A 72,089-nucleotide genomic window follows, 5' to 3' on the forward strand; every position below is an offset into this window, starting at 1 on the left:
GCATCATTTCCAACATGACCATAAGTTCCTTTGCAGCTATCCAAATCTGAGCAGCAGTTTCTAGTATCAAATAACCATTAGCCAGATCTGGTTGCATGGAGTTAAGTTAAAAAGACATGACTTGAGAGTCATTAGAGATCCATCGATCCTGAAGACGACCAGCAGTAGATCGGTTCTCGGTAGTGCTAGTGATATGTCCAGTGAGACCAAGGTCAGCAATAGTGAGATATATAGACCTGGACCACATCAGGTAATTAATTCCATCAAGTTTGATGGAGGAAGCAAAGGAAAGATACTCTTGTCGTGGTTGTCCATCAAGGCCAGAAGTAACAGTAGAAATGTCGTCAGACATTAGGGCACAATACTACAATAAAAGAAAACCAAATAAAAAATAACAAGATCTTCACAATCAACCATGGGAACCAGCCTACACAGGGATCGAGTCCTCTTGCTGGTAAGATGAGACACTCTTCCAAAAAGTGACTGCAGATGAGAGAGGAGACTAAGATCGATCTTGTTAGAATTTTGGGAGAAAACCCAAATCGCAAGAAGCTGTCCAGGTGAAAGAGAACCAGCAGAAGGTTTCCTTTAAATTCTTGTACATCTTCGTACTACCCGGGTGGATAGTAAACTTAGAGTTGTGTCCTCTTTCAAAACTGTTGTCCTCAGCTCATCATCCCTTGGGACACAAAAATCTTCCTTGAAACCATATATTTTCATCTTCCTTTTTAGAGAAATCTGGATGAGATTCTAGGTTAGACTTAACCTTCTCCAAGAAAGGATCTCCACACTGTTTTGCCTTAATCTGGCTCATAAGTGTTGGTTATGCTCTGAAGCTTGCAATCAGGGATTTTTCTTCCCTGATATGCACATTCAAACCCAGTTCACTAAACCCCTCCAATAATTTCCAATTTTCCATTCCTTAATCATCAAGCCTGTCAATCTTGCAGTTAGTTGTCTATTGAGGGCATCGGTTACCACATTCGCCTTGCCAGGGTGATAATTAATAGAAAAGACATAGTCTTCAAGAAATTCTACCCACCGTTTCGGTCTCATGTTTAATTCTTTTTGCGAGAAGATATATTTCAAGCTCTTGTGGTCGGTGAAGACCTCAAATTTCTCACCATACAAGTAATATCGTCGAATCTTCAAAGTGAACACCCCCGCTGGTAATTCCAAATCATGAGTTGGGTAATTATCTTCATGTGTCTTCAATTGCCTTGACGCGTAAGCAATAACCCTTCCTCCTTGCATCAAGACACAACCCAAACCTCTCTTCGATGCATCACAATAGATCACTAACTCTTCGTTTTCGGAAGGTAGGGTGAGTACAAGAGCCGTCGTCAATTTCTTCTTTAATTCCACAAAGCTCTCCTCACACTCGATGTCCACACGAACTTCTCGTTCTTCCTTGTCAACTTAGTCAACGGAGCTAAAATCTTAGAAAAACCTTCTACAAATCTTCATAGTCCCTTTTGTTGCTTCTCACTAGAAACCCCGTGTGACGGTATGGGAGGTGAAAGCCCTTTGTCTTTGATTCTAATTTTCTTTGCAAGTCCTAGACAACCTTATGACGGGTAAAGAACCGGAGGAGGCCGGCATTAGTATTCATGCCGCCTTAGTATTGTAGCCTAGTGGGCTATACTTGTACCACTAGTTATTTTGATGATCACTGCCCATCTCTACAAATATGAAAGGAAGATTTTTATGCAATTGCCCTTGTTTTAAAATGGGGTTTTCCTATTTTGCCGAGGTATACTTATGATGGCTATTGCCCTTTGATAGACAAGCTATATGATATTTAGTATAGTTGTTATTTTGAAATTTGATTTGGATTTTGGATTGTATTACATGAGCATTCGAACTGTAGTTAATTTATTACACAATTTTACACTTGTCTATACTATATTCTGTTACTCAGTTAAACCATGAACCACTGTTATCATGTCTTTACAAGCATTACATTTTTTTTAAGGTAGCCTAAGAGTTTCCAAAACTCAAGCAAAATGTGACGTTTTGCAGATGATGACGTAGATCTAGCCAGGGATTTCGGGAACGGGTGTAGTCTTGACACATGTGATTGTGAAGAACCTTCCCAAGGGCATTATCATTTTATTAAGTTTATCCCCTGTTAGTACTTTTAGTTTTCTTTAGTCGGAGAGTTCGTGTTGAACTATATTTCTATTTCATTTTAGATGGTTTGGACCATTAGTTATGTTATCCTCCTTTGAAGACAAGGATATTTATTTTGGTTTTAATTCAATGACTATTAAGATGAGACTTTATTTTAGATGACTAACGTGTTACAATGATGTTTAGCCTGTTTGACAAGAGTTAACAACTCAAAATCCAACTGTTCGGGTTTTGGGGCGTTACAAGTTGGGATTTAGGTTAGGGAAGCAAGAGAGAAAGGAAGGAGATGTTGGAGAAGGAAGAAGAAGAAGAAGAAGAGTGTATTTCGGTGGAATAAGTTGTGTGAGAGAGAGAGCTCTCCACACCTATATTACTTCATTAATAGACTTTTTGAGAATATTACATACACCTCCCTAGGAAGGTAAAAGATAAGAAAGGTAAAAAATAGAAAATACACAATAGGGCAACTAGATATAAGACTAGTTCCCAAACTACCCTTATTACATGACTACCAACTCTGGGTTGGTCAAATGAAGATCCCTGTAGTGGTCATACTCTTCCAAAAGACTAAGAAAAGCATTATAGTATTCAGAAATAGTCTTGTCACCCTTCCTCATTGAGTTAATCTTTTGGTAAAGCTGAAAGACCTTGGCAGAGTCACCCACTCTAGCAAAGGTTTGGGAGACACTGTCCCAGATTACCTTGGCAGTTTCTTTCCTTATAAACCTTCTCCTAATCTCGGGCTTCATGGATAAGATTAACCATGTCATGAGTGTAAAATTTTCAGTCTCCCATTTCTCATAGGTAGGTGAACCAGGTTCTGGGGCTTGGATAGCACTTGTAATGTACCCAAGTTTCCCTTTGCTCTTAAGGGAAAGCCTCACAGAGTGTGACCAGTCCAAGTAATTTGTGCCATCAAGCTTCACAAAGGAAATCTATAGATGTAAGCTCTTATAAACCAACTAAGGGGCTGTTAGACTGGGCTGTGAATCAGCCGAACCAAGCCCAGATGTTGATGAATCAACCATATTGTAAGGGAAACAGCACTTGACCATAAACAAGTACACCAAAGACCAGTGGGCAGTACACACTCAACCCAAAAACAGATTTCAGCAGAGAAGAAACAAACACAACTTTGATAACACTTCACTCTAATACTCTCCAATGAGCAACATTCACTTCAAACAAGTTCAAAGACTTCACAAGAGCTGTCCACAAGCATTTCTCAACCAAAGAAGCAGCATATGGTAGTCCAAATGCAAGAAAGACAGAAACAGAGCATTCTCGGCTTTACCTGGGCAGCAAATGGAACCCCATGAAAAAGAGTTACGCTCATAGAGCTCCTTCAATCAGCAAGGAGGGACATAGGGGTTATTATAAGGACCCTTGGGCCATTCTAGTAGTCTAGGCCAATACCCAAACACATGCCGAGAGAGGGAGGTAGAGAACCTACAACTTGAAGCTGGCAGAAATCCTAGCAGCAGCTGGGTGAGCTCCAAATCTTCAAAATAGCTTCAGCATAACTCAAGTAGTACTTCCAATCTTCTAAATAGGTTATATGAGACCTATTTCATACTCTTTTAACAAATCTTTACATAGGAATCTCCTCCTTGAAACCCTTGAACCCTTGATGCCCTAGGATTTCAAAGATTAGGAAAAAATAGGAACTAGGAACCGAACACAACTCTCAAACCTGGTTATGCTTTGATACCAAGTTGGGATTTAGGTTAGGGAAGCAAGAGAGAAAGGTAGGAGATGTTGGAGAAGGAAGAAGAAGAGTGTATTTCGGTGGAATAAGTTGTGTGTGAGAGAGAGCTCTCCACACCTATATTACTTCATTAATAGACTTTGAGAATATTAAATACACCTCCCTAAGGAGGTAAAAGGTAAGAAAGGTAAAAAATAGAAAATACACAACAAGGCAACTAGATATAAGACTAGTTCCCAAACTACCCTTATTACATGAGTTCTAACAGCTCTAAAATTACACACATCATCTTCTATATAGCCCTCCTTGTTAAAGGTTGACCCCAGATATCTAAAGCAATCACTTTTTGGTAGCTCTCGCTCCTCAAGTAGTCAGGGTTTTGAAAAACAACCAAAATTTGTCAAAAACCCTAGATCGATATTGTCAGGGTTTTGAAAAAATAACCCAAAATTTGGTTGATATCAATGGAGGGAAGTGGCTGAAAGATAAAAAGTAGCTTGTCCAAGTAATCCCTGCTAGTCTTGATCTTCTAAGAAAAAAGGAGAATTGATCCTCACTGATAGAGAAGGAAGCAGTCCCAAAGTTGAAGCTTCAAAAATCGTAGGTAGGAAGTGGCACAGTTGCTATCGATCTTGAATTAGGTCATCAATGAATGAGGTATTGAGGGGCAGCAACTAGATCCATGGATCACCTCATTAGTGCTGCCCTGAAACAATGGAAGAAACCAGAAAGAGAAAGAGAAAGATGGGAGAAGAAAGTGGGAGAAAAAAGAAGAGGGAATTGCACTCACTCAAACCTGCTCTGATGCCAAGTTAACAGGAAAAAATTTAGAGCTCAATGCTTGGATGTGTTAATGAACATCCAAGCCACTTTATTTACAATAGAAGAGGAGAGAGAGAAAAATTACAGAATTGCCCCCACATAGCCGACTCTAATTAATTAGAGTTGGTTATAGTGAAAAATAACAAGGATGATTAAAATAACCCCACGATACTAAATACAATATTTTAACACTTCTGAATGTGTTGCTGTTCAAAAAAAAAAACCCAGTAACACATTCAGAGGGAAAGGATCCATGTAGCACCATTTAGCTGAATTTCTTCTGACTTGCTGGGTTGTGCCTCTTTCCTCTTACTTTCCTCTTTCATCTTTCATTTTCATTTTTCATCTTTCATTTGTCATTTTCCATTTTTCATTTCTCATCTCATTCCCCATCCCTCTTTTTCCATCTCATTCTTTGTAAGCCTCAGTTTTCCTTAATTTGTCTTGTTTGGATCAATGTAGCCAACCCCATTAAGTTGGGATAAAGGCTGAGTTTGTTATTGTTGTGAACGAACAGTAACACAGTAAAGATATAGGGGGGAAAGCTTTTTTTGAAGGAAGAGATCGATGGGAAAGAGATGGTCGGGGAAGGATGTGGATCCTTCGTCTCTAATACCAAATTGGTGGAGGGCCAGTTAGGAGAAGAGAATTGTTGCAGGGAAAGGGGAAAGAGATCACACAATCACACACTCTCATTGTTAGGTTATATGCAAGTATATAAAGGGAAAATAGCATCACTCCTAGTTAGACTATGAAACTAGAATAACAACTTGCAATATGAAACTCTAACTCTAACTCCTATGTACTCAACTCAAAATAAAAGACTGAAGTAATAAACTACTAAATAAATAAACTAATTCCACCCCCATTGGATCGGTTCTGTTTTGATTTGGTCTTCCAAAGCCTATCATGCCGGTCCAATCAGCCAAGTGATACTGCATCATGGGGACATTTAAAGAGTTAGCATGGGGAAACCCAAATGTGCCTTCAAAATATCCACTCCAATAGCAGAACTACACTAAGTCGGTTCAACTTATGGACCAACACAAAAACTAGAATGTAGTGCTGTATTGTAACTACACTAAATTGAAAAGTACTAAGCTATGTTATAACGACCTTTACCTCAATAAGCCAAACTATAGCTACATGAAACAAGTGAAGCAAACATGAATCTCAACAGAATAACTAATAGTTAAATGGCCACAACCAATGCATACCATACAAGAATTTCACTTTCTTTTCTGTTTTTTTTTTTTTCTTTCATTTACTTTCACTTTCACTTTCATGCCTTACCTTGCCATAAACAAATTGGTCTCAACTACTAGCCAAAAGATCAAAGGGTCCATAAACACATAGAGGAATCTAACCATCAAATGAAATAATGCTCATATTTTTCAATTCAATCCCCCTCACCAGATACAAACCAACCACCGTCCTTGAAAAGGGATTTTTTTTTATTATTTCGCATGCTAGGGCACCTAATTCTCTCTTTCTCTTGCTTTGAAAATCGAAGAGACTTATGCACATAACCAAATCATTGTCACAATCAAAATTCACAATTAATGTCCAACACCCCCCCCCCCACACTTAATTCATGCAGTGTCCTCAATGCATGCAGAAAAGAAAGAATAAGGACAAGGGAGAGGATATATCTCAGGACAGCAATGGTCAAAGTAAAGAGGCTCATGGAGATCTATGACCTCTTCTTCAACTGGAGTAGACATCTCTATGTATGGCTTCAAACATTATTTACCTTGAAAGTAGCTCATGTACTTGGATTGAGGACTTCAACAGCCCCATGAGGATAAACTTTTTGAAGTATATAGGGGTCATCCCATCTAGAGCGCAACTTACCTGAAAAAAGGTGCAAACGAGAATTGTACAACAAAACTTTCTGGCCTACCTCAAAAGTTTTTCTCAAAATGTGCCTATCATGGAAAACCTTAGTTTTTGCCTTGTAAATCCGGGCATTCTCATATGCCTCAACTCAGATAGTTGGAGTTTCCTATGGGCACCTGCAGTGGGTAGGTCGAAGTTAAGCTTCTTGATAGCCCAAAAGGCCTTGTGCTCAATCTCTACTAGTAAATGACATGCCTTTTCATACACCAGACAGTACAGAGATTGACCAAAATTGATCTTGAAGGCTGTCCTATGGGCCCACAACGTATCTACCAACTAGTTAGACCAATCCTTATGGTTCGGGTTGATGGTTTTTTCAAGAATTTGTTTTATTTATCGATTTGAAATCCCAACCTGGCCACTGGTTTGGGGATGGTAGGGTGTGGCCAACTTATGGATGACACCATACTTTCTCATGAGGGCCTCAAAGGGCCGGTTACAAAAATGCTTGCCCCGATCACTAATGATAGCACGGGGAGTATCAAAACGGGAGAATATGTTCTCCTTAAAAAATTTCACAACCACTTTGTGGTCGTTGGTCTTACAAGCAACAACCTCAATCCATTTGGACACATAGTCCACAACAAGTAATATGTACAGATTACCAAAAGAGTTAGGGAAAGGCCTCATGAAATCAATGCCCCAAACATCAAGCACCTCAACCACCAGAATTGGGGTTCCTTACATCATAGGATTAGCCCTCCTTTGGGGTTCCTTAGAAGGTTTGGAACTCTCCATCAGATGGATATGATGTTGAACAATAGAGGGGTTAATACCTTTGATGTCAGACATGGTCCAACCTATGGCTTCCTTATGGTCCTTTAGAAGGTTAATCAACTCTTTTTTCTGAATAGAAGTCAAATCAGAAGCAATAATAACAGGGAGAGTATGATCTTGTCCTAGGAAGACATACTTGAGGTTGGAGGGCAATGCCTTCAACTCTAATGTGGAGGGCTCAATAATAGAGGGTTTGAGAATGGAGGTGTATAGGAGTCCAAGAGGCTCCAAAGGTGGTTGGATGCTCCAGACCTCAGATAAGGGGGTATCATCAACACCCTCCAATTCCTGCATACATTCTTGGAATCCTGAATCAAAATCAATCTCAAATAAAGTGTCAACATCATCAGAAAATCCCTGAAGCATATGCACCTCTTCTTCCATATCAGGCTGCTTGCCCAACCTAAACACATTGAAGTCAACAGATGTATTGCCAAAAGATAATTTCATGAGACCATTCCTACAATTGATTAAAGCATTACTGGTAGCTAGGAATGGCCTACCCAAGATGATAGGGATTTAGTCCTTGAAGTTGGTAGTAGGTTGGGTATCTAAAATAATAAAATCCACAGGAAAAATAAATTCCCCAACCTTCAATAGGACATCCTCAATCATTCCTTTAGGAACTTTAATCTATCGATCTGCAAGTTGAAGAGTAATTTTGGTCGGTTTCAGTTCTCCCAATCCCAGTTGTTGGTAGACATGAAAGGGTAAGAGGTTCACACTTGCACCAAGGTCCAATAAGGCATGATCAATAGTGGTATTGCCTATAGTGCAAGAGATGGTGGGACTGCCAGGATCCTTATGCTTGGCTGCTATTGGCTGTGAGATGAGAGAACTAATGTTAGCAGCCAAGAATGCGTTTTTGGGCACATTGGTGGTCCACTTTTGGGTGCATAAGTCTTTGAGGACTTTAGCATAAGCAGGGATCTGGGCAATGTCATCCAATAAGAGGACATTCACCTAAACCTGTTTAAACACATCCAATATCTTCTCCACAGAAGGAGACTTCTTGTTAACCAACCTATTTGGGAAAGGGGCAGGTGGGGTATAAATTCTTTAAGGGTTGATCTTTCTCACTTCCTCAATAGAATCATCTTTGGTTTCCTCAACCAAATCATCTGGAATCTCTTCAGGTTCATCAGACGCACTAGGAATAATAGGCACTACAACGGCCTCTTCAGAAGGGGAAGAGTCAACAGGAGAATGAGATGGTAAAGACTGAGGTATACTAGCCTGTTGATACTCACGGCCACTCCTTAAAGCATAAACAACATTACTTGTCTGGAGGTTCTTTGGTGCTGTTGGCCTTGTGCAACATTTGTTGGAGGAGCTTGGGTAACTTGTTGAATATGAACCTGATGCCTAAGATTTAGCTCAAGTTGGTTAGGTAACTGTTTGAGTTAAAATAATACCGCAAGCGTACGGGTCAATCGTAGCTACGGGTTGAACACGAGGAGATATACGCCACTCTATTTAACTAACTTAAAAGTAATGCAAAATGAACCAAATTAAAGTGTTAAATTAAACTAATTAAACTAACGAAAATCAATGCATCCTAACTCATAAGCATCTAACAAAATTAAGGGATTAAATCGGCGTCCTAACACATGAGCATCTAACCTATCAAACTAAAGTGAATTGAAAGGAATAAAAATGCAGCCACACATACTAACCACATAAAAAGAAATAAGGGAATAAAAGTACATCCACAAACCACAATCATATAAAAAAAATAAAAGAAATAGAGGGAGAAGAAGAAGAAGATAGAGAGAGATAGAGGAAAGGGAGAATGAGATTAAGGGTTTAGAGAATGAGATACCTTGATGTGCTTGAATACTTGAATAAACTCACCATGGCTTCCTCTTCTAAATCTCCATGTCTTGTCATCAACATAGGAACTTAGACTAGGAAGCTTTAAACTACAACTATTACAACCATTAAACTAGACTTATGAAATCAAAACTAAGAACTTAAGCCAAAAATAGGAAAAGAAGAGAAAATTTCACTAAGTGAATGAAGTAAAAATTACACTAAAAAAGTTGAATTAAAATTGAACTAGAAACTAACTAAAAACTTAACTAAAAAACTCACTTCTTACAACCCAAAGGGCAAGGGGTATTTATAGGGGGAAGAGAAGAGAAGAGAGAAGAGGGAAGTGTAGGAGAAATATTCCCTAAGAAAAGAGAATATTCTCTTCTCCTTCCTCTTTTACAATGCCTTGAATCCTAAGAAAAAAGAAAAAAATAGAAAGAAGAAGAAGAGAAAATTGTTTACATAGGCCTTCTATTTCTAGAAAAGTAAATTTCCAATTCTAACAAGTGCTTCCTTTTCTTTGTAGATATCTTCTCCAAGCAATAAAATCAAAACATCTTTGATTTTTCAACTTTCCATAGGTGAGAGAATATCTTTCAAAATAAATCTATCCCAAGTAGAATTTCAGAAGTGCCCTTGAGAAGTTGGAGGAGAGAGAGAGTAAGGGTGATGACTAAGATTCCTTCAAGAATAAATAAAATACCCATTCTGTCCTTCAGGAAACGTGGAGCATGGGGTGCTTATATAGGCCTCACCATTGTGTTCCTTGCGAAGAATCACCCAAAATAGACCCAAATTTCGTCCAATTTGGAGTTCGGGAGCCCAAGATATCTCAAGTTGAAGTTGGACTGTCCAGAGCCCTCCAAATGGAATCTTTCGGGTACAAGAAATATAACTTCTAATAATTGCGTTAAGGGCCCTGCAATCTGAACTTTCGTTTCACTTTATCCCCAGCCGACTGTCAATAATTACAAATAAACCCCTATAGACCATTTTCGTGCTTCGTTACGGAAACATCCGTAACTTCTTTGTTTCAACTCGGAATCATGTGCCGTTTGAACCGTTACGAAGCTGACTCGATGGGCTACACATCCAAGTCATTAACACCTTTAAACAGCTTAAAAACATTTTCTTAGCATCATCTCCTCCATTTTCACAAGAAATCACCTACAACCTAAAAAGCACAAGAAAGCACCGAGTAACTCTGTCCAATGTGATAAAATGTATGCTTTATGCCCTAAGATTTCACACATAAATGTGCTCATCAGATTCCCCCACACTTGAACTTTACTTGTCCTCAAGTAAACAAAAGAAAAACTAACCTAGAATGCAAAAATCCTAACTCACTTTCGTAGGAATCACGGTTGCACTTAGCATGTGCAACAAGCCTTTAAACCCCTAGGTTACCCCTAGTGGATGAGTTTTGTCTCATGGGTGTTTGCAGTGAATATACACCCAAAATTTAATTGTAAATGAATGCTGCAAATTTTAATCATGGCATAAGTAGGACAGTGCACATAATCCCAAAAAGTGTTCAACTAAAGATCAAAGAGCCAAAGGTTCCCCCACACTTGAATTTTATCACCCCACATCAATTCAAGTAACAAGCATGCATCAAGTTCAAGGGATCTCCTCATATTTTCTGAACACTACTCACCTTCAAGTAAACCCCCCATAGCATCGATGGAACCAAAGACTTAGGCATTGAGTATTGTTGACCATACTTTTTTTTTTTTCAGGCATTAAGGCAAAAGTTTTTTTCTTTCTCAACCACAAACTCTATTTCTACTCCACTACTATTCTCTGAATGACATGGTGGAGCATACACCAGACACCCAAATACTTGGTAGTTTCGCTTTTTGCATATATCCATAAGACATTGAGACATTGATGCAAGAGTTTTTTTTTTTTTTGAGTTTCCTTCCAAGGAATTTCGATCAAGTCACCCTGCTTCATGAGGCACAGTGCCCTGTCTAGTCCCAAGGAATTCCACTTTCTTTTCTATTCCTTGTTTTTTTTCTTTTTCTTTTTTTCATTCACTTCCACTTTCATGCCTTGCCTTGCCACAAACAAATTGGTCTCAACTACTAGCCAAAAGATCAAAGGGTCCATAAAACACATAGAGGAATGTAGCCATCAAATGAAATAACGCTCATATTTTTCAATTCAATCCCTCTCACCGAATACAAACCAATTACCGTCCTTGAAAAGGGATTTTTTATTATTTCGCATGCTAGAACACCTAATTTCCTCTTTCTCTCGCTTTGCAATCAAAGAGACATATGCACAAAACCAAACTATTGTCACAATCAAAATTCATCAATTAAGCCCAACATCCCCCCCACACTTAATTCATGCAGTGTCCTCAATGCATGCATAAAAGAAAAAAATAAGGACAAGGGAGGAGATGAAGGGGCTTACCAGATATAATCAAAAAAGAGGGTCATGAAGAATGATGAGCTCTACAAAAAGTGCTAGGAGCAGCAACAAAAATCTCAATCCATGGCCAATAAATGGAGAAATAGCTTCAGACCCAGAAAACACTCGACCATGAATTTTAGTAAAACGAGAAATAATATAAAAGTTAAGCACAACTGAGAAATATCCAATAGAAAAAACTGTCCTCATGGGACAGTGGAAAATGAAGGCACTAAAACTCAGGCCATAAATCCTTCCCTTCTCTTCCATTTGCAATGTAGAATACCTGTCATTCTTTGAAAAATCAACCAAGAACGGATCACAATAAGCATAAAAAGGATTATGAATAACCTCATCTAAATAATCATAAAAAATTGGAGGTTTACTCAAATCAATCCTAGCAATATAACTATAGGTTATTTGCATAACTTGGTTTGCCAAATAAGGATCATGGAAATATGCTTGAAAGGCATTATGACTAACATTGTCCTCCTCAATAAAATCGTCAAACCTAGAAGGCTTGGACAAATCAACATGTGAGACAATGAAATCCTCAAAATGACAATTATCTAAGTTTTCCAAAGAGAGAGGGGGAGATCGAATTTCCTGGCTTTCTATGTTATCATGAAAATCTGATTCTAAATCAATAAATTCACTAGGCTCACTAAAATCAGAAATTTTAGGAAAAAGTTGGACTTCCCCAGGTAGCTCATCAAATCTCGCTTCACTAATTTCCTGAGGAGACTCAATCTCAACAAATAAATCATTATGAAAAGCAGCTTGTTGGGAATGACTCTCATTAACCTCAAACTGGGGTGGTGGACTTTCAATATCATTAAACTGGGGATGGGGCGGTTTAGGCTGACTAGGTAATGTACCCGTTTCCTCCTCTTGTACCATGGTTATCAATTGAGAGAGTTGCTTCTCCATGGTATTTTGGCTTGTTGTGAGAAGGTCTATGTATTTCTCAAGCTCATTCAGTCTGGCCTCCTCACCCATGTTCTGAAACTCAAGGGGTTGGTGATATGGTTCAAGGAGAGGTGACCCATTGAGATTTAATGGAGGGTTGGGCATTGGAGGACCAAACTGATCATGATATTGGAAATTGGGTGGTCCAGCTTGGTTATTCCATTGATCCCACAAAAAATCGGGATGATCACTCCACCCCTGATTGTAAGTGCCAAAAGAATTGTATTGAAATTGAGGACTCACATTCTCATCACCATAGCTACCCCCATAAAGATTAGGGCATCCTTCCATAACATGGATTGTCTGGGGAAGTGACTAATCAAAATTTTCCGAAAGCCCATAGTTGGGTTGGGGAGCAAAATTGTACTGGGGTGGTGCAAAATTGTTCTCTCTCTCACTACTTTTGGCTTCCCTAACCTGTTTAAACATTTCCTCCAAAATCATGGTTGCCTTAGCATAGGTCCATCTTTCCCCCAAAGTCTTATTTGGAAGTGTATCTCCCATGATTCTAAATTAACCACCTATCCCAAATTGAGGTCTCCCATAAAAAAAAATTTAAAGAAAAATAAAAGACTAGAAAAAAAAAATACTAAAAATAAGAGGGAGCCCAAGGTAGATAGTGCATCTATCCCTCAGGAATCGAAACAATGGTTCCAAAGCTGTAAGGTTGTCATATAGGTTGACAGCAAGGGAACCTGTATAGTCTTCACGAGCCACCTACGGGCGACTCCAAATGGATTCTGATGTAGGGTGGAGGACAACTATACGTTTATGTTTCCAACGCTCTCACTATGTCGCTTTCGTGTTATCAAGAGTGGTCACCTCCAAAGATAAGTCACATGCCAATCCAAACCACCCAACGAATCAAGGGGCACCAAGATTGGTTGGGTTTGGGCATATGAAGGACTTTAGATTGGGCGCACACTATTGAAACAAAAAAGAAACAAGAGGAGGTTTTCAAAATTTTTTTTTTTTTTTAAAAAGAAAGAGGAGAAAGAGAAGAAACTAAAGCACTTCGAATTACTTAAAAATAAAAAAAATAAAGTGGTCAATAATCTCCCCGGCAACGGCGCCAAAAACTTGTTTGAGTTAAAATAATACCGCAAGCGTACGGGTCAATCGTAGCTACGGGTCGAACACGAGGAGATATACGCCACTCTATTTAACTAACTTAAAAGTAATGCAAAATGAACCAAATTAAAGTGTTAAATTAAACTAATTAAACTAACAAAAATCAATGCATCCTAACTCATAAGCATCTAACAAAATTAAGGGATTAAATCGGCGTCCTAACACATGAGCATCTAACCTATCAAACTAAAGTGAATTGAAAGGAATAAAAATGCAGCCACACATACTAACCACATAAAAAGAAATAAGGGAATAAAAGTACATCCACAAACCACAATCATATAAAAAAAATAAAAGAAATAGAGGGAGAAGAAGAAGAAGATAGAGAGAGATAGAGGAAAGGGAGAATGAGATTAAGGGTTTAGAGAATGAGATACCTTGATGTGCTTGAATACTTGAATAAACTCACCATGGCTTCCTCTTCTAAATCTCCATGTCTTGTCATCAACATAGGAACTTAGACTAGGAAGCTTTAAACTACAACTATTACAATCATTAAACTAGACTTATGAAATCAAAACTAAGAACTTAAGCCAAAAATAGGAAAAGAAGAGAAAATTTCACTAAGTGAATGAAGTAAAAATTACACTAAAAAAGCTGAATTAAAATTGAACTAGAAACTAACTAAAAACTTAACTAAAAAACTCACTTCTTACAACCCAAAGGGCAAGGGGTATTTATAGGGGGAAGAGAAGAGAAGAGAGAAGAGGGAAGTGTAGGAGAAATATTCCCTAAGAAAAGAGAATATTCTCTTCTCCTTCCTCTTTTACAATGCCTTGAATCCTAAGAAAAAAGAAAAAAATAGAAAGAAGAAGAAGAGAAAATTGTTTACATATGCCTTCTATTTCTAGAAAAGTAAATTTCCAATTCTAACAAGTGCTTCCTTTTCTTTGTAGATATCTTCTCCAAGCAATAAAATCAAAACATCTTTGATTTTTCAACTTTCCATAGGTGAGAGAATATCTTTCAAAATAAATCTATCCCAAGTAGAATTTCAGAAGTGCCCTTGAGAAGTTGGAGGAGAGAGAGAGTAAGGGTGATGACTAGGATTCCTTCAAGAATAAATAAAATACCCATTCTGTCCTTCAGGAAACGTGGAGCATGGGGTGCTTATATAGGCCTCACCATTGTGTTCCTTGCGAAGGATCACCCAAAATAGACCCAAATTTCGTCCAATTTGGAGTTCGGGAGCCCAAGATATCTCAAGTTGAAGTTGGACTGTCCAGAGCCCTCCAAATGGAATCTTTCGGGTACAAGAAATATAACTTCTAATAATTGCGTTAAGGCCCCTGTAATCTGAACTTTCGTTTCACTTTATCCCAGCCGACTGTCAATAATTACAAATAAACCCTTATAGACCATTTTCGTGCTTCGTTACGGAAACATCCGTAACTTCTTTGTTTCAACTCGGAATCATGTGCCGTTTGAACCGTTACGAAGCTGACTCGATGGGCTACACATCCAAGCCATTAACACCTTTAAACAGCTTAAAAACATTTTCTTAGCATCATCTCCTCTATTTTCACAAGAAATCACCTACAACCTGAAAAGCACAAGAAAGCACCGAGTAACTCTGTCCAATGTGATAAAATGTATGCTTTATGCCCTAAGATTTCACACATAAATGTGCTCATCAGTAACTTTCCTGTTTCCCTCTCATGCACAATTATGACAAGTTGGGTGAGTTGTTTCTCCATATTATTATGGCTTGTCATGAGAAGGGCCATGTTTTTCTCCAACTCACTTATTCTTGTTGTTTCTCTTGTATTGATAAACCCTGAGGGTTGCTGATAAGGTGCAATGAGAGAAGGCCAAGCAGAGTTTATAGAAGGTCCTAGATGAGGACGAGGGGGGAAAGGGTTAGGAGACATTCCTTGGCTTTGTGGTGCATAGTTGGGCCTTTGGACACCAGGTTGGCCTTGATGGTTAAAGTTGGATGGGCCTGCTTGGTTCCCTTGATTCCAGGAGAAATTGGGATGATTTTTCCATCCTGGGTTGTAAGTGCTGCTATATGGATTATTTTTGTAGAGGGCACTTACATTCTTAGTGTTGGAATTACTCACCACCGTGTTGGGGCATTCCTCCAAAAGATGTCCAGGGGTTTGGCACCAACTGCATATTAACACATGGTTGACCTGGTTGATCTGATTAACCGGTATAGACTCTTTAAGAACTAGGGACTCCAACCTTTTTATGAGGCTATCAAGTTTGACCTCCTTGGCTGGCTTACCCTCAATGAGATACCCCTTAGTGGTCCTTTCAGCCTCTTGGGAAGATTTCCATTCCCTAGTCTTATCAGTCAAGTTGGTTAAGAATGTCCATGCATCATTTTTCTCCGAAAAAGAATTAAAGCCTGCAGGACACATGGACTCTACAAGCTGCTTGGTCTAATAATCAATACCCTCATAAATAATTTGACATAGCTGCCATAAGTCGAAACCATGGTGAGGGCATTCTAAGAGGAGGTCCTTGAATCTTTCCATGAACTTAGAGAAGGACTCATGTGGTTTCTGCCTGAACTGGAGGATGTCACTTTTAAGCTTATTGGTCTTGTGAAGAGGGAAGAATTTTCTCAAAAAGATAATGGTGAACTCATCCCATGTATTAATGGAGTTTGTTGGTAGTCCATAGAGCCACTTCTTGGCCTGGTCTTTCAGGGTAAAGGGTATAAACCTAAGCCTAACTACATCATCAGTCAAATTTTGGACCTTAATTAGAACACAAACCTCCTCAAATTTCCTAAGGAAAAGATATGCATCTTCATTTGCCATCCCATGGAAGTGGGGTAGCATGCTAATGAAGTTGGTCTTGAGTTCATAATTGTTTCCTGTAACAGGTGATAAGTTGATGCAAGAAGGCTGTGCAGCCCTAGTAGGGTAGAACCTATCCTTTGAGTCTTGGGTTGTTGGTCACCCATGGCCAAAGGTGGGGTTAAGGGTAGTGGAGAATGTGGTATTCTAATAAGACGATTACTTGAATCACGAGTCCACACCTTAGCCACCTAAACAGATATGAGGTCGGTCTCCTTTGAAAAATTAAAAGAAAAAAAAAATAAAAAAATAAAAGACTTAAGGAAAAAAGAAGTACTAAAAACAAGAGGGAGCCCAAGGTAGATGGTGCATCTATCCCTCAAAAATCGAAACAATGGTTCCAAAGCTGTAAGATTGCCATATAGGTTGACAGCAAGGGAACCCGTATAGTCTTCATGAGCCACCTACGGGCGACTCCAAATGGATTCTGATGTAGGGTGGAGGACTACTATACGTTTATGTTTCCAACGCTCTCACTATGTCGCTTTCCTGTTAGCAAGAGTGGTCACCTCCAAAGATAAGTCACATGCCAATCCAAACCACCCAACGAATCAAGGGGCACCAAGATTGGCTGGGTTTGGGCATATGAAGGACTTTAGATTGGGCGCACACTATTTAAAACAGAAGAGAAACAAGAAGAGGCTTTCAAAAACTGATTTTTTTTTTTCCAGAAAAAGAAGAGAAAATAATAAACTAAAACACTTCGAACTACTTAAATGGACTATAATCTCCCCAACAACGGCACCAAAAACTTGTTTGAGTTAAAATAAAACTGCAAGCATACAGGTCAATCGTAGCTACGGGTCGAACACGAGGAGATATACGCCACTCTATTTAACTAATCTTAAAAGTAATGCAAAGCGAACCAAATTAATTAAATTACTTAATTAATGATAATTAAACTAATGGATCCTAACTCACAAACATCTAACAAATTACGCATTTACAGGATTAAGTTAGTGTCCTAACACATGAGCATCTAACCTATCAAACGAACGCAAATTGGGAGTAATTAAAAATAAACTCCTGTACTACCAAGTTGGAAGTAATAAAAATGCAGCCACACATCCACATCCACTTAAACAAAATAACCACATAAACAAAGTAACCCATAAGAAAAATAAAAGAAATAGAGGGAGAAGAAGAAGGAGAAGGAGAGAATGAGATTGAGAGTTTAGAGAATACAAACCTAGATGTGCTTGAACTGAATTAATTGAAGAAGCTTGAATGAATACTTGCATGAACTTACCATGGCCTCCTCTTCTAAATCTCTAAGTCTTGTCGTCAACATAGGAGCTTAGACTAGGAAGCTTTAAACTAAAACTATTACAACCATATTGAAGACATTAAAGCATAAACTGATCCTATTACAACCATTAACTAATCTTATGAAAGCAAAATTAAGAACATGAAAGAACTAATCTTATGAAATCAAACTAAGAACTAAAGTCAAAAAAAGGAGAAGAAGAGAAAATTTCACTAAGTGAATGAATAATTTACAAAGGAGAGGATAGGTGTATTTATAGGGGGAAGAGAGGAGAAGAGAGCAGAGGGAAGTGTAGGAGAAATATTCCCTAAGAAAGAGAATATGCTCTTCTCCTCCCTCTTTTACAATGCCTTGAATCCCAAGAAAAGGAAAAGAAAAATAGAAAGAGGGAGAGAAGAGAATATTGGTTACATAAACTTTCTATTTCTAGAAAAGTCAATTTCTAATTTTGACATGTGCTTCCTTATCTTTATAGATATATTCTCCAAGTAATAAAATCAAAGTATCGTTGATTTTTCAACCTTCCATAGATGAGAAAATATCTTTCAAAATAAATCTTTTCCAAGTGAAATTCCAGAAGTGCCCTTGAGAAGTTGGAGGAGAGAGAGAGTGATGACTAGGATTCCACTCATAATCAATGAAATACCAAATCTGTCCTTCAAAAAACGTGGAGCATGGGATGCTTATATAGGCCTCACCATTGTGTTCCTTGCGAAAAATCACCCAAAATAGACCCAAATTTCGTCTAATTTGGGATTGAGGAGCCCAAGATATCTCAAGTTGAAGTTGGACTATCTAGAGCCCTCCAAATAGAATCTTTCGGGTACAGGAAAGTAATTTCTGATAATTTCGTTAAGGCCCCTGAAATCTGAACTTCCGTTTCACTTTGTCCCCAGCCGACTGTCAATAATTACAAATAAACCCCTATTGACCATTTTCGCGCGTCGTTACGAAAACGGCCGTAACTTCTTCGTTTCAACTCGGAATCAAGTGTCCTTTGAACCGTTACGAAGTTGACACTAGATGGGCTACGTATCCATACTATTAACACCTCTAAAAGGCTTAAAAACATCTCCTTAGCATCATCTTCTCTATTGTCACAAGAATTCACCTAAAACCTAAAAAGCACAAGAAAGCACCAAGTAACTCTGTCCAATGTGGTAAAATATATGCTTTATGCCCTAAGATTTCACACATAAATGTGCTCATCACCTAGATGAACTCTCAATACAATAGTAGCATATAGTATATCTACGATTAAGATTATATTCCCCTTACTACGACCCTTACCAATAGGGGTTTACGTGTTGGGTAGTATTGCTCCCTGCTTGCCCGTGGAGTTTGAGAGAGGCAAGGCCGGGGATGACCGTTGACTATCAGGGTCTACCACTGGGTAGTATCATACGTGGCAATGTTTGGCATGGTCCCCAAGGCAGTAATTGAGGATACATTATGGTGATGATCGTGAGTGACCCAAAGTGTATCCCGAGTTACTGTAATAGCAAGTACCTAGTGACCTGGACTATTTGTTAGGTGGAAACTTTGTAATTAATACATGCATCATGGACTATTTGTTGCTGTTTGTTTGCTCACCATCTTCTCATCAAGTTCAGTGGAGCTTACACTTCAGTGTGTACACTTTTGAGATGATGCTGGAGATATTGGATACATGGCGAACCTGGAGGTTCACTCTTCTGACTATGATATTATTGAAGTTGAGGGCCCAGAGTCGTGGATGGAGGATCATGGCGACGAGTACCCTTGCAATGACTGTGCCTACGGGGCATACTACTTGAGGAGTTCTATCCTCTTTTGATCTATTTTGACTTCCGCATCTTTTTGTATAAACATTTAATGTAATAGTTTTTTCTAGTTATTTGATGGTCATTGGGAAACGTGTATTGGTACTATACTTATTAACACTTATTTCAAATATTGACAATAAGTTCTTTCAAAATTGACTATTTGCCCCTCTGTTAGGGGTGTTCCAAAAATGTCTGCGATCGAGTAAATAGCTCTACGAACGAATGGATCGGATCGAATTGGAAAATGGAAAGATTTGTACAAGTTAGACCGAATGAGCATCTTATAACTATTCTATTTGTAAACGCTTCCACAACTTTCTTTTGATTTGAAATGTGATATAAGTCTTTCTCCACCCCCTAATATTATGTTGATACTATATTGTCTAACTGTGATCGAAGCCAAGGCATCGAGGTCCTGACGTTTGTTGGGGTGACGCATATCATCCTAGTCAAACCTAAGTATTTTACTTTTATATCTCTCATGTGGGATAGGGGTGTGACAGGAAATTACTGTTAGATCAATGAGAATGGCTCAACCACATTAGTTGGCCCCCTCTGCCTATCAAGACACTATGATGGCATAACTAGATAATTTAGATGAAGAGCGATTAGCAACCCTCGACCGAATTCAAGATCAAAAGGCAAGGGTTGCAAGAGCCTACAATAAGAAGGTCAAGAGAAGGGCTTTTGATAATGGGGATATGGTCTTTAAAACCATACTCCCAATAGGAACAAAAGACCCCACTTTTGAAAATGGTCTCCAACGTGGGAGGGCCCATTTGTAATACATCAAGTGCTAAAGGCTGGGGCATATCGGCTCAGGGATACCAAGGACAAGTGCATGTAAGGCCGATTAATGGAAGGTACTTGAAAGCCTATTATCCAACAATGTGGGAAGATGTGTATGCCAAAAGAGTGAAAGTTAAAACTATTTTATAAAAAGTGTGTGTACTTCAAATCTCTTTGGGCACGCGGCAAAAGACCCCACTTTTGAAAATGGTCTCCAACGTGGGAGGGCCCATTTGTAATACATCAAGTGCTAAAGGCTGGGGCATATCGGCTCAGGGATACCAAGGACAAGTGCATGTAAGGCCGATTAATGGAAGGTACTTGAAAGCCTATTATCCAACAATGTGGGAAGATGTGTATGCCAAAAGAGTGAAAGTTAAAACTATTTTATAAAAAGTGTGTGTACTTCAAATCTCTTTGGGCACGTGGGCCAAATCAACTCAAATCAAATCAAATCAAATCAAATTGTTGTAAAGGCAAGTCAAATGTCTTCTAAGCTTTCTCAGACTCAGTCATCTCCGTACTTGTTTCCTCAGCATGACAAGTCTTGTCCATAGCATCCTCATGTAGCTTCTGGTACTTGGGCATTTTCTTCGTAACCTCGGCCACCAGAGGTGCTGCTCTTGTTGAGTGCCCGAGCCATTTTCGCCTTCTTCTTCTCAAACTCTAACTGAGCAATCTAGAGGGTGATCCTTTGAATGTCTGTTGCTAGAGATTTACCAAAGTTTTTGAAGTTTAACAACTTAATCTTCATCTCATGTAGTTCCTTATCCATCATGCTTGCTTGTTCACATGTTTGTTTGGCCTTGTCCGTTTGTTGCTGGGCAAGGGAAAAGTTGGTTTTACATTTACGAGCTATGGTGAGGAGATCATCAAATTGGAGTTGGCATTAGGAGAAGCATGAAGGACCTCTAACGCCTCGATAAGATCATCTAGCCTAGCATGAGTGATCAGTTGACCGAGTGGCAGACCTTTCATTTCCCTCACTAATTCTTGAGCACAAGAAAGATCTGAGGACGGTTGGATAGATTTGACGGAGGCAACGCACTCAAGAATGGGCTTCTCGTTGTAATTCAAGGAAGCAATTAGAGTATAGCACAAAGTCCTGCAGGAAGAGATTCAAGGTTAAAACAAATCAACAACTTCTCTTCTTTGTTTAAAAAGTGGAGCGGGAGAATGCATGATACAGACCTCCCTGTCGAAGACGTCAAGCATGTTTGTGATGGCCACGACCGACTTTGTTGGAAAAATCGATAGGGAAATGTTTTCTTTGGCCATCCCAACCAAATGGCCACCATCATCTTTTTTTGCCAGATCATGAGCAGCCTCGTCGAGGTTACCCTGATCACCCCTTGATTCTTGTTGATCCACCGGCTTAAGTGCTGAAGAAAGTACTTTTTCCCTAGTCAAAAGAAACTGCGGAACCCTTGAAGAGGTCCCTACTTCCGTCATTATGTTAAAAACCTGATTGACTGATGTCTCCTTCGAGGGGTTGGCCACCACTGATTTTCGAGCAATCTCAACAATCCCTTCGCTAGATGGCTTGGAGGGACTGGGGTTTAAGGAAGACTCAACTAAGGGGATGAGTTCCTTGGTAATAGATGCTGACATTTACGCCAGCAATTGTACGTTCTGGGCCACGGCGAGATTGCGCTTTGTAGCCTTGCGTGGGGGGGGGTTGTAAGTTTTTCCACCGGTTTGGGTATTGGTGGTGCTAGAAGAGTGGCTTTCTTCGAAGATTTCCTTTTCTTTTTTGGAGGAGCATCAACGTGCTCTTCCCTATTTCCCATAGGGTCAAGTGCAACTTGACTTGCAGAAGAGATGCCTTTTCTTGAGGAGAAAGCGCATAGAGTATCAGGAAAGTAAAACAAAGGGAGTTTCTTTTGGTTTTCTATCTTTAAAGAAAGGATACCTAAGCTAAGGGGTGAAGGAACTTCCACGCATTGTCTTTCTCGTTGATAACTTTCCCCATAGGCATGAAGCCCTTGAAAGTTACAGATCGAGTTAGGTCCATTGGCTTGGCCAGATGAAGGCAAGAATTTGACGTCTACAGGGCATCAATTACATCGGCCATGTCGAGAATGGATTCTGGCATGGGAGGTTGTTTATTCAAGAACCTATCAGACTCTTTTTCAAAACATGCCATGAGTCTCGCGTAACTCTTGGAATCATGGTAAGTATTCTTAGGCCGAGGAAGAAAATGATGATGATGATCGTCCTTCGTGGTCATGATTGTATAATGATTCACGACCGGGCTAGGATGATATTTTATGCCAAAATACTATTCATAATGAATGATGGAGTTGACAAGTATACCTCTTTTCGTCGCCTGCGTCTCCCTCCGTGTCTGCGAAGATGGAGAAATAGTATTACAATGTCATTCTCTCTCTCCATCTAATGTGGAAAAAATGCTGATCATCAGAAGAAGAGTCGGCCAAAGGTGTTTGGTCACCAAGGAAATAGTCTACCCACCAAACAGGGAAGTCTCTCAGAAGCCCAGGAAGGATTCTAAAAGGCTAGAAGCAAAATCTAGACAGCGCTACCGCCTTTACGACTTCTCCGATTTCTTCTATTTTTTTCAGAATATGACGATAAGGCAAATCAAAGGATTTGGCAGAGATGCAAAAATGAGGAATGGCTTCTATGAGACCGAATTGAAGGGCGATACAATGAGGGTTATAAGGTTCAACACCACAAGAATTGTTCCCAGAGGGTTCAAAAGTCCCCCCAAAGTGAAGGTCATACTAAATACTGGCCCACAACTGTTGATTCTTGAAAGGATTATTCGTGACCACAGAAAGCCAACCTAGAATGCTGTCAAAAGTGCGAAAAGGATCCCTATATTCTATAGCTCGCTTGGTAGGGAGCCTGATGAAAAAGGTAAAAATCTCATCAAAATATTGGGAAGGCCAAGCGGAAATGAACTTCATACCAAAGATTGGGTAACTGTGGGGTTCGGGCTACGGAGTTTCGGAAAATAAGTATGAAGCCGTTGAAGGATTCCAAAAGAAACCTCCACCTCTGGATAACTTATGGGCTACCATTTCACCACAGCCTCGGTAAAAACAAGATGAAACAAGGGAGGCCATGTCAATCTGTCGGTTGTCGATCAGCTATGACATTGGCAAACCTAAGAAAAGTCTTCTTTACCTTATCAGCCTTAATACAAAATAGAAATCGACAAAACCACAAGAAAAAACTCAAGCCTTTTAACGGGACCCTCTTCTTTTCTAAATTCAGTCAGGAGAAGGTAATAGTTGGTCAGCCTTGTGATAGGGAACTCATGGGTTTCAGAGGAGTCTTCAGAAGCACCACAAAACTCTCCCCCTTCACTTTGAGTCCTAAAATGGTGCCCATGTCTAAGAGTGTAGGAGACATCATACCAATGCTAAATGAAAAGTATTAGTTGACTTGCACCAAAAATGGAGAGTAGCACGGATAAGGTCTTTATCGATGAGCATATGGAATTTGGATATGGAAATGGTGTGAAAAATGCCAAGGGAATTCCAGGAATCCAATTTATGCGAGGCCATCCTATCTACCCACTTATTCCAATTTGGAATCTTTGAAGGCCATAGCCTAGTGAGAGGATTACCTTTGGGAAGTTCAATCAGCTCCTCTTTGGGTTAGGTTTCTGAACCATGCCTAGAAAGTTTGGGATTTCTGAAGCCGCAAAGCCAACAGAAGGACTAAGAAAAAAGTTTGGAGGAGAAAAGGTTAATACCTCGATGTTAACTGAAGCTAGCTTTAGCTATTCTTTACTCTTCGCAATATTATCAATGAGAGCTCGGTCCTCGTCGCTCATGATTGGCCGGAATTTGTGAGATGGCCTGCCGTCTCAATAAGACTATAGGAATAGGAGGAGGAAGATACAGGTTCAGCAATGGTTACTGAAAAGGAAAGAGTAAAAGTGAGAAAAAAACAAAGAGAAGATCTAAAATAAAAAGGCCTTTTATAAAGGTGCCCAACTAGAAATCATTACTTCCTCTCGAAAAGCGGTGACGCCGCCTTCACGATCGAAAAGTGAAGAAGAGGAAAAGCCAAATCATCATAATGGCCTTGGAGGTTTGCATATAAATATCTTGTCTTTTCTCACAAAAGATCTTGAAAGGAAGGAAGAAATTGGTAGTAAAATGATATGAATCGTTGTACGGTCAGAAAAGGATTGCAATTCCTTAAGGACTATATGGCATCGTACTAAGAAATTACAAGGGGCATTGTTGAGACCCTAAAATTACAAGGCTGACCGATAAGAGGCAGACCAATCACACCTAGAGGTGAAAAAGATCGATCATAAAGGTAGGACTTTTAATCGGTCAACGAAATTGTTCCTCGCGCAAGGTATTAACGTGGGGACATGGGGACGGTTATAGCCATGAAAGGGCCTATGGTTAAGAACCACAATCACAATGGAAACTATCCAAACAAAACGTGACGGTTCTACAACCGTTAAGAGAGGTTGCAGTTGTGGAAACACATAATGGAGGATTTTCCTTCACAAGTATAAAAGTCCTAATTTCAGAAGAAGAAGGGATCTCTCGATCAACAAACAAACCTACAACTTATTTATCTTTCATTTTCTATAATTTACATTTCTTAGTGTAACTATCTTTCTCCCCCAGATCCTTGTGATCATTCTCTCTCCTTCTCCCCCAGATCCTGTGATCATTCTTTCTTTCTTCCCCTATCAAGTTCTTCTGTAGCCCTCTGTAATAGTAGTACTTCCTTTGAATGTACTCTTGTCAGAAATCAATAGAAGATCTCGATTTCTTATTCCACTATCATCTCTTTGTGATTTCCTAATTTCTTGAGTTCATTGCAATTTGGTCTTTTATTTCAAAAAGTCGTTGGAGCAATCAAGGCAGAAGGGTAATCCACATAGTTTGATGGAAGTCAGAAGTGCAAGCTTCTTTTACATTGAGTATTGAAGACTCTGGCATGCCCGCGCTCTTCACTATCTGCAAGCTTCTTTTACATTGAGTATTGAAGACTCTGACATGCTCGCGCTCTTCACTATCATTATCTGTTTAGGTAGACCGATCTTACGGTTCACCAATTGTTTGAGCGATCCGGAAAAAGAGCCAAACAAGTGGTTTTTCAAGCTTTTCAAACTTATGCTGAAAAGATTCCAAAAGTTTAATGACGTTAAACTTGCAAAGATGGAGATATTAAATATGTGAAAAGTAAAATCAAAACACGAGACGTATATGGGCATGCACCTCCAATGGCATACCCCTCTTACTTTTTATGGAAATCCGTCAACACCATATCAAGACTAAGGAAGGAAAAACACATTGAGACATGGGGGTTTGAGTAAGATGACGAGCCTACCAAAACTGTAGTCAAATAACAAAGTTTAAAGTCATGAAGGACCAAAAAAAATCAAAGAGCCATGATTTTTGTTGATAATCTACAATATTTAGAGATCTCAAGCTCCTTCCTAGGAAAGTTTGATATCCTTTACTCACAGAAAACTTATATGCTAAAAACAAGGCATGAGAATTGATGTAAATAGGGGAAAAAGAGAAGTTGAGCACAAGAAATACATAAGGCAAACTAGCTGTTGGATTTATGTGTACTTTAAACCCAGTTCGTTTTGGTTTACTTTGTATTGAACCATTTATAATTGATTTAATATTATCACATGCGATATAAACTCTTTGAGCATTATGTGTCCATAAGTTTAAGTTAAAATGGTAATCACGATTAGGGTTTGGGCTGGGCACCCTTATCATATGGTCGTCGCATTGGGTATACCTAGACATGTTGATGTCAGGGTACGAATGCGAGTGCATATTATGTTGTGCATTGGCGAAGAATCTAGTTTGTCCATTTCCTCATGTATTACTGCCAGATCTAGGATTGTGATAGACATGTGTCACCGAGACACCTGAGAGGAGCTTGTCACTACAAAATGTGAACGCATTTTTTGAATCATCAATGATTGAGGTTCAAGAGAATCAAAGTCAGTGTTCTGGGAATGCGCAAATATTTTGTGAGTGAAAGAGTTACTCAACATGGTGTATACTGTCCGATTGGGGAACATCAAGATAGATATTGTCTTTGGATGGTCTGATTAGAATATAGATCCAGAACCGTTTTGGAAATGATTTTTGTAAAACTTATTTTCACATAAAATGATAAATTATATGTATGATTTAATTAAAAATGTTTGATCGTGTTTTGCGGATTCCGATCATGTACACAAACGCTCTAATATGGACATGTACTATGGAATGGGTTTGGCAGTACATGTGTACATGCTCTAGATTCTATAATGATGATGTTGATTAGTGGAGGTTTGGTACATGAGTTATTATTATGTAAGGGTAATTTTAAGATTTGTTAATTAATTAATTAATTTATTTAATTTAATAGATTTGGAGCTAATTTTATTTGTCCATTAAATAGAAAATAATTAATTAATTTATTATTCCTTTTAAGATGCTGCTTCTTCACCAATTAGAAGCACACTGGGTTTAAACAGGTTCAAGTCAAGGAGGAGAGAGTCTGACTCTCATTGGGATTATTAAGTGGGGCTCTTTAGAACCTCACATATATAAACACAAGGGGGGGGGGGGGAGCCAGGCAACACAGCTAGCCACTCTCTCCACTTGATCTCTTCTCTCTCCTTCTTCGTGCTCTCTAGTTTTGAGAATTAGGGTTTTGGAAACCATGGAATTTTGCTTGAAGATTTGAAGAGATCCTTGGATTGACTTGGAGAACCAAGGCTACACTAAAGAAGGTTCAAGTTTGTTTTACCAGGTGTGCTCATTGGAGGAAGAACTACTATCTGGAGGAGGAGAAACACTTGTGGCTCACCAGGTTAGCAAATCTATTTGATTCTTTTAGTGGTTGATTACATTTTTGTTATCCATGGACTGTGAAAGAAAACCCGAATAAATCTCTTTCCGCTGCATATTCGGGTTTGGGATAGATTCTTTTTTAACATGTGATGGGAAGAATTGTTCTTTTTCTTTCTTTGTCCCAATTCACATGGGAAATTTAAAAGAGATGTTTTTAATAAATTTTTATCAAACCAAGAAAATTCAATTCTGATCTTTTCTCATCCTCATGGGGTGGGTTGAACCAAGAGATGATCTCATGATTCCAACAGTGTGGTATTAGAGCCACTTTTTCCCACCCATGGGTAACAATTTTGACAGGCAAGAATGTGTTTCTTAAATATGGTTATGTTTCTTGAATCTTTTGGGAAGATAAAAGAAAAGAAAATTTTATTTTTTAGTTTCTCATAAGGTTTCTTGTTTTTCTTGTAAAGAAAAGGAAGTGATTTGTGTTAGAAGAGGTTTAAAAATCTGATTTTAAATTTCTCATATGGGAATGGTAATAACTCAAGCTACCATGGCTGCTTGTGTGCATGCCCATATCAATCAAAGGCCAAACACCAAGTGCATAGCACACTAGCACCCCAAGCCCACGGACAGCACCCACGCAAGCCTGCTGCCCCTTAGCTGTGCAAGCGCACGGCCTGCACTAGGTGCGGTGTGCGCAGATGCGGCAAGCATAACCGTGCGATTTAACCGTCCCACTGTGCTGCCCACCTTGCTGCCTCGCTGATAGGTTTTGCCCCATGACTTTTGTGCAGTTTTTTCTACAACAATAAAAATAAAAAAACAGAATTATTGTTAAGGAAGAAGATGAGTGCTTCTTATCCTGATTTTGCTTAAAAAGAGTTTTAATGCATGTGGGATCTAGGTATTTTGGTAACATGTGATGTTAGTCTGTTTTATTATTTTATGAGGGGCTTGATCACATGAGATGTGATGTTGTTGGCTAAATTAAACCGTCATTTTATATGATGCCTTATGGTTTTGATTAATTGTGGTATCCTTTATTATTGAAACTAATACTTGCAAAGGCCAGTGATTATGTGATTGACTTTCTAATAAAATGGATGGCTAGATTGACATGATTTATTTTCATTGGGTTATGGGTGCATGTGATGCTTCTCTCTCTTTTTCTCTTTCCTCTTTCTTTTTTATAAACATATGTACTTCCCCCCATGGGTAGCCCAAATGGTATGTTTGTTTCTCCATCGGGGTTTCTTTTATGGGAAAGGAAAAAGTATAAATATTTTTTTAGGTTTCCAATGTAATTTTTAGTGGAGATTGGATTTTCTTGTGCATGTTGATAATGATCCATATGTGATCAAAGTTCATGGAGATGATGATAGCCAACTTTGATGGAAGATCGGACAGAGGAAATGATCGAAGTGAAGCATGTGCATACGATTTGTGACATCCATGTCATGATGATGCGCTCATGAAGTTTATTAGATTTTATTTTTTTAATGGGAGGGAAAATTATTACTTCTATTAAAATGTTGTCATCCCGTAATCACATTTAATTAATGTTGATTAATTGTTTTGGTTATTAGTATCCATGTAATGATGTGAGAGTTAATCATATTGAAGATAAGTGTAAAACATGTATAATAAGTCTAGGTTAGTAGACATATCCATGGCTTCTTATTGAAGATCAGTGTAAAAGTTGTGTAATATAACCCCGCATACGACAACAGGACATTGTCAGGTTTATTATCATATAATTATCTATATTTATCTCTATCTAGATAAGTTAGGGTATAAATAGTGAGGGGGTATTGCGACAGTTGATCATCTTTCATGATTCTGTGATTCTAAACAATGCAATAGGTGTATACATACTTGGGTGTATGTCTGCCGACAGAATCCGGATATGACAGTCAAGTCGTAGAAAATATTTAAACCCCAATAGGCGGACAGATTAGTTCTACCAAGGTGTGTATAATGATTCCCGACAGGATCAGTTATACATACAAGGATTGTACGTATCCAATTCACTTTTTAGATCATGAGTTCTTTTCTTTTCCTAAAACTCTAACTTTTGCTTTTTTCGAGTAGATTGGACTACATAGTACAAATAAAGACCTTAATGTCTGCATACTTGATCAATCTTCTTCTTCAATTTTGTAGCCATCGAAGTTATCTATTTTTTCCTAGTTGTCGACATGTGTGTGTGTGTGTGTGTGTGAGAGAGAGAGAGAGAGAGAGAGAGAGCAATTTGTTGCCAAAATACCTTTTATTTATTTATTTATTTATTTATTTTATAATACTATCACATAACATACAGAAGGTGGTAAGGTAGTTGATCTTTTAACAATCATGTTTTAATTAATTCCAATCATGAATCCACTTTGATGAAGAACATGCCACATCACCTCATTCTCGTCATAATGTTTCATTCCACAGTGAAATTCTCCAATAGTCATATATTTGCCCTTCACTAATTTCTTGGGTTTCAAGGACTTGACAAATTGACATCATATAGGATAGGTGTCCCGATTGGTAGACACACGGTAAAGCAAACAGTTATTCAGGTAGAATTTGGATGAATCCAATTGATAGACTCAGAGAAACCAAACAGTGATTCAAGATGATTCAGGTCACAGAATCAGAATAACCAAATAGTTATTCAAGATGATTCAAGTCAAAGAATCAGGGTAACCAAACAATTAATTTGGCACGATAACGAATCCACTAACACTCTTTCTATGGAAGCACCACCAAAATCGATAGATATACCAAAAGATTTACGCAACCAAACACAACCTATAGATGCCATAGCAATCCATAGCAAGTCATCAACAGCTTAAGCAAAAGGAAAAGCAGTGCAAGAACTGATCCTCTTCACAAGACAACAAATGATAGGGAAGTGATAGTATTTAATACGGATCAGATGTGATTGGATTTGGATATTTCCTGGCCGGATACGAATACCTCTAAACCATCCGTTCTGTGCCTTGTGCAACCCGAACCTTCCTCCCCTAGTGGATACAATTCAATCTCAATCCATCTCTCTCAGATCATATTCTCTTTTCATCATATTCTAGACCTTGTTAAATCTTCAAAAACCCTCAAGTTCATTATTTACTTACTTTTTTATTATGAAATATTCAGATTTTTTTTCGGACAGATTTTTATCAGATTATTCAAATTTTTTTTTAGATATCTCTTAACAAATATGGTTGTCTCTAAACGGATACAAATGCGGATCTGATTCAGATTTTCGGATTTTCATTTACATCCCTAGATAGGAAGTGATAACAATCAGATTCATTAGAGCTAGTTCAACTGCTACAACATATGATTGTGACAGGTGGCCATAGCTTTTGCATCCCTTTGCTTACAGAAATTGAGAGCAATAAAGCTGTACATGAGGGAGCTCAGTTTGCATTTAAACAAAAGACGAATATGGGTGAATGAATATATGTTCCTCCAGGGTGACTGACGGTGCTTGAGCAAGATAAAGAAACACGATGAGAACCTGGGTCTACTGAGGTTATGGTAAGTAGCATTTTCTTCATGTTGTCTCAAGTAAGGAGGTTACTGGTTAGTGTGTCTGGATGCAGGTTCTGTTATTTCTCATGTGTGGTCTGGTCTGCATGCAAATTGCATGGTGTTATGGCTTCAGTAATATAATCATGGGAAAAAGTTTTATGTCCGGGAGTGTGGCCTACGCCAGCACTCCCATGAGTCTATCTCTCTCCTCCCCATGTGAAAAGACACCTCTATCCCCTTGTTTTAAAGAGGAGATAGACACATGGGAGTGCTGCCGTAGGCCACACTCCTGGACAGAGAACTGCTTCCCTATAATCATTATTCAATCAGAGGCACAAGTGATGGTTCTAACAATACAATTACCGCTGGTCTCTGAGACCCAATACAAAAAGGAAACAGTTACCACAACTGAAAAACATTTAAACAAAAAAAAAGGAAACTATTTTCTTGCAAAGCTTTTATATGGGTATCCTGACAATAAAAATTGCAGTGCAGGTGTTGGAGTAAGGAACTAATAAATGTCAAAAGAGAAACAATATTTCCTTCATTACAGGACCTGGCAGCTTTTCAAGGACTGCCATGATTAACCACAGAAGTTGAGCTTCTTCATCACTTTGGCGTAAGCGGGATGGACAAGAGCCGGTAGTCTGAGTCTTCGTTTTGATTTCTTGGACTGCATTTTTATCAAAATTTTAAATACAAATAACAGTCACCAAATTGTTCAGAATCTTCACCTTTCAGCCAAGAAACAATAACAAATTACAGGAAGGCTATAAAATCACCAAATAAATTATCAGAATCTTACAAGCAGCAAAAAATTTAACTGCAGCGTTGCCAAAAAAAGAACTCAGTAATGTGTGGTAATTGCCAACCTCAATAAATATTCATCTGAAAATGTAAGGCAATAACATTATGGTTAATTCAGGAGAAAGTTTCTTCAGTTATATATGGAAGACATTCATCTGAAGATATGCTCCATCATCATGTTTCATTGAGAAGGCAAGCTGCAAAATTGTCTATCTATTCATGAATGAATCTCCATCATGTTTCAGTGAATATGTCAACACATTGGACACCCATATCCACCAATAATACATCCAACATTGTTTGCGCTTATGCACCTCAAGTAGGATAGGATGAAAGTAGTATGCGTCAATTTTGGGAACACATGGACGATTTAATGTAGGGTTTTGGCCAGGATATTATCATTGGAGGTGACCTGAACGGACTTATTGGGAATGATCGTAGAGGATATGAATGTGTCCATGGTGGTTACGGGGTGGGGGGAGAGGAATGACGAGAGGACCTCAATCCTAGACTTTGTGGTAGCTTATAATCTTTCCACTGTGAATACTTTCTTTGAAACAGAGAGCAGCACTGCCCAGGCATTGAGAAGGAAGGATGCTTTCATAGGCGAAAGGCCATGGGGAGATACCGTCTGGGATCCATGGATCTCTGATCAGGAAACCGTATCCAAGCTCCGTGACTAGTCTGCGCTCTTTGGACTTTTCAAACTTAGCGAACTGAAACATCTAAGTAGCTAAAGGAAGGGAAATTAACTATAAAAGTGAGAATCACACCAATCAAATTTTTCCTAATAAGAAGGGCAAATAGAATGATGTGTAAGGACTATAAGGTTATCCCTGGACAGAGCCTAACCACCCAATATAGACTGGTGGTCCTAGATTTGTGCCTCAAAGGCCAGAAACGTAGGAGAGAACCTATGTACCCTAAGATAAGGTGGTGGAGATTAAAAGGGAAGTCCCTAAGGACTTTTACTGATGAAATGGTGAAAAAAAGGAAAGTGGGACTTTGAGGGAGACACCAATGCGATGGAACGAGATGATGACTTGCATTAAGAGGATAGCCAAAGATGTGTTAGGGGAAACGAAGGGTAGTCATCAGGCCCCTAGGGAGACTTGGTGATGGAACGATGATGTCCAAAAAGCCATTAAGGCAAAGAAAGATTGTTTAAGACAAGGCAAAGGACTAAAGAAAAAGATGATAAAAAGAAGTATAATGATGCTAGAAACAAAGCTAAGAAGATTGTGGGGATGGCTAGGGCGAAGAAATATGAGGATCATTATATCAACCTAAACACAAAAGGAGAAAAGCTATATATAAGATAGCTAAGACAAAAGAAAGGAAGAGTAGAGATTTTGATCAAGTGAGGTGTATCAAGGGTGATGATGGAAGAGTGTTGGAAAGAGATGAGGACATTGTGAAGAGATGGGCTGAGTATATCTGTGACCTACTAAATGGAGCTAGGTCGAGTACCATTGACCCGGACAATCACATTATTCAACAAGACACACACGTCATAGATATGAAAGATAGTTAGTGTGACGAAAGTTAAAGAAGCCTTAAGAAAGATGCAAGCAGGTAAGACACCAGGCCCAGATGAGATTCCAATAAAAGTGTGGAAAACCCTAGGAGGTTGTGGGGTATATTGATTAACCAATCTGTTTAAGTTTAAAAGGATTATGAACACAAGGAAGATGTTTGACGAATGGAGAAGTATTGCAGTCCCGATCTACAAAAATAAAGGTGATATCCAAAGCTGCAATAACTATAAAAGCATAAAGCTAATGAGCCACACCATGAAACTTTGGAAGAAGGTTATTGAAACCCGTTTGAAGAGAGAGACTCATACCTCGGTAAACACGTTTGGCTTCACGTCAGGTAGAACTACGACAGAAGTAATCTACTTATTGAGGAGGGTCATGGAAAGATATAGAGATAGCAAGGATCTCCATATGGTCTTTATTGACCTGGAAAAAGCCTATGACTTAGTCCCTAGAGATTTAATCCGACATGTTCTAGTGAAGAGGGGTGTCAAGTAAATATGTAGATGTGATCAAAGATATGTATGAAGGCATGTAACTAGTGTGAGATCTGTAGTAGGTTAGGACAATGAATTCCCAATTACGATTGGGTTACATCAGGGATCAGCCTTAAGCCCTTATGTATTTGCGCTTATCATGGATGACCTAACAAAGAGCATTTAAGGCGATATCCCATGGTGTACGCTTTTCGCCGATGATATCATTTTGGTAGATGACAAATGAAGGGATTAATGTTAAGTTAGAACTATGGAGATCAACCTTGGAAACAAGAGGCTTTAAGATTTGTAGAACGAAGATGAAGTATATGATGTGTAATATTGGTCACACTATGATAGATACTGACATGGTACGAGAAAGAGAGATACCGTAAAATGACTAGTTTAGATATGGGGTCAATCATAAATAAAGAAGGTGACTTAGAGGATGATGTTTCATAGAGAATTAAAGTAGAATGGATGAGGTGGAGAGGTGCGTCTGGAGTGCTAATTGACCAACGTATTCCTTTAAAGCTTAAAGGAAAGTTCTATAGGACTGTTGTACGACTGGCTATGATGTATGGGGTGGAATGTTGGGCAGTTAAGAAGTGCCATATTGAGAAGCGATGTGTAGCAAAGATGAGGAACTTAAGATGAATGCGCGAAAAAACTAGGAAGGATAAAGTATGAAATGAACGTATTAGAGCCGACTTGGGAGTTGCCCCGATCAATGACAAGCTCCGAGAGTCTTTTGAGTTGGTATGGTCATGTTCAATGGAAGCCTAAGGATGCCCTAGTAAGGAGGAGTGATATGATTCTGATTGAAGAAGCTAAAAGACTAGGGGCAAGCCTAAAATGACAATAAGAGAAGTGGTGAGGAAGGACATGCATAATCTAGGTCTTGTACCAAGTATGACCTTGGACAGAACCTATTGAAGGGCAAGGATCCACATAGCGGACCCCAGCTGAGATTCTTCTGAATTGCTGGGTTGTGCCTTTTTCCTCCTACTTTTGAGCTTTCATTTTTCTTTATTTTCCATCTTTCATTTGTCATTTTCCATTTTTCATTTATCATCTCATTCCCCATCCTCTTTTTCCATCACTTCATTCCCCTTTTTTGTTTAGACCTTAGTCTTCCCTACTTTGTTTTGTTTGGATCCATGTAGTCAACCCCAATAAGTTAGGATAAGGCTAAGTTTTTTGTTGTTGTTGATTGGCTTAAGCCCTAATCTATTTACGCTTATCATAGATGACCTAACCAAGTTCAAGACGAGGTCCCATAGCGTACGCTCTTCGCCGATGATATCGTTTTGGTGGATGAGACAAAAGAAGAGATTAATGCTAAGTTAGAGCTATGGAGATCAACATTGGAAACAAGAGGCTTTAAGGTAAGTAGAATGAAGATGTAGTATATGATGTGTAATTTTAGTCACACTGATGGATATTGACATGGAGTAAACTGACGGAAGAGAAATACCGTAAAGTGACTATTTTTTATATCTGGGGTCAATCATAAACAAAGATGACATAGAGGAAGATGTTTCACAGAGAAGTGGGATAAATGGCGTGAAGAGGTGCGTCTGGACTCTGGAGTGTTGTGTGATCGACGTATTCCTTTAGAGATTAAGGGATACTTCTATAGGACTATTGTACGACCGGCTATGATGTATGGGGCAGAATGTTGGACAGTTAAGAAGTGTCATATTGAGAAGCTATGTGTGGCAGAGATGAGGAAGTTAAGATGGATGTGCAAAAAAACTAGGTAGGATAAAGTACGAAATGAACGTATTAGAGCTGACTTGGGAGTTACCGTGATCAATGACAAGCTTCGAGAGAGTCTTTTGAGTTGGTATGGTAATGTAGCCCTAGATAGGTAAAGGTCCTACGAGAGGCCAATTATCTAGGATCTACTGACAAAGGACCAAAGGGTCTGCTGGTTCTGTAGTTCCAATAGAGCAGAATAGGAGTTTTAGGTCAAATTCAAGGGTTAGGTTTGGGGGAATGGGGGTAATTTTACATGGTAATATTAGGCAGGTGTAGGGAAGTCTAATGGTATAGGTTTTATAATGTTTTAGTGGATGGAAGTACGTTAGGTGAGTTGGGCAACAAGAAAAGGTTATTTGAGACAATTCCTAATGGAGGTAGGAGAACGGGATTCTAGGGTTTAGGGTGGTGCGGGTTTGATGAAACTTGGATCGAGTGTCAATAATGATGCAAGGGATTTATGCTGAAAGTTTGGTTTGAAACTAATGGACAGATTTGAAGTTCTGGAGGAATCCTAGTTAGGGTAGGAGCGAGGGTATTATGGTAAATAGGGTACTGGAACTAGGGTTAAGAGATATGATTAGGATACTAATTTCAGAATTAATATGTCATGAAATCAACTACTTATTCTGAGCATGAAATCAGAATCGATTATGGTTGAAGGTCTAAAACTATGCTTTAATGGAGGTAGGGGCAGAATGGGAAATATGAAAATATATTCAAATCAGGCCACAAGAATTAGGTCAAATTTGAATCACTTCCCAAATTAGGGTTAATAGAGGTATGGTGAAAATCTGAGTTCAATCAAATGGTGTTTGGTAGATCTCAAAAATCACCTTGTATGTGACCTTCTAGAAGGAAGAAGAATAGTTGTAGAATTTCTTACTTGTTACAGGTCTTCAATGGAGGCAGCAGCTCTGGGATAGAAGGATAGAACCACCTTCCAGTTGTAGAGGATCCTCCCAGCTGTCACAGCGTAAGGAGTCGATCGGATTCCACCAATCCCTTTCCACCTTTATAGAACCACACGGATGCACACTCACACGGAGCAAAGGAGCATCTATGGTAGCAAACAAAAGCTTTTTCATTAATCAAATTCGTGTTCAATACTTGGCCTCCTTACAACCTTATATAAAAGACTCAAAATTAGACTCCTACACTAAAAAAGAAAGGTCTAACCCAATCCTTAACCTATTAGCTAACTTATACTCACTAGGAAACTGAAATAGACTCAAAATAGAGTCCTAATCTAGCCCAATTAAACAATTAAAGGACAAACTACTAAAATTACTTAAATTGAACCACTGGTTGAAACCAGCTTTGGACCGGTTCAATTTAAAACATTAAAAACATGAAAATAAACTAAATATAGGGTTAATCCCGTATTCAACCTATGTACCCCTAGTTTAGGCCCATTAAAGTGGCATATTACATAGAAAACCCTTCGGATCAAAGGCCCAACATATATATATATATATATGGGAGACTCTTGTCCTTGTGCAAATTGGAAAGTATCTTCTGTATCTTGGGCAAGATCCACTGTTTCTTCAGAGGTACACATTTTGTCATCTTCCGGTAAAAAAGCAGCAAGGATTTTTTGACGAACCTGTTCAAGGGTCCAATTAGGATTTGATTTACGAATTGAGGCAATAGTGGAGGCAAGATCGTCAGATTGCAGAGGGGAAGAGTTGGCGCTTTCGCCAAAAGAGGAGGCGTCAGAATAATTTCCCTTTTTAAGTGGGATTTTGCTAGGGACAAGGCAAGAGATATTGAATTTATCCCACCATTTGATGAAAACTTGACGATAAAGAGTTGGAATGTAATCCCATGCTTGATCTACATCAGGGAGTATGGTGTATTTCCACTTCATGATCCATGGTACCTCATATAGGATCAGAAATTGGATAGTGATATCTCGGGGATCAAGAGAAGAATTATATTTTTTAAATGTAAGAATAGATTCTTGAAGGGGGAAAGGAAAAGTCTGAATTCGTCGGACCCCATATATAGAACCAGTTTTTGAACCAACTTGGTATATGAGATATAGAATTTTGCAAGCGGAACTGGATATACCAAGAATGTGTTCCGTATATATTTTGGTATATAAGTACCTGTTCCCATGCTTTGATATAATCAAAGTAGGCATATATTGTATAGGATATTGCAGAATGATCTAGAAATGACCTTTCGGTGGATATATCGGTCCCCCAGTCATTAAAAGATTGTATATTTAGTATAGAAAATTTTGAATATGCTTTAGTGGTATTGGCGGCGTCAGAGAAGGTATGGGTAATATTGACACAACCTGTTTCGATGAGAATTTGTTCATAGAACTCAATAGGTTTTACTCCATGGATAGGTTGGTCAATGAAATATGCTGTGGCAACTTGAGATGGGGTTAGATTATGATGAACATGGTATTCTTCTATGGGGAAGAGATGGATGGTGGCTGTTTCAGTAAACTGGTGTTTTGGACAAGAGGGAGAGGGAGGTGTTTTTGAAGAGAGAGGAGATGGTGATCCTTGAATAGCCTTGGACTTGCCTTTATCAGGGGTAGGAAGGATACCTAAAAAGGCTGGCACCAGTTGCTTATTTTTGTCCCTACAAAAACTCACGAGTTAAGAAATCAGGTAGAGAATTCTTTTCTCCCGAAATATATTCAATATCAAAATCAAATATGGAGAGTAAAGATTGCCACCTAGCAAATATCTATTTAGCAACAAGATTTTTGACGTCTTTTTCAAGAACGTCTTTAGCTGCTTTACAATCTATACGTACCAGGAATTTTTTATTTAGCAAGTCACTCTCAAATTTAGTGATGCAATGAACAAGAGATAAAATTTCCTTCTTTATAGTGGAATATTTTTGCTAGGCTGAGTTCCACGTTCTAGAAGTAAATCTTACTAATTGTTCTTTGCCTGAAGGAAGTCTTTGTTTTAGAATTCCTTCATATCCGATGTCAGATGCATCTGATTCAACTATCTTGTATAGGTCAGGTTGGGCTAAAGACAAGTAGGGGATTTCTTTGGCTTTTAGCTTAATCCGTTGGACTGCCATAGTCTGGTCAACCGTCCAGGGGACGGGGTCCTTTTGAAGCCGAAGGAAAAGAGGTTTGGCATCTTTGGCTAAGTCTTCATAAAAATTTGATATATAATTCAGGCTTCTAAGGAACCGTTGTAGTTGGGTCTTTTCAGTTAACTCATTTAGAAATTTATCAACGAATTGAATAGCCTGTTCTATGGGGAGGATAGATCCAAAAGATATATAATGGCCAAGGAATCTTATATGAGTTTGAAAAAGTTTTACCTTTTTGGCCGAGACCACTAATCCTGCATTTCTGACAATCTTTAACAAAATATTAAGATGCTTCCAATGTTTATCAATGGAATTGAAATATATCAAGACGTCATCTATATAAACTATTATAAAATTGGAGTAAGGATTAAAGATTTGATTCATTATATTTTGATATTCGGAAGGTGCATTTTTTAATCCAAAGGGCATTACATTCCATTCATATTGACCGAAAGGAACAACAAATGCCGTTTTATATTTATCCTTTTCATCAATCTGGATTTGCCAATATCCTGATTTCATGTCAAATTTTGAAAATATATATGACGCATGGAGCCTATTCAGAAGATCTCGTTTATTTGTTAGAGGATATCTAATCCATTTAAGGACTTTATTTAATGGTTTATAATTGATGACGAGTCGTGGGGCTCCGCGTTCTATCTCAGCATCATTTTCGACATAAAAGGCCGTATAGTTCCAAGGGGATTTGCTAGGGCGAATTAGTCCTTTAGCGAGAAGGTCATTGATTTCCTTTTGACAAGTTTCTCGCTGAGACGTTGGCATTTGAGCTGCTCGAGCTTTTGTGGGTATTGACCTATCTGAAAATTTATCTTCATATGGTAAGGTCACAATATGGGATTTTCGATTCCAAAAGGCATTGGGGACTTCTGCACAGACTTCACTTTCAAGTTTATGCTGAAAAGTTTTTAAGGAGACTTGTAATTGAGGGTTCTCAAGTTTTTCTTGTATGGTCTTCTGTTGTATTTCAGAATGAAGGGTATTAATAAATTTCTCTTTGTATTTGATTTGTTTTTGTAAAGAATTATAGCATGCTCTTTCGGTCTATCTGCAAAGGCAAATGTGATTTGTTGATTGTGTATGGTAGTGTGAATTCCTCTATGATCAACTTTAAAGGGATATATTTTTTGAAGAAATGGTGTTCCTAATAGAACCATGGATGAGAGTTCTTTGATCATAAGAAAAGGTGTATCTAAGCAAATCCCATCATTACAAATGATGGTGTTAGAGAGTTTATAGTTAACATTCATCTTGGATCCACTTGCAGTAGTCATCCTCTGGGTAGTTTTTTCAAAATATTGTTATGGTACCAGTCCTTCTTTTAGACAGTTCAAATCTGCCCCAGAGTCGATTAATGCTAAGGCACTAAAGGTATATTCACGATGGACAACTATATTTATTAGAACATACCATCGCTGAGATGTGATAATATGAACTAAGCGAATGCCTTGGGAGGATTGGCCTTCAGAGAGCTGCCCTTCGCCAGCGAACATATTATGAAACACTTCTTCATCAGCCCCAGCCGGAGGAGCGTCGAGGTACTGCTGGGCAGTAAGTTCAAGGACCTGAACTCGTTGTTTGAGAGAAACAACTTCAGTTTTTAAGGCTTTTAACTCCTTGCGAAGATCGGCTGTAGATGATTTGTTGGCTGAAGTAGGCTTTATCTGAGTATTTTGGACTCTTTTTATAATGTTTTTAAAATTATATTCATCAACCTTTTCAGGAAGCTTAGATTTATTGGCTTTATGAGTTTGTTGAGATTTTATGAGATTTATATAATCATTTAACATTTTTGTTTTGACCTGGGGATCAGTTATTTGATCAATAGTTTTTATAAACTGGTCTTCTTCTGTGGATAAGGTGTTGATACTTAATCCATTCATGTGGAGAGAAGCTTTATATGGATTGCACTTACAATCAGATTCGGAGCTGGAATCAGCGGACATGAATAATTCTTCATCGTGCCCAAGCTGATTGATTTCATGATCAGAATCCTCATTTTCTGATTCAGAGGTATTGAGGAGTATATTGCATAAATTTTGTTTCAATTTATCATCGAGTTCTAAAGCGTTGATCTTTGCCTTTACTCGACATTGATTTTTAAAATGACCAATCTTCCCACATTTATAGCAGACAGGAGGTTTATTAGTTCGCGGGGGATGTTTATAGAATTTTGTTGGTTTATTTCTAGCAATAGTATCATTTTTATTGGTATTAGGGAACTGTTTATTATATTTGACATTTCGTTGATACCTTGGTCGGAAGGATTTTATATATGATTTATAGGGTTGACTTTTATGTGGATGCTTCGCTCGTCCCGGAATTTTGAGTTTCCGGTAACCAAATTGTTCACAGAATTCTCCTAATTTTCGGCTTCCTATCTGACGCTCTCATTCCAATTGTCGTTTCAGTTTAAGATCTGTACAGATTTGAAGACCTTCTTCTTGTATTTCTGAAACAAGTTCGCCGTAGGTATAGTCAGCCGAGGGTATCTGTCCCATATGTTTATCTCTTAACCGAACTCTGATCTTCTCTGCTAAGAGTGAAGGTAATCCAGAAATAAATTTTTCTTTCCAGAATTCAGAGTTACAGTCATCTCGTTGGAAGACTTTGGTGAGAAATATATCCTTATACCATCTAAAATGTGACATAGATGGGCAGTATAGATTCATTAATTGTTCTCTTGTCTTATCTCTTAATATTTTAGTTTGTCCGACAAAATGAGTTATAAGAGTATGGACTAGAGTGTTTACACTATCATTTTGTTCTGTATATTGGGCTTGTTGTATGACAGTATTATTTTCTCTTTGTACCATTACCATCTTGGTAACGGTTTTGGTAGCACTTAGGATTTGTTGTCTAGCTGATTCAGATAGATAACTATCCCACCAACCGCGCAACTGTCCAGAGAAACCAGTTATACTCATATTGGCTATGTTTTCATTCGCTATATCAGAAGAATGTATTTTTACAGCAGTGGCATACATTGTCATTTTTTGAAATATGCCAACAATCGCATATTCATATAGTCTGTCGATATTCCATTCGACAATGGAGGTTCTGGAGAATTCCCAGTCAACGTTTTCCATTTCAAGCTGAGTATCAACAGGGGATGGTCTAGGGTAGTATATATTGGTAGGGGCGACAGGCATGGTTCTTTTAAAACCTTTATAGTTATTATCAAAATATGCTTTATTTATCTGGAGCGTATCATGGTCGTTCGCCTGAAATTCCGCTTCTATTTTAGAAATATTGCTTTCTATGTCTGTATCGTCCTTAGATAAAGTACTAATTCCTTTATCAGTAGGAGTATGAAGGGAGAGTGTAGCAAGTTTTGAGACAAGTGTATCGAGAAAAGTATCACTATTCTTGCTTAGTGCAGGTATGGTTGGAGGAGGTTTGAATAGAACTGGTTTTATTTTTGGAGGAGGTTTCGAGGAAGAGGGTTTTTCGGAAGGGTGAGGTAGACTTGTCTTTCGTTTTGCTAATAGGGAATCTTTTACTATCTGAGAATTGATCATATCTTCTATCCGAGAAGTCTGTCGTCCAAGAGACAGGAGATGAAGATTAGTATAGTTGTTTTGCTCTATAACTTGATTTAGTTGACTTTCTGACACAGGGGTAGTGGTAGCTGGAAGTGCCGATTTGAAGGGAGCTACCTTAGTCCCTTGCATATTCAAGCCTTCTGGTGGAGGATGAATGGAAGAGATTTCTTTATTATCTTTGGTTGTGTATTTTTTTGTAATTTCATTAGCAACATTTATTTGTATTTCTTGAATTTGAAACCAAGTATAGAAAGGAATATTTATTCTATTTTCTTCCATGTAGTTTGTCCATTCATTATGGAATTCTTGTCGGGTTGGGAAATCATATTGGGAGAAAAAGTTCTCTCTCTTTGTAGAATTTTTGTGGGATTGAAATTCATGAGATAGTAATCTTTTATTGATTTTAAATGGTTTATCTACATGAACCATAAAGATAGTAGCATCCATATCAGTAAAAGTGGGAGAAGAAGGCTGATCTGTGTCAGATTTAGTTCTAGTAGAACATTCTGGGAGTTCTACGTTATATTCATAAACAGGATGTTTAACCTGTGATGGTATAGATTTTTGGGTATGTCAAACCGAAGAAGACCTGATAATTCTCCAATTTTGATGATAGCCATGAGGAATTTGAAGAGCAAGAAGCTCGAGAGGGTGACATGGATAGATTTGACGGAGCCCTAAAGGATTTAGAGGATAGAGGAAAGCTTTGCTTAAATGGCCTAGAAAAGGTGATTTCAACATTTCCAGCTTCATCCTGTATGATCTCTTCGACCTCAGTCTTCTGAAGAGGTTTTGGGGGAACGATAGAGTTTAGAACCCACTTTTCAGGTAACTCTATGTCTTCCCAAGATATCATTTTTGGGACCATGATATTAGACTTGGACTCATCTGCTTGTAAAAGCATTGTATGTCCCTTGGTATCAATTGCCTTAGCTTTAGGGGCTAAAGTAATCATAACTTTATAGTATATTCTATAGATAACTGCAAGATGTTGGGATCCAGGTTTCATATTAAACCCTTTAGTAGCAATATTTAGAGTAATTGCATCCATGAGGTTTATATCAGATAGAGATAGACTCAGATTAGGATAGCATTGAGTATAGACAGGACCTTGGCATAGGGTGGTTTCTAATTTATTGAAAATGGAATCAGTCATCAGATTATCCCTAGCATCACGTAAAAGGATGAGAAGGGTATTTTTTATACCTGATGTTATCAATGGCTTGACAGCTATCTGTATATAGCCTACATGAAGATAGTTATATCCTTTATTGATATGATTTTGTATCTGTTCAGGAGACAATAACTGAAATTGGTCCTGATTTTCGGATATAGATATAGTTTGCTCACAAGTTTTTATAGTGTAGTCTGTATGGAGATCAAAGGTTCCTTTAGTACAGATGGTAGTTTCGTTGAGTTTAGGAATGTTTCCTTGCTCTCTGTGTTTTTCTAAATCTTTGAATATTATTATCTCAAAGTTAAAGACAAGCGGATTTGATTTCTGCAAATCTGTCCAAGAATTCTTGGAGTTTGTTCTGAATAACCGAGCCATACGGGCACTCTAAGTAGAGTTTCTGTCTGAGACAACATGAGCAATTCCCTTGTCGCCTTTAATGCCTTACCTCGGCTAAAACGATTTACTTCACGGGACACTTTGTGTCTTTGCGATTATCTTACTTAAGCTTCTTAGGCTCATACCAATATCAATCCAAGATCTAGAAACAGAAAGAACAAAAGGAACAATACAACTTATCCAAGTCTCAAATAATTGAGTTCATATTCAAAATCTTGAAGTGGCTCGAAACGAGTTTCAAGAAATATATGATTGAATACTAGCCTATCCCGTTGTCGAGATAGCTCAATACTGAATGTAGAAGATATGGGTAAATCCTGCTTCAGCAGATGATTTAGAGTTCTATTAAGGATTTTAATATTCTTTTCTATATCGTAAATATTACGCTGAATATATTTTATATCTTCCTTTTCTAGGATTATAGCTTGTTCAAGAAGTCTAACTCGTTTAAGTATATGAAGTCTCATAAGAGTAGAAGGTTGATTTTCCGAGTTATGTCACTTCTTTCTTCAAATATTATTTGCAGATCGATTTGCCAATCAATGATGTTGTTTATGTTTAAGTACAAATGTGTACTCTTGTAGAAACTCAACCCATTTTTTATATCCCGCGGGTTTAGCTTCTTTTGTGCACATAGGTATTGCAAAGCCTAGTGGTCAGAGAACAACACAAATTCATGCGGTAAAAGGTAGTGATACCAATAGCGTAAAGCTTGTACAACTGCATAGAATTCCTCGTCATAGGTGGAATATCGTTGCTTTGCTTTATTTAATTTTTAACTAAAATAAGAAACAGGTGACCCTTTTGTCCAAGGACACCACCTATTCCTACACCTGATGATGCATCACATTGAACTTCAAAGACTTTTGAAAAGTCCGGGAGACGGAGAACTGGGGATTCCGTCATCAACCTCTTAATTTCAATGAAAGCCTTTGCTGCCTTCTTTGGCCATCTAAATTCTTTCTGTTTAATGCAGTCAGTGATTGGAGCCATGACAGTGCTAAATCGGTAAATGAACTTCCTGTAGAAAGTAGCTAAGCCATGAAAACTTCGCACATCATGAATGCTTTTTGGCTCAGGCCACTCTACAATGGCTCTAACCTTTTCAGGATCAGCAGACACTCTTGCTTTTGAAACAACGAATCCCAGGAATATGACTTGATTACTCATGAAGGCGCACTTCTTTAAGTTAGCATACAACTTGTCTTGTTGAAGTGCCTGAAATACTTACCACAAGTGATCTAAGTGTTCAGCTTGTGATTTACTATAGATAAGAATGTCATCAAAGTAAACCACCAGAAATTTACTGTTGAGAGGGTGATAGTCCCTCTCGGGATTAGCGTCAAACCCTTTGGCGCTAATCCCGAGAGATCTCATCCCCTATTTTATTTTATTTGTTGTTACTTTCCCTTTTTACCCCTATTTTCCCAAACCCCCTTTATATGAAAATATGTCATCTTCTTAACGAGAGATAGCTCTTTGGCTCTCAACTTCTCTTCTCTCCTCCTTCTACCTCTCGTCATTCTCTATTTTCTAGTTTATGTACATGGTATTAGAGCTTACCTGATCACTGATTTCTCCATCGTCTTTTTCATCCTCCCAACTAATCTTTAAAGGCTCTCGGTTTTACTTCTCCAGCAGGGGGGTTGTCTCTTGATAAGGCATAAAACACCCCACCAATCAGAAGCTGCCACATGGCCTAGCCGAGGTCATTCCAAGAACCGAACCGAGCTCAATGGAAGACCGGGCCGACCCGATCTTCGACAAACCTTACTGCTCGGCCGAGCTCGTTGGACACATCCAAGTCAACCGGACGCTGAGTCGAACTCGTATGGGTCCGACGAGGCAGACCTAGTAGGCCGAGCTCTTCGGCCGATCTCTGGTCGCACGGCAGGGCAGATCAGTACCTACCCAAAGATCCCCCATCGCGGCTGAGCTGCACGCCCGTCGACCCCATGGTCCGAGCCTACGCAGGTCGGCCTCGATTGGAGCACTATAGCGCGGCCAAGCTCACACAACTAATGATGACCCTCAGGTCGTACGGGCCGAGGCCGAGCTCCGAGACCGAGCTCTCCACGAAGGCTACCATAACGCCCCACCGGAGATCACGGCGCCACGTCAGCACCACCCGAGAATTACGGGATAAGAATCGAGTCACGATCTCATCACGGTACCGAATCACACTCCCATTAGGACTCTTACCTTAACAAGAGTTCGACCCCGAAAGAAACTCTCCACTCCACTCCGCTCCGCGGGGAAGAGCCTTACCAAACAAGGACTCTTACCATACTAGGACTCCTCCAACCGCCTCATCTCCCTCTATAAATACTAAGGTATGGAGCTTTATTGCTCATCTCACTTTTACTATCTGTTAATCTTTTACACTGGTGATCTAACTTTAGCATGGGAGAGTCCTAGGCCGGAGCCATACCGGCTCTCCTGTGCTCATCACTTGGTCTTTACAGGCTCATTCGTGGGCGAACCAAGCATCGGAGGTTTCCACACGCAACAGATTTGGCGCCGTCTGTGGGAACGACATCAGCAAGTCATCGTCGTTTCTACCAACTTCAAGAGCAACAACAATGGTGCACACGAGATCAGGGCAGCATGGCTCGACTTCCCGTGGGGATGAGCTACAGCCCGTTGTGCAGGCGAGGCGATCACCGCCCTAAAGTCTCGCGGGCAGTGGCGACCGAAGACCCCTCGGGGGGCAAAGGCGCACCCAAAGACGGCGCCGCGATCAATCCCATTCCCCGCCAGAAAGGGAACGGCGGAAGCGCTGCTAACACAACAAGCGGTGACGGACACATGTCGAAGCCAAACTTGAACGGGCTGGGCCTACTAGCGCCGCTGCCCTTACCGAAGAATTTGGACCCCGAAGCCCCGACAAATAACCGGCAAGTTATGTACTTACAGCTGCAGATGCTCCACACCAACGAAATGCTGCGTACTTTCATGTACCAGATGGCCCGGGGTGGGCTGATGGGCCAACCACTGGTCGCGCCCCCTCCAGCCCTGGTATGCGTAGAGAGAAACTTGCAGCAGAATGGTGGCCGACGTCGGGCCGAGCCTAGCCGGGCCGCGTCATCACACCCATCTCGTCAGAAGACTCTTTCGCGCCCTAGCAGAGGCGCTCGACGAGATGAACAAGAGCATCACCGAAGCCTGGGGGCAGGGCAAGAAATCGAACCAGCAGGCTCGATAGAGGTTGGTATTTTTCGGTCGGCTCGGAGAAGACGGGTAGCCGAGGGGAATCCGAGATCAGGGGAACGAGCCAAATGGGAGACGTGTTGCGAGACAAGAAGGATCTCGCCATAGCCCCCGGCGTCAAAGCCCGCCTCCCCGAGAAGAGCAACAAAGGAGCCCTGGTGGGTCCAATTTCCAGGTGGAAAGAAGAATAAGGAGGGATGGTGCTGACCGAGCCGACCAGAACGGCCGACCACAGCGGGACGACCGAGTATATCGACCTCGAGCGGAAGAACAAAATGGCTGACCTAGGCCCAGCGAACAAGACAATTTGTACCGGGTAGATGAGCCGAATGGCTGAGCACCTGAAACCGAACTGTAAAGGCGGCTACGAGACTTAGCCGAGCAGGTGGAGGGATTGAAAAAACAGGCGACCCCGGACGCCTATTCACTAGTCGGGCGACACCCTTATCCTCCTGAGATCATGACCGCGCCACTACCGACCGGGTTCAAACCTCCTCCCTTCGACCGGTATGACGGGACGACCGACTTGACGGATCATATCAACTACTTTAATGCGATGATGACCATGTACGAGGGAACCGATATTGTTTTTTGTCGGGCTTTCCTTGCATCCCTTAAGGGCGTGGCGACCTCATGGTTCTCCTGGTTGCCGTCGAACTCCATAACAAGCTTCGCTCAGCTTTGTCGAGCCTTCGTCAAGCGCTTCCAGAGTAGTATGAAACATAAGAAGACGACGGTCAACCTCCTCAGCGTGAAGCAAAGGTCTGATGAGTCGATTTAAGCATTCGTCTCGCGCTTCAACAAGGAATCCTTAGACATCAAGGATCTGGATGAGGCTACGGCCCATACTGCGATGAGCAATGGGCTCGCCGACAGGGACCTCATCAAAGACTTGGCCCGGAAGCCGACCAGAAACCTGGTCGAGCTCTTGGAGAGGTGTAATGAATTTGCGAATATGGCCGAGGTGCTCCAAGCCCGGAAGGGAAACGAAGGCAGAGCCGATAAGAAAAGGCCGACAATCGATGATCGCAAGGAGGATAAGCGACCAAGGACGGATCGCCGAGCCGAGAGATCAGACCGAGCTCGGAGCCTCGATTACACCCCACTGAATACCTCGCGCAAGGAGATTTTGATTCAAATACAGGACGGCGGGTACATCCGTCGGCCCTACCCGATGCAAGCGGGGTCATCTCGGAATCCCAACAAGTATTGTCAATTCCACAAAGACACCGGTCACGATACCGATGATTGCTATCAGTTGAAAAGAGAAATCGAAGAGCTGATAAAAGCGGGCCACCTGAAGCGATATGTCAAAGGAGGCCGTGAAGAGCGTGGGGGTCGGTGATCTGAAGATCGCGATCAAAGGAGAGCCGAGCCGAGGCCCAAAAATAGGCGAGCCGAGCGAGACGCAGATAAAGCCCGAGCTGAGAAGAAAGAGGACTGATCCGGGCCGAGCAGTGACAAGGGAGCTCCCATATACACTATCCTCGGAGGGCCCGGACAAGAGTCTACTCAAAAGGCCAAGGCCAAGGCCAAGGCAAACGCGCGGTTCGTCGGAGTCGCCGAGATGCCCACCAAAAAGCTCAAGCCAGCGGCGACGATCTCCTTCACCGAGGCCGACCTCGGAGGTATAAGTTTGCCTCATGACGATGCTTTAGTGGTGCAGGTAGAAATTGCGAAGAGACCCGTCCATCAAGTATTGGTCGATACCGGCGCATCCGTGGACCTTATGTCGCTAGACGCGTACCGACAATTTGGCTTCGGCGACGAAGCGCTCAAGCCGGAGGGTGCCTCACTTCACGGGTTCTCGGGAGCTGTCGTGACCATCAAGGGCTCAATTGACCTGCTGGTCACGATCGGACAAGCTCCATGCCAGGCGACGATCCAGGTCAAATTCATGGTAGTATGGTCGGTAGTGGCTTTCAACGCCATACTCGGCCGCCCATCATTGACCACTCTCCAAGCCATCATCTCACCGACGCACTTGAAGATGAAATTCCCTATCGAGAACGGTATCGGCGAAGTCCGAGGTGACCAGAAGAAGGCACGGGAGTGCTATGCTACTTTTGTCAAGCAAAACAAAGGCAATGTCCGAGGAATGGCAATGTGCGTCGAGCACCTCCCTGAGGATCAGCGGGATGAGCTCATCGAAAGGGGAGGACAACCCGTGGAAGACCTGACCCCATTCCCCCTCAGCAAGGAAGACCCAACAAAGGTGGTCCAGCTCGGATCATTGTTGAACAAGGATTAAAGGAATCAACGTGGAAATTTCTTAAAAGCGAACGCCGATGTCTTCGTCTGGTCGGCTGCCGACATGTTGGGCATACTAAGGCATATAGCTGAGCATCGACTCCACGTGGATCTGCACCGAAAGCCGATCCAGCAGAAGAGAAGGAAATACGCCCTTGATCGAAAAGCTGCGATCAAAGAAGAGGTGGAGAAGCTCTGCCGATCAGGGTTCATCTGAGAAGAAAAATTCTCGACCTGGTTGGCTAACGTCGTCATGGTCCCCAAGCCGAACGGGAAGTGGAGAATGTGTGTCGACTACACCGACCGCAACAAGGCTTGTCCAAAAGATGAGTACCCGCTACCTCGGATCGACCTCTTGATCGACGCCACGGCAGGCCACGAGATGCTGAGCTTCATGGACGCATATTCCGACTACAACCAAATCATGATGCACGAGGAGGATGAGCCATACACGGCATTCCGAACTGACCAAGAAAATTTTTGCTACAAGGTCATGCCGTTCGGATTGAAAAATGCCAGAGCGACATACCAGCGGCTCGTGAACTATATATTCCGCGAGAAGATCAAAAGAAACATGGAAGAATACATGGATGACATGTTAGTGAAGAGCTTGAAGGCCGAGCACCACTTGGCCGACCTAGAAGAAGCCTTTGGCGTATTGAGGAAGAACCAAATGAGGCTGAACCCCGCCAAGTATGCATTCGGCGTGACCTCGGGAAAGTTCCTCGGCTTCATGGTCTTTGTTAGAGGCATCGAAGCCAATCTGGCAAAAATCAAGGCCATCCAAGAGATGAGCCCTCCAAGGACGATCCGAGAAGTACAATGGCTAAATGGGCTAGTGGTGCCGTTGGCACGATTCATGTTGAGGTCGGGCGACAAGTGTCTGCCGTTCTTTAAGGCCCTCAAGAACATCCGGAACCCGAAGGACTTTGTCTGATCGGACGAATGCCAATAAGCGTTTGAAGAGCTGAAAAAAATACTTGGAGAACTCCCTCTTTTCAGCCGACCGAGCCAAAAGAGGAGCTTGAGTTTACTTAAAGCGCTACCCCGGTGGCGGTCAGCGCGGTGTTGGTTAGGGAAGAAAGCCGAGCTCAAAAACCCATATACTACATCATATTGCACAAGCCCGACGTGTCAGGTCGGCTGATCACCTGGGCGGTCGAGCCGAGTGAGTATGACATAAGCTATAGCCCGCAGACCGCGATCAAAGGGCAAGCCCTGGCCGACTTCGTCGCCGAGTGCACAATGCCGGACCTCGGGGTCGAGGAAGAGAAGACAGCAGAAGATGCCAATACAAGAGCTGAAACCGACCCGACCTGGACCATGAATGTTGACGGCTCGAGCAATTCCGGAGGAAGCGGAGCTGGCCTGATCTTGGTGAGCGCCGAGGGGTTTCGGATTCAATATGCCCTAAGGTTTAACTTCCCCGCCTTGAAAAATGAGGCCGAGTATGAAGCCCTCCTAGCCGGACTTTGAGTTAGCAAGGTAATGGACATAAAGCGGTTGAAGGTGCGAGGAGACTCCCAACTCGTGGTCAACCAGGTCAACGGAGACTATGAGGCGAAAGACGAAAGGATGATAGCTTACTTGAGCCGAGTACGGGATCTGATCTCCGAACTCGAGCACTTTGAGATGACCCGAATACTGAGAAAAGAGAATGCCGCGGCTGACTCCTTGTCAAAGTTGGCCGAGGTCGACCTCCAATATCTGAGCCGATCAATGTACATAGAGATCTTGGAGAAGCCATCCTTGCAAGAAGAAAGCGTAAAGCACATTGAAGAGGACGGGCCCACCTGGTTGGACCCCATTGTCAACTACTTAGAGAATGACCAGCTCCCGGAGAACTGAGACGAAGCAAGAAAGGTCAAGATCCGAGCTGCCAAGTACACCATGATCGACGGAGTGCTCTACAAAAGAGCAATCTCGGCACCTCTTCTCCGATGCCTTGGACCAAAGGGAGCCGAGTACGCCTTGGCCGAGGTACATGAAGGAATATGCGGGAGTCACATGCGTAGTCGAGCTCTGGCATACAAGATACTTCGGCAAGGATTCTATTGGTCAAGAATGCAAGAAGAGGCCATGAGGTATGTGAAGACGTGCGAGAAGTGCCAGCTGTTTGCACCAATTCCAAGCCGACCAGCAACAAAGCTAACCTCAATGCTGAGCCCAATCCCTTTCGCTATGTGGGGGATGGATATTCTCGGAGATTTCACCCCGACATCGGGAAACAGGAAGTACGTGGTGGTGGCGATCGATTACTTCACTAAATGGGTCAAGGCCGAGCCCCTGGCAACCATCACCGAGAAGAAAATGGAGAAGTTCTTCCGAGATAAGGTCATCTACCGGTTCGGACTACCAAAAGTGCTCATCACAGATAATGGCACGCAATTTAACAACCCGGCAGAGTTCTGCGAGCACTTCTACATTGACTTCCGACCCGTCTCAGTAGCTCATCCACAAGCAAATGGACAAGTAGAAGTGTCCAACCGAACATTACTCGCCGGCATTAAGAGAAGGTTAGATGAGGCCAAAGGAAGATGGGTGGAAGAGCTCCCAAGTGTCCTATGGCATATAAGACGACATTAAGAACACCAACCAGGGAGAGCCCTTTTCGCCTCGCTTATGGGACCGAAGCCCTCGCCCCGGTTGAAGTTATGGCATTGTCATACCGAGTGCTCAACTTCGATGAGAAGACCTATAAAGATGGGCTGAGAGCTAACCTTGACTTCCTCGACGAAGTTCGAGAAAATGCCCTACTCTGGAACACGGCATACCAATAGAGGACGGCAAAGTACTATGACTCAAGAGTAAAAGAGCGGCACTTCCGTCAAGGGGACCTCATCCTCAGAAAACTCAGCGCATCCCAGCCAAGGCAGCAAGGAAAGTTAGCACCAAATTGGGAAGGCCCGTACATAGTCTCCATGCAAATTCGCCCAGGGACGTATCGCTTGCAGACTCCGGGGGGCAAGAAGGTACCGAGACCTTGGAACTCGGAAAATTTGAAGAAATTTTTTCAATAATTTCCTTAAGTATCTTGCTCAGCAAGGTTTATGACGAGCATATTTGTATTCGGCTTCGGCCCCGACGTTTGATTCAGTAAAGCAAAGTCTTTCTCCACCACTTGACGTATTTGCTAGCTCCAAAATCAAAGTCATAAGACTGGTCCTCATAGACCTGGCCGACCTCAAAGACCGACCTTTATAGGTCGGCAACCAAGTCATAAGACCGGTCCTCATAGACCTGGCTGACCTCAAAAACCGACCCTCATAGGTCGGCAACCAAGTCATAAGACTGGTCCTCATAGACCTGGCCGACCTCAAAGACCGACCCTCATAGGTCGGCAATCAAGTCATAAGACCAACCCACAAAGACTGGCCGACGTCTGAACCAACAAGAGCAAACTCTCCCCATGGCCGAGCTGAACAAAGTCTAAAACTAAGCTAAGGCATTACGCTCAGCCAGGGAGGCTGCTCGGTCACGCAGCCGCTTATGTGGTAGCCGATCTGATCTGACCGCTGGGAACAGCGAATTAATAAACCAAGGCGAAAGTCATCCTGACCTTGGACATGGCATGGCCGAACCGACGACCCAGTAAAGCATGGCTAAAACAGCCTAAGTCCTTAAGCTCGGCTAACTGAACGGTCGTCGTCACCGGCCACAACATCAAATGGAACAACATACACAAGGAAAAGTAGGCTAAAATTGCCGAGCTAAAACACATAGACAAATTTTGAGAAAAAGAGATTTTCATTCAGTATAAGCTGACTGCTTGGCATGGTTAAAAAGTGGGCAGTTCGGCCCAGCCAAAAATAAAAAATAAAAAAATAAAAAAATTTATTACATGTCAATCTCCTCGGCAGCAGACTTAGAAGCGACCTCGGCGACCTCCACGGTTGTATGCTCGGCAAGGAGGTCTTGGGGCTCAGCGTCGAGGGCGAGGGGGTCGGCCTACGTAGGGTCCTCAGTTGGCAGAGCCTGCGTGATCTCGGTGCCCTCCTCATCTCCCAACTCCTCAGCAAAAGTGGTCGCATCATCATCAAAGTGCGAGAGATTGAGATCGGGATAGGCAGCCTTGATCTCGGCCAAGAGATCAGCTCGGCCTGCCTCAAAACCATCGGCATAAAGAGGCTTCCTGATCTCATGGCATACGTCAGTGTACTCCTTCGATTGGAGGTAGTCGTTGATCGCCTCGTCCCGAGCCAGAGCTAGGTCCTCCTTGGCCTTCTCCCTCACCTCGTCGAGCTGGGCCTATAGAGCCTTGACCTTCTCCTTCTGCTTGGTCACCTCGGCCCTAGAGCTCTTCACCTCGGCCTCGGCGGCAGTGAGGTTCTCTTGAGTCTCCCGACGCCTCTGAACGGTATCCTGAGTATCCTGGTAAGCCTTTTTACACTGGACGCCCAAGGAGTGGTTCTCGGTCAAGAGCCGCTCAAAACGAAGCATGGTCTCCACTGCCTTGGCGAAGCCCTGCAAGAAAGCATTAGAACAAAAGTCAGGTCGGGTTACACAGGTCGGATCTAGTCACAAGAGCCGAACAGGAAACTTACCATATTAAAGTCCTGAAACAAGGTGGAGAGGAGCTCGGGGTCGGACAGCGCCTCGAGCTTCTCCCTGTCGGCCGGTAGCCGACCTGTGTCCAGCCATTCCTTGGCATGCGCGGCCAACGTCAATGCCGAGTCCCCTGGGAAGAGGCGCTAGGTCGGCCTCACTGGAACGTTGCTGGCCGAGGCCCTCCCCAAGACATATCGGGAGATGTTGGGGGGTGAGTCCATGGGCGGAAGACCACCACTCGTCAGATTGATCGAGAGCTTCTGACGTTTGGTGTCCCTTGGCGGGCTCCTCTCGCCTTTCCGATCTTTTCCCTTCTTTGAAGACCCCACTGGGTCCGTGCTCTTCTCGGCCTTAAGGCCGACCACGGCGTCTGACGGGCTCGGCAACACAGCCTTCCCCTTGGAAGCCTTAGAAGACTTGCCCCGGGACTTCTTCTCGGCGTTCTTCCTCCGGTCTGCAATGGTCTCGGCCCTGAGCTGAGCTGAATCCATTGGGGGAATATGGCTGACCACTGCAAGAAAGACAAAACGTCAGAAACAAACCAAAAAAGAAAAGAAGACTAAGTAAAGGGGTCGGCTCGGGCGACAGAAACGGGCCCGGCTCGGGCTCCTACCAGGGGTCATATGCCACCTTTGAAGGAACCCCTTGTCCTGAAGCTGGAGGACATCGAGGGGCTGACGCTGGGGGATCAGGTCGAGCGAGGTCAGCTCATTCTCGGTCAGGGGCAGTACCCTGTTGACGTAGTTCAAGTTGATCTCCTTCCACTCGGCTTGGAGAGGGCTGTTTGGAATGGAAGCAAAGAAAAAAGAGGCTTCCAATACTTATTGAAGCTCGGCGTACCGACCAAAAACTTGTGGCCGCCCAGGGCCGTACTCTTCCCAGATCGGCGGTTGAAATAGTACCACCCCTTCTCTGGAGACTTCTTCAAGAAAAAAAGCCGAGAGAAAAGCGCCACGCTTGTACCTCGGCCCATCTCACAAAACAGGGCGTAGAAGCCATACACGGCCAGCCAAGAGTTCGGCACCAGCTGACCTGGGGACAGGTGGAAGTGGTCTAAGATCTGGTCCACCAGGCCGAGGACGGGGAGCCTGAACGCGTACTTGAAAGGCAGCTCGTACAAAGCCACCTCGCCGGGCCTGATATAGCAGGCCATCTCCCCTGGGTTGGGAGCTCGGAGCTGGATGTTCTCGGGAATGGCATAGGTCGTCCTGAGATAGTTGAGGTCGGTATTCATGATCGTGCTCGGGATGGTGCCGATACTCCCTTCTTCGGGCTCAGGGGCGTCAGCGGACGAGTTGACCAAACCAACCCCCACTTCTGAAGAATCGCCCTCACTTGACTCCTCATCATCGGACGAGGACGATCCAGAGCTCTCGGCTCGGTCCCCGGCAATTGGTTGGGCCACGAGGCCGGACTCCAGGGGCAACCGAGGCTCGGCTACCTCGGCCTGACGAGGCTCCACTACATCGGGCTCGTCTGAAGTCGAGCCCAACAAGTCTACTGTGGGAGAACGAGCGGGGAGCTCTCGGCTCGGACTCGCGCCCTATGCCGCCCAGGCGAGTGGCTCACCCATGTGACTACTACCAACTGACATACTGGGCAGAGAGGACTTACTGGTTGAAGAAGAGCTGAAGACGAGCTGAACACGAACGAAGCAAAAGCCGAGCTGATCACGAACAGAAAAGCACCGAGCGCTGCAGAGCTGAGAAATCCGAGCTTACCGAGAAGTCAATAACTTGGAGCAGTGAAGAGTGAACAGGGAGGAGTCGCCTATTTATAACTCTTGGGCTGAACTGATCCAACGGCCAAGGAGAGCTCAGCATAATTCAACGGTCCAGATCAAAAGACGATTCGAATTCCCGAGCCTGCCATAATGACTCTGTTGACGTGGCACTGACGCCCAACTGTCAGACCGTACAATGTCAAATCCTCGACAAAATGAGCTCGGCTCGGCCATAAGAATCTTTCAGACGAGCATACCAGGAAACATCACTCATCAGTGCCGAGCCGATCCCTGATGAGTGGGGGGCCTGTGATAAGGCATAAAACACCCCACCAATCGGAAGCTGCCACATGGCCGAGCCGAGGTCATGCCAAGAACCGAACCGAGCTCAACGGAAGACCGGGCCGACCCGATCTTCGACAAACCTTACTGCTCGGCCGAGCTCGTCGGACACATCCAAGTCAACCGGACGCTGAGCCAAACTCGTACGGGTCCGACGAGGCCGACCTAGTAGGCCGAGCTCTTCGGCCGATCTCTGGCCGCACGGCACGGCACGGCAGATCAGTACCTACCTAAAGATCCCCCATCGCGGTTGAGCTGCCTGCCCGCCGACCCCATGGTCCGAGCCTACGCAGGTTGGCCTCGATTGGAGCACCTTAGCGCGGCCAAGCTCACACAACTAATGATGACCCTCAAGTCATACGGGCCGAGGCCGAACTCCTAAGCCGAGCTCTGAGGTCGAGCTCTCCACGAAGGCTACCAAAACGCCCCACTGGAGATTACGGCGCAACGTCAGCACTACCCGAGAATCACGGGATAAGAATCGAGTCACGATCTCATCACGGTACCGAATCACACTCCCATTAGGACTCTTACCTTAATAAGAGTCCGACCTCGAAAGAAACTCTCCACTCCACTCCGCTCCGCGGGGAAGAGCCTTACCAAACAAGGACTCTTACCATACTAGGACTCCTCCAACCGCCTCATCTCCCTTTATAAATACTAAGGTGTGGAGCTTTATTGCTCATCTCACTTGTACTAGCTGTTACGCTGTTGCACTGGTGATCTAACTTTAGCATCGGAGAGTCCTAGGCCGGAGCCACACCGGCTCTCCTGTGCTCATCACTTGGTCTTTACAGGTTCATCCGTGGGTGAACCAAGCATCGGAGGTTTCCACACGCAACATCTCCCCACCCTTTTTGTGAAGTTTCTACTCTTTGTTTGATGGATTAAAGCCATCGACTCTGAGAAAGGAGTATATCAGTTTATTCCTTTACTCTCCAAATGTACTCTACCTGTTTGATTTTATGTTTTAGGGTGCTGGTTACACAAATCAAGTGGTATGTTGATGTTTATTGTAAGCAGCGAGCTCCGCTTAAAAAGTGAAGCGAGCCTATCAGAGAAAGCCGTTGCGGGCGTGACGCGCGCTTCCGTTTTTCAGCTGGCTTCAAAGTGCTAGTTGTAGCGCGCTAGCGCGCGTACTCTTCTGTGGCGCTGTTAAGCCCATGAACCTTGTCTTCCCTCCAACGACTAGCTTCCGTTTCTTGTTCCGGTCCGAGAACTAGGACGCTGCCCTGCCACTAGACTGAAAGGAGAGGACTTCCGCCTGTGGTGTTGTCCAACCCTGGGAATTTCATTACCTCATCTCCCCCTGATTGCTCAGTGCTCCCTGCTGCTTCACTGGGCTTTACCCATCCCCGGCGTGGACGGTAATTCGACAATGCAAAATCGAGACTCTTCTCACTATTGCTTTCTATCATTCCCACCAGAGAGTCAAATGAGGAAAACCTTCAGCCGCTACAGGCCGACTTTCACAGGTCTGTCGTGGGACTTCCGGCCTGCTTCTTTTCCTGGCCAAGGCTTTCATCCGCTTAGCGTGCCTTTCGGGTATGAGATTCACTCTTTCAACCGTAATATGCCCTTTGTTCAACTATAATGCCCTTTCTTTCGGCGACCTGGCTCGCTTTATTTCGTTTACTGAACTCGATTGTGTTTCATTTCAAGAGGTGGCTCCCTATTCAGTGATATGCATGGTTCCTTGGTAACCTCTAGTTTGATCAGGAAAAGCATGGAAAATGAATCTGCTAATGAAGGTTACAGATTCGGTCAAGAAGATAGAAGAAGGGATGGAGTTACGCAAGGAAAGACATAGTAGTTTATGAGGTTCGTTCAGAAGCAAGAGATAAAGCCAGTCAGAGTAAGTCTCTAGCTGCTTAATTATATTTTCAATGGGATGGATAGGGTTACAGAAGTCTTACCCATACCCTCATGACTCCTAGCATTTGGTAGTGAAGGATTTCTGGTCTGTTGGATCAATTTTTTATTGCTGTATGGGCTTCGGTATGACTAATTGAGATTGATATTCAAAGATATATATGATCGCCAGTCTCTCTTGCTATTTTCGGTTGTTTTGAGCTCTGTTGGACTTTTTTTTTTTGGTGATTGATTGTTGAGATTTGTTGGGCTGTTTGGCTGTTTGATCATTGGTCTCTCTTCGATAGATTTTGTTGGTGGCTGGATTGTTCTTTGTAGCTGTTTGGACTCTATTTCTGGTTTGTTTTGGCTGTTTGGACTCTATTTCTGGTTTATCTTTGGCTATGGCTGTAATGGGAGAAACATCAAAGGATGCTAAGTTGGTGACCGAGGTTGTATCCTCCTCATCAACCTATCTCACATCGTAGAAGTTGGAAGGGAGTCACAACTTTCAGCAGTGGCAGAAAATTGTCCCTAGTTTTGACAGGAAGGGGTGACAAGAATCACTTAATACGGGTAAAGCCTGCAGGGATTGATGAGTCTTCTTGGGAAATTACTGATGCAAGGATTTTGGGCCAAATGTTCCATGGACAACAACATTGTTGATTTGGTCACTCATATTAACACCGTCAAGGACTTATGGGATTACTTGGCTGTGTTATACTCTGGACACAACAACCTCTCAAGAATTTATGAGCTGTCTCAAGAATTTTACCGTGTTGATAGGAAGGGTCGTCCGCTTACCCAACACTTTGCCGATTTCAAGCGTATGTATGAAGAGTTGATGCACTGCTGCCCATCACCTTTGATGTGACACAAATGCAAAACCAGCAGGAACAGTTAGCTGTTATCAGTTTTTTGAGCAGCTTGGGACCCGAAATTGATTCGGTTCTATCTCAGATCCTTGGTGGGGATAGGGTTCCATCGCTTGCAGACACTTTTTCTAGGGTTCTTCGTGTGTCCCGAGACAGTACACGAGACTCTAGCACTGTTGATAGCATTGCCCTTGTAAGCAGTGGCCGTGTAGGAGGCTGTGGCTCTCCTAAGAATCAGCCCACCTCTGTTATTTCCTCATAAGCCCATACTCAAGGCGTGACCGATAAATTTGAGAAAGCTGGTCCTAGACGAATGGTGTGTGAGTGTGTCATCATTATGGTAAACCTGGCCATATTCAACGTTCTTGTTGGAATTTACATGGCAAACCACTTATTCAAAGACAACCCACACTGCTAGTACTGAACTAGCATTCCCTTTTGTGTCCATAGAGGAGCGCCGTGTGACTTTGACCATGACCGAGGAGGAGTATGCTCGGTATAGCCAGGGGAAGGCATCTCAGGAGGCCTCTTCCACTGCTACTTTTGTCCTAACAGGTAATGCCACTGCGTGCTTCTCCACCTCTAGGCCCTGGATTATTGATTCCGGGGCGTCTGATCATATGTCTGGGATGTCAGCTATCTTTTCCTCTTTGCATACCTCTTCTTCTACTGTTACCCTTGTTGATGGCTCCTTTGCTACAGTCAAGGGTACAAGCACTGTTCAACCTACTTCTACCATTTCTTTATCTTTAGTTCTATATTTACCTAAGTTCCCATTTAACCTTTTGTTATTTAGTCAAATTACCAAGGTATATAACTATTCTATAACCTTTTTCCCTGATGGTTGTGTCTTTCAGGATCTCTAGACGAAGAAGACGATTGGTAGAGGCAGAGTATCAGGGGGCCTATATCTTCTTGAGGACACGCCTTCTGTTGCCTGTTCAAGTACATCATCCCCTCACCAGATACATTGCCGTCTAGGGCATCCCTCTTGACAGAGTTTGCATAAACTTTATCCTGGTTTTCATTCTCTTTCTGCTTTAGATTGTGAGTCTTGTCAGTTTAGGAAACTCCACCGTGTGAGTTATTCTTCTAGAGTCAATAAACGGGCCACTGCCCCTTTCTCTTTGGTTCATTTTGATATATGGGGTCCTTGTCTAGTCTCGTACACACTTGGGTTTAAGTATTTTGTTACTTTTGTTGACTATTCTCGTGTTACATGGTTATATTTACTGAAATGTAGATCTGAATTGTTTTCTGTCTCTTCTACTTTTGTTGCTGAAATCAGAAATCAATTTGGTTGTTATATCAAAGTTTTGCATAGTGATAATGCACGAGAATATTTTTCTGCTCCATTTGATGTTTTCATGACCACTCATGTTATTATTCATCAGTCTTCTTATCCTGACGCACCTCAACAAAATGGTGTGGCAGAACGGAAGAATCGCCATTCGATGGAGGTTACTCGGTCCCTTCTCTTTGAAATGAAGGTGACCAATTCCTTTTGGGCAGATGCCGTTCTGATTGCATGTTATCTCATCAATTGAATGCCCTCTTCATTGCTGAAAGGTGATATTCCTCATTCCTGCTTTTTCCTTCTGACCATTTATTTCATTTGCCCCCACGTGTTTTTGGGTATGTTTGTTTTATTCGGGATCACACCCCTGGGTTATCCAAACTTGACCCTAAATCTCTCAAATGTATTTTTGTTGGCTACTCCCGTGTTCAGAAGGGGTATCGGTGTTATTCTCCCAGTCTTCGGAAATATTTTATTACTGCTGATGTCTCTTTCTTTGAGTCTCAATCGTATTTGGATACACCAACTATTTCATCTACTTTGGATGAGGAGATTCCCATTTATGTTGTTCATTCTCCTATGTCTGTGCCTATTTCCCCTGCTCCTGTGCCGGTGCCTCCTCCACCAGTTTCTGTACCTATGCGAGTTCAGCCTGTGATTTGCAATGTTTATGGTTGTCGTCTAAGGTCGGAAGCTGCTGCCCCTGGTGATCCTCTACCTGCTGCCACGTCTTTGCTGTCTGAAGATTCTACACCAGTCCCTATTCCTCCATCTTTAGATTTGGATCTTCCTATTGCTCAGCGTAAAGGTAAGTGTCGGTGTGTTCCCCATCCTCTTTTTGCTCATGTTTCCTATTTTGGTTTGTCTACTTCCTTTCGCGCTTGGCTGTCTACTGTTGGCCTGTTGCATCTCATCCTATTCTTCAGAACATTGCAGAGGCATTATCTAGTTCTGGTTGGAGGACAACTATGGAGGGGAATTGCTAGCATTGGAATATAATCAGACTTGGGATCTTGTTCCTTTGCCGCCTGGGAAATATGCCATAGGCTGTCGATGGGTTTATGCTATCAAGGTTCATGCAGATGGCTCCCTTGCTCGCGTAAAGGCCCGCTTGGTGGCCAAGGGCTATGCACAAATTTATGGGGTGGACTATTCTGATACCTTTTCTCCTATTGCTAAACATTCTTCTGTTTGGGTCTTGATCTCTCTTGTAGCCACTCATAAGTGGCCATTTCACCAATTGGATGTTAAGAATGCATTTCTTCATGGTGGTCTACAGGAGGAGGTGTATATAGAGCAACCTCCCGGATTTGTTGCTCAGGGGGAGTCTGGCCTTGTTTGTAAACTGAAGAAGTCCTTGTATGGTTTGAAACAGTTTCCCAGAGCCTAGTTTGGTCGGTTTCATAGAAGTAGCCCTTGAGTTTGGCCTATCTCAATGTGACAGTGATTACTCTCTCTTTTATCGAAGGACCAACACAGGCAAAATTTTCCTTGTGGTATATGTGGATGATATAGTGATTACTGGAGATGACTCTGAAGGAATTAAGAGTTTGAAGTCTCATTTACAACAGAGGTTTCAAACTAAGGATATAGGGAAGTTAAACTATTTCCTAGGTGTTGAAGTGGCTCGGTTAAAGAAAGGTATATCTCTATCACAGAGGAAATACACTCTTGACCTGCTTATAAAGACTGGGATGCTAGGGTGAAGACCTCTTGATAACCTAATGGATCCTAATGCCAAACTTGTTGCTGAAAAGGGAGATGTTCTTGATGATCCAGAGCAATATAGAAGACTTGTTGGGAAGCTCAACTACTTGACTTTCACCAGACCCGTATTGCTTTCCCAGTAAGTGTTGTGAGTCAATTTTTGTCATCTCTTTGAACTTTTCATTGGGATGCTGTCATATGAATTTTGAGATACCTTAAAAAGGCTCCAGGGGATGGATTAGTATATGGTAGTCATCGACATGGGAGAGTTGACGGGTTCTCAGATGCAGATTGGGCTGGATCACCTGTTGATAGGAGATCAACTATAAGGTATTGTGTGCTTGTGGAGGCAACCTAGCCTCGTGGAAGAGCAAGAAACAGAGTGTAGTGGCTAGATCAAGTGCAGAGTCCGAATAGCGAGCCATGGCACATGCAACTTCTGAATTGGTTTGGCTGAAAATGCTATTGATTGAGCTTGGGTTTGAGGATCCCTCACCCATGTAGTTATGGTGTGATAACCAGACAACAATACATGTTGCCTCGAACACAGTGTTTCTCGAAAGGACCAACCATATTGAGGTAGATTGTCACTTTGTTCGGGAAAAACTTCTGCAGGGAGTGATCTCTATTCTCTACAAAGCATATCAAAACAGGAGAGCAACTTGCAGGCAATTTAACTAAGTCATTAGGAAGTGGGAGGGTTGATTATATTTGTAACAAGCTGGGCATGATTGATATATATGCTCCAGCTTGAGGGGGAGTGTTGAGAGGGTGTAGTCCCTCCCGAGATTAGCGTCAAACCCTTTGGCGCTAATATCGAGAGATCTCCTCTCCTATTTTATTTTATTTGTTGTTACTTAACCTTTTTACCCGTATTTTCCCAAATCCCCTTTATATGAAAATATATTGAGCTCCTCTCTTGTTAACGAGAGATTGCTCTTTGGCTCTCAACTTCTCTTCTCTACTTCTCCTTCTTCTACCTCTCTTCATTCTTTTTTTTCTAGTTTATGTACATTTACCATTGAATGGTCTAAGCACCTGATTCATAATTCTCATAAATGTGTTAGGTGCATTAGTTAAACCAAATGGTATAATCATACATTCCTAGAGACCATCCTTCGTCTTGAAGGCAGTCTTCCACTCATCCCCTGGTCTAACTTTAATTTGATGGTACCCGCTCTTTAGGTCGATTTTTGAAAAGATATGTGAGTCAGCCATCATATCAAGCACATCATTAAGTCTAGGTATGGGAAACCTATATTTGATTGTTATCTTGTTGATAGCTCTACTATCAACACACATGCACCAAGTTCCATCTTTCTTTGGTGTGAGCAAAGTAGGAACAGCACAGGGATTGAGACTTTGCCTAAAGAATCCTTTTGGAAGCAAATCATTGACTTGACGACTTAATTCAGCACTGGAACCAGATCAATGGCGTATTGAATGTCACGCATTGTAGGTAACTCGTCTGGTAGTTCTTCAAGGAACACATGGTCAAATTCCTTTAGTAACGGTTGTACTATTCTAGGAGCCTCAGTGAATGGGTTTGAAGAGTCAGTATCACTCTGCTTGGCAACTAGAACATAGAGAACCTTGGATTTCTTGCATTAAGACTCAAGTTGTTTCTGGTTTAAAATGTTGAGTGTCTTCAGGGGGGCTTGTTTAGAGGTACTTCCTTTGTGATCTGGAAGTTTTACCTTTTTTGGGAGACTAGGAATCAATCTAATTTTTTTCCCCCTTGAATTCAAAGATGTAGGTATTAGACTTTTCATAATTGATAGCATCTCGGTCATACAGTCAAGGCCTACCAAGGATAATGTGAGCGACGTCCATCTCTAGAACATCACACCAAACTCTATCCTGGTAATCAGCAAAATGTAATGGAACTAAATACCTACAATTGACTGGGATAGTAGATTGATCTACCCAAACAACTTTGTAAGGCTTTGGATGAGTTTCGATTTTGAGTCTCATTCGAGTAATTGCACTCTTGGAAACCACATTCATACAACTACCGCTGTCAATAATAACGCGGCAATTCTTACCATTGTGGCTGGTGTAAGTAACAAAGGTGTTGGTCCGCCGCCAATCATCCTCACTCTTTGATTGTGAGATCATACATCTCATGACACCAACCCTGGAGGGATCAATGATCTCATCCTCATCAAATATGATCTCATTGGGAATGTAATCCTCATACTCATCATCCTGGCTATTTTCCTGGTCATAGTCCTCTGGTTCTTGACCTTCAACATAGAGGTTCCTATTGGGATAATCCTTAATGTAATGTCCAAACCCTTGACACTTATAACATTTCTGCTGATCAACCCTCTTAGGACCCTCTCCTAAGATGCTTTTCCCCTTATTATCAAATTGACGTTGTGGGTTTGCAGGAGGCTTTGAAGTACTTGAAAGGGGTTTCCGGAAACTAGAGTCTCCAGTTTGGAAGATTTTCTTTTGAGGAAATGTCCTCATTGAAGCTTCTAACTCTAGAGCTATCCGAAATGCTTGGGGAATAGTTCGCACCCAATGAGGGAACAACCTGGGTGAATCTCTCTTTCTCAAATTCTTCTTTCCTCTTATTTTGTTCCCTCCCCTGTTCTGGAAACCCCAAGCCAGAACTCCAAAATACTATACAACTACCTTATCCTCGTTACCATAACATCCACTGAACCCCTTTAACCACACGATTGCGACAACCAATCGTTCCATATTATTCCATCTTATCCCAAGTTGGAATGACGAACAATACCGAAGATGCAGCAATAGTAATGGCGTATAACTTCGCTATATGGATCTTCTTAACTGCCCAACATTCTGCCCAATACATTATGGCTGGTCGGACAACAATCTTGTAAACTTTCCTTTAAGCTTTAAAGGAATGTGTCGGTCACATAGTATTCCGATCGTACCTCTAAACTTCATCCATCCCACTTTAATTTTTTGTGAAACATCATCATATATGTCACATTCTTTGTGTATGATAGACCCCAGATATCTGAAACAATCACTTGGCGGTATTTCTCTCTCCTCAATTTTCACCATGTCATCATCCAACATAGTGTGACTAAAGTTACACATCATATACTCCGTCTTTGATCTACTAATCTTAAAGCCTCTTGTTCCAAGGTTGATCTCAACAACTCTAGCTTAGCGTTAATTCCTGATTTTGTCACATCCACCAAAATAATATCATTGACAAAGAGCATACACCATGGTACCTCATCTTGGATGTTCTTGGTTAATTCATTCATGATCAGCTCAAACAAATAAGGACTTTGGGTTGATCCTTGATGTAACCTAACCGTAATTGGGAATTCCTTGCCTTGGCCGCCCACATATCTCACACTAGTCACCACACCCTCATACATATCTTTAATCACATCTATATATTTACTCGATATCCCTCTCTTTGCAAGAACATACCAGATTAAATCTCTAGGAGCTCTGTCATAAGCTTTCTTTAGGTTAATAAAGACCATATGGAGATCCTTCTTACTAGCTCTACATCTTTCCATGAGCCTCCTCAATAGGTAGATAGCTTCTGTCGTGGATCTACCCGGCATAAAACCAAATTGATTCTTCGATATATGAGTTTTTCTTCTCAAATGGGCTTCAATAACCTTCTCTCAAAGTTTCATAGTATGACTCAACAGTTTTATGCTTCTATAGTTATTGCAGCTCTGGACATCACCCTTATTTTTGTAGACCGGAACTGCAATGCTTCTCCTCCAATCATCTAGCATTTTCCTTGAGATCAAAATCTTATTAAATAACTTGGTTAACCAATGTACCTTACATACTCCTAGGGCCTTTCACACTTCTATTGGGATCTTATCTAGGCCTGGTGTCTTGCCTATTTTCATCTTTCTTAAGACTTCTTTAACTTCCGCTACACCAATCTTTCTTGTGTATCTATGATGTGTGGTGTCTTGATGAGTAATGCTGCTAACTGGTTTGGTCATATTAGAATCTCCATTTAGAAGTTCACAAATATACTCATCCCATCTCCTTACAATGTCCTCATCACTTACCAACACTCTTCCATCTACCCCTTTTATACATCTCACATGGTCGAAATCTCTACTCTTCTTTTCTCTCATTTTAGCTATTTTATAAATAGCTTTTTCCCCTTCCTTTGTGTTTAGCTTAGTGTAGAGCTCCTCATAGTTCCTTAACCTAGCCTTCCCCACCATCTTCTTAGCCTCTTTTCTGGCCTCATTATATTTTTGTTTATCTTATGTTTCATTGGTCTGTTGCCATGTCTTAAATCTCTCTTTCTTGGTCTTGATGGCTTCTTGGACCTCCTCATCCTACTACCAAGTCTTCCTAGAGGCCTGACGCCTGCCCTTTGCTTCCCCTAATACTTCTTTTTCAACCCTCTTAATACATGTCATCATCTCGTTTCACATCACATTGGTATCTCCCTCAAAGTCTCATTTTCCTTCTTTGACTACATTTTTAGTAAATGTCTCTTGGGACTCCTCTTTTACTCTGCACCATCTTATCTTAGGATCTGCAGGTTTCCTCCTAACATGCTTTTGTGCACTGAGGCACATATTCAAAACCACCAATCTATGTTGGGTGGCTAGACTCTCCCTAGGAATAACCTTACAATCCTTGCACAAAATTATGTCTGTCCTTCTAGTTAGGAAAAAATCTACTTAACTGGTATGAATCCCACTTTTGTAGGTAACTAAGTGTTCCTCTCTGTTTTCAAAAAAAGTGTTCACAACGGATAGATCATAAGCTTCCACAAAGTCCAGAGTTGAGGTCCCCTCCTCATTCCTCTCCCCAACACCATTACCTCCATGGACACCTTCATAGCCTCTACAATCCCTCCCAATGTGTCCATTCAGGTCACCTCCAATAATAATCGATTCATCTTGGCCAAAACCCTGCACTAAGTCATCCATGTGGTCCCAAAATCAGAGCTTACTACTTTCATCCAATCCTATCTGGGGTGCATAAGCACAAACAATATTGACAACCTTTTTCTCCAACACAAGTTTGATGGATATAATCCTATCACCCAATCTTTTGACCTCCACAATATCTTCCAATAGATTTTGATCCACTACTATCCCACTCCATTTCTATTACTTTGGTTTCCTGAGTACCAGATTTTGAAGTCATCCAACACTTTAGCTTTGTTACCCTTCCATCCAGTCTCTTGGATACAAGCTATATTAATCCTTCGTCTCCTCATAACATCAATCAACTCCATGCTCTTACCCGTTAAAGATCCAATGTTTCAAGAAGCTAATCTAATCCTACATTTCTGGGCTAGCAAAAATCTTCTCACTTGCCCTCGCCTAATTATCATCGCTTCCGGGCATCGACGCGGCGCGTCGCATACGGGGGACACCCTATCCTGGTAAGGACAAGAAGACATGATATCTAGAAAAAGATAAAGAAATCATAAAACAATAGGATACATGCAGAAAAATAAGCATGAATCAATGAGCGTGATGGGACAGAAAAATTAGGGAAGTAATAAATGGAATGGAAGAAGCCGATAGTAAGAACTTAAATAGTGGAATGAATCGGAAGGGGAAAAAATACACGAATTTATGAACTAGGAAGGAAAACATGACTAAATAATGAAAAACTCAGGATTTTCTATGTGATCAATGAAATTTCATTAAAATCCCCTCATCTGCAAATTTTACCTTAAAATGTGCTTTTATTGCTGCCCATTTTTCTCTTTTAAAATTTCCAGCGTAAAATTTTACATAGCAAAGGTGCAAGGTCCAACTCCCTCAGGTATGCCCACGTCTGAGAATCCCACCCCTAGCCTTCTTTTGGCATTTACTGCAGATCTACAACCTTCTGCCCCTTGTTTGAGTGTTCATGAATGATTTGTTCTCCTAGTGCATATATTAAGGCTGCGTTTGGTAACGTTCTTGACAAAGATCGGGTGTTTTTTACCAGAAACTTTTTTTGCTGTTCTTGGTCTGGAACAGTGTTCTTTGTCTGTAATTGACCGTTTGACAAATCCGTTCTAGAACTATTTGAGAACAGAACAGAAACAGTTCTGGAGCAAGTATGGCGTTTGGTAAAATGTGTTCTTACTCATTTACCAGTAATTACAGTAATGACTGGATTTCCTTCCTTGATCATTCTTCCTCTAATCCATAGTTGTCACATTGTCACGGCGATCCAAGTCAGTGGAGGGGTGTCATGTCGATATATCGACATGTCGCCTGCCGTTGACATGGCGATTATATCGACCATGTTTTATTTTTTATTTTCTCTATTTTTTATGTCATTTAGTATGCTATAGTATATACCCTAATAATCCTATAACATAAAAAATTAACATGAAAGTGTACTACTAATCTACTATGGTTTAATTCATGAAAGTGTAATATCCATTAGTGCATGTGAAATCATGGATTATCAAATAATTGATACCAGTAGTCTTTCTGATAATAAAGTTGAAAAATCATGAGAGTTGAGATATGATTCATATGAAAGTGACTACAAAAGTAACAAAACAAAAAACCAATTACAAGAACGTAATTTATATTGAGTGAATAAAACTAATAAATAACCCATCTAAATAAAAAAAAAATTGCTGTTGTGAATATGTGATTGTGTATTAGTCAATAGTGTATTAGTGTTTTCTGTTTGATGTTTTTTTAATTTTTTTTCTGTCAAGGAAAAAGCATTAAAATAAAAAATGGCCAAAAAAATTATTGTTAAAAAATTAAGTCTTATAATTTGAAACAACCATGCCGCCCGATATGGCCATATGTCGTGGAATGGCATCCATGGCGACGGCATGGAGGCCATATCGGTCGATTTTCTTACATCATCCATATCGGTGGTCGATATGCCCACTTCTCCAGCAATATGACGCCATGGTGTCGATATGGCGAGACAACTATGCTCTGATCAATGGAAAATTTGGAAAATTGCCCCTGTTCTCATTTGACTTGGCCTCTCTGTTTATTGGAGTAGTTGATCAAAGTTCAAAGTGGTCGGTTTCATGACAGAAGGGGAAGATGATGTGACATCAGCTGAGCTATCCCAAGAACCTCTTCTGTGAGCACAGGGTTTGAAATTAAAGGTTCTCTGTTCAAATTTGTCTTCTTTGTCTCTGTCGACATTTATCAACTGACCGGTCTGCATTTTGTTGCTGATAAACAAGATCATTTGTTCAAAAGGTAGTCTGACATGGATTGAATGTGAAGAATCAGAGACCTTTACTAAAAACCCTGTTTAGGCCAGAGATTCTGCTCATCAAGATCTGCTGGTACGATATTTATCACCTGCAGAAGCGAGCTCCTGTGCTCACCAATAGGTTTAAGTCCATTGAGGAGCTTCAATAGAATTGCAGGAGCCAACGCCACCATGATCTTCGAAGGTTGACAAAGAGCTAACATAAGGTTATTCGGCTGTTCTTGGGCAGATTAAAAATGATCGAGGTTGAAAACAATTACCAGGAAAATTCAGGGAATTAGGTGTTGTACCAAAATCAGGAAAAAAAAATTGTGAGAAAAAGTGGGCTTCGCATTGAGTTATTATATTAGAAGAACCTAAACTTAACGCGGAAGAAAGCATCGTGAGAAACAAGAAAATGAAATTTACCTCAGAACATAAGCGAATCTCGACTTATAATCCAAACAAAATAGATGTAAGACCTTCGTTTAATCTGCTGGCGATGGAGTTTCAGGCAATGGAGTTAATCCCCCTTCGTTCGTCATCAAGAGCGAAGACCCAAAAGTTTTCCTCCCTCGAGCCTTTGCACGATTAATTAGATTTGTTTGTGCCGTGGAGTTGTTCCATGGAACAGACGAAACACCTCTGCCTCAGAGGTGTTTCGTCCAAGTTGTTCTACAGACTAAAAAGGCATCCAGTTTGTTCTTTGGGAACCAAAAAAGAACCATTTTGCTAGACCATTTGCCCGTTTTTCCGTTATCACAGAACGAAAAAACAGAGAAACACATTCCACAGAACGTTACCAAATGCAGCCTAACTTGCCAGCTCCTGTATGCAACTTATGGATGGGTGTTGCAACTCTGACACAGTAGGGGCACTCAGGAGATGGAATTCGTGTTGTTCTCATATTTGCTTTCCAAGCATTGAATTGTTACCAGCTTTCTATCTCAGTGATATAAGAAATATGTAAATGACAGTTTCTCTTGACACTCCTTCTCCGACTTGGTTTGGTTAAGCGAAGTTGGAGAATCAATTGACTTACCAGAAACTTTCTCCTGAGCTATCTATGCTTTGGAAGACATGCAGACATTATCACAAAACCATTAGAGTTAATGCTCATAGATCAATTGATTTGTGGAAGATATAAAGAAAATTCTTCTTATTTTTTAATTTTTATTTTTTTATCTTTTTCCTGAAGTATGGACTGAGATGGATGAGGTGAAAGCTTGTTGTAGATATGTACGTTTGTGTTTCTTGGGAAAAGAAAAAAGAGAACCTGAAAAACCCTCAGCTATTCTAAGCCCCTTTGAGGTGATGTAGTTCATTTAGTTGAATGAACATAAGCCCCAGTCAAAAACAATGGCATATCATGTGAATATTGTGAGCAGGAATAGTTAATTTTGGGCATAAAATCTGACAAACAAATGCTTGAAAATTTATAGGACATTGTAAAACCAATTTTACATCCGACAAACAAACACTTGTAAAATTTTCCCCATGTAAAATCTTGCCTTTTTCTTTTATTTTATACGACAACAACAACAACAACATAGCCTTATCGCAACTAAATGGGGTTGGCTACATGGATCCTTGCTCTCCAATCAGATCTCTTTGAAGTCATACCTGATACAAGTCCTAAGCTATGCATGTCTTTCCTTTTCACCTCTCCTATGGTTAATTTAGGCCTACCCTTGGCTCTTTTAGTTCCTTCAATCTGAATTAAATCACACCTCCGTACTGGAGCATCCCAAGGCCTCCAATGCACATGGCCATGCTACCTCAAACGACTTTCTTGTAGCTTATCATGTATCGCAACTACTCCCTAATCAGCTATAATATGGTAATTTCTTACCTTATTCTTTCTAGTTTTTTCTTTTGGCAGAAGGCAGGCCTTGGTGCGACGGTAAGGTTGCTCCATTGTGACCAAGTGGTCACGAGTTCGAGTCTGGAAACAGCCTCTTTGCGAAAGCAAGGGTAATGCTGTGTACATTATGACCCTCCCCAGACCACGCAGTGGCGGGAGCCTCATGCACTGGATTCTGAGATGAGACAAAGTGCCTTTATTTATCCTTTCTAGTTTTTCCACACATCCATCTCAACATCCTCATCTTTGCTACACTTAGTTTATTTATTTGACGCTTCTTACCCAACATTCCATTCCATACATCATAGCCTGGAATGAGATCTCGCCAAGATCTCTGAGATATATCGGTTTTTTGAAGTTCTGAAACGAGACAGAGGACGAGTTAAGGAAACAACATCAACTCGAGATCTTGGTATCTTGGCAAGATCTCGGTATTCTACATCAATCGTATGCTTTCTACTACTAAATTATGTGTAGAATAGGGCATATTAGTACGTTGTAGCGTACTAACCTAGGGTCCGAAGTCAAACTCCTATTTGGACTTTGATATTTTAAAATCTGATAGTGCCATTGTGTTTAAATGGCCCAAAATAGAGTGTCTAACAAGTTTCATGACCTAACTAGGATTACGAAAAGACATTTAACTAGAAACTACGATAATTAAGAAGACACTTAACTTCCTAGATATGTGAAAAGACATAAAAATAAGAGACTAAATAACTAGACCACACATGGGCCATTACAAAAGCTGCACGCAGGTTAAAGCCTGGGCTTTGGTCTGGTTCTCCTGGCCATGGTACAAAATCTCGCGATATTTCGTATATCTCAAGTGATCCGAGACAAGATAGCATACCGAAATGGAAAAATACCATATTTCGTCGATATCTCGTGATATGTCGACGATATATCGTGGACTCACGAGATATCGACGAAATATCAAAATCTAACTTTAAGTGTCATGTGAGCAGGCCCATATATTAACATATTTCGTAGGTTTCGGTCGATATTTCGACCGAGACCTGCTATAGCTTAGAAATTCCACCATTTTGCCTCTTCTTCCACTCTTCCAAGCTCTAATCCAAGACTCCAAGCATTGTTCAAGCACTTTGTTGATGGATTGTCGCCAGAAAACACACCGGAGGCTCATCTAAGCACATCCTACAAGCCTTTTTTCACTATTTAAGGTAAATCCTTTTTTTTTTAAATTGTTTTTTTGAAAATACTATGTACTAGAGTTGTTGGATGGTGATGAAATTTATATATGTTAGACACTGGAGGCCGACCCACAACCTCACGGTGTCGAATTTTTTTTTTTACATATGTATTTTATATTTTATATTTTCTGGTTTTAAAAATTGATTTTCCTATAAGTAAAATAGGAAAAAATTAGGCGTAATATAACTTAAATGGGGATCAATTAAATATATGTTAGACACCAATGGCCGATCTACGGCTTCACGGTGCCGAACTTATTTTTCTGCCCATAAATAATTATTTTTATTTTTGTAAATTAAGAAAAATATTTAAAAAAAAAAATAAATAAGGAAAAATATGAGTATAAGGTTAGAAAAATCATGAAAAATATGAAAGTAATTTCTACATGTTTTGAAATGCATTAGATATATATTATGTTTAATAACTTTTGGTTTTGTTGTGTTAGGTCAATATTTATATTAAAATTATATATAAAAAAATTGTTTTTAATTATGAGAAAAATATAAGGGTTAGGGGAAAAATATTAAATAGCTATACAATTGTTTTAGTATTCTAAAAGTC

General features: G+C 41.2%; 1 protein-coding gene across 1 annotated transcript; it reads right to left on the reverse strand.

Annotated features, from left to right (window-relative positions):
* Positions 1-44,247: 44,247 nt before the first annotated feature.
* On the reverse strand, positions 44,248-44,649 carry LOC122665430 (uncharacterized mitochondrial protein AtMg00860-like). The gene has a single exon (XM_043861580.1). The coding sequence runs from the start codon at positions 44,647-44,649 to the stop codon at positions 44,248-44,250; it is 402 nt and encodes a 133-aa protein (XP_043717515.1).
* Between the last annotated feature and the right edge of the window lie 27,440 nt (positions 44,650-72,089).

Source organism: Telopea speciosissima, chromosome 6 (genome assembly GCF_018873765.1).
Source record: "Telopea speciosissima isolate NSW1024214 ecotype Mountain lineage chromosome 6, Tspe_v1, whole genome shotgun sequence".
NCBI lineage: Eukaryota > Viridiplantae > Streptophyta > Magnoliopsida > Proteales > Proteaceae > Telopea > Telopea speciosissima.

Excerpts from the sequence above, each read along its gene's own strand:
- LOC122665430 (XM_043861580.1), bottom strand. The coding sequence starts at position 44,649 with ATGAGTAATCAAGTCATATTCCTGGGATTCGTTGTTTCAAAAGCAAGA.